The following is a 69,528-nucleotide window of genomic DNA, read 5'->3' on the forward strand; positions in this document are numbered from 1 at the left end:
ACACAGCCTGTGGTGTTCTGTTGCTCCAGGCCAGAGCTCCGGGGGAGGCCTTTCCCTGGATACTCTTCACTTTGTTAGGCTGATGATTCTCCACAGCCCATCGTCCTTCCCCTTGAAGAGACAAGGCTCTTCTAGTAGAACCGAAAATCGTGATGGCCTCTTTTTATGGGACAGAAAGGCAGGGAAATATGAGTTGCGGTTCACTTACTCTTCAATTCACTTTAAAAACTTATCTTTTGGTGTTCTGGCGCTAGAAATGGCTATCTGTGTGACTCAGAGGCTCACCAGTGGCCTGCTTATGTGACCCTCTCTCTGGTCCTGCCATCTCTTCCTGACACAGAGAAGACCCTGCATCTACTTTATATGTGAGCTTTACTCTCATGATCTTGGTGGCTAAGACACCTACATTTTGTAATATTAATTTCTTGCTAATATTGATCACAACGTGCCATCAAAACGAGAGGCTCCAGGCACTTGTGACGCCTTCACATTGTGGTTGCTCATTTGCTTATCCACTTTCTGAAGGCTACCATTCAGAGCACAGGCTCTGAAGCCAGCCAGCCATATGGGCTCAAATGTCAGCTTGTCGCTTCCTCACTGTGCTATCTGGGCCAAGGTATTTAACCTTTCTGAGTCTCTGTTTGCTCATCATTAACACCCACCAGAAGACCACAAATAATCAATCACCTGTTTACCACCCCCACCCCCCCAGTAGCTGGCGTCCTGGAGAGTACCTAACAGGTCCTAGCTGAGGGTTTCTGTCATTGTGAGCCCAGGGGCAGGTTTCTGCCACCTGACTTGCTAAGAAAGATCTCTGGTCACTCATCTAGCAATAGTGTGCTGCCCTCTGCCAGGCATTGTGGTACAGAAACCAAAGAGGTTCTGGTCTGGTCTCAGTGAACTACAGGCTTACGGGATAGGGACGGGGCGACTGTGAAGGCGGCATGGTGGGACCCACATGACAGAGAGGTGGTGTAGGAAGTTTCCTTTAAGTTCTTGCTGGAGAACTGTCTTGAAGAAAAACCTTTTGTTGTCCTAGATGGGCCAAGAAAGAGGCCCTCCATCTAGACCAAGAGTGTGCGCACAGGAGGAAGTGAAAGAGAATGAGCAAGCCATGAATTTTTAGGTGTCGTGGGGCTCTGGCTTCTGGGAGAGATGCAGATGGCAGGAGCCTGCAGAGGCTGAGACCTCAGAACCCTGGGACTTGTAACGACAGCACTTTCAAGGAGACAGGACTTGATGGTAGGGAATGGGAGGAGATGCGCCCATGGGTACCAGTGAGGGACGAAGGTTGAGAGGTGGCTGCCTACCCTCGTCTCTCTGTCTCCTGTTCCAGATTGCTGCCTTTGGATTTCACTCTCCAGCGAGCAGACAGCCCAGTCATAGGCCAAGCATGGTGCTCTGTTTATTCGGAAAACAGAAAGGGCTTTTGTCCTTCAAGGAAAAACCAAGACATTGCAAAGCTCTCTGGGAGTCATGTTTCTAGGTGGGATGAGGTGGTTTTGTTGGTGGCTGTAGGTGTGTCCCCTGTCCCTCTTCACTCAGTGGGTTGGTCTCTCATCGCTTGTGTGGTCTTAGACCTAGGCCATCCCCTTCACTTCCCGAACCCAATGGGAATGAATTGGTTTCAAAAGAACTCAGTCTCCACAAGAGAATAAAGCAGGGCGGGGAGGAGGATCTGAAATCACAGATGGCCAGGTTTTTCGATCCACCTGTCTACATCCTTTAACTATGTCTTTAATATGTCCTTCTGCTTCCAGTGGGCTAGAACTACGTTCATGGTGCCTGTCATCTTCTTCACTTCCTTTCAACTTAAAAACTTATTGCGTGTGTATGGGTGTTCTGCCTTCATGTATGTCTGTGCTTGGCGTGTATGAAGAGGAAGCCTGACCCCTTGAAATTGCAGTTACATGTGGTTATGAGCTGACATCTGGGTGCTGGGAATTGAACCTGGGTCTTCTGGAAGGGTATCTGGTATTTGTAATAGTTGAGCCACGCCTCTAGCCTGTTCACTCAGCTTTTGTGGTCACAGAATGTGGACTGCCATCTTGTTTCTGCTGGTGTTTATGTAGCAGCTGCCCATTGCATGACCAGCATGCCTTACATAGAGATGGAAGTCTCATCTCTACCACCTCCGTCCATGCTCACTCCTAAAGCCGGGCTGCCAGCCATGCCGGGAGATGCCAAACTTCTCCAGAAAGATGCTCTTTGGTGTACCATGGCCACAACATCCAGGTGGTATGAACCATCCATGCCCAGGAAGGTATGTTTCTCACAAAAGGTTACTTTGTGGTACTGAGCGGCAAAGGATGGAGAAGTTTAAGAGAAACTAACTGTTGTTCTTTTTTAAAAATGCTGCAAGATCCCCGCGGCAGTAGGCAGCAGAAATGCTGTAGGTCCCAAATGGTGGTGGTGGGCCATGTGGTGGCAGGCAGCGGGCTCTGGGAGCAGCCAGTCCCAGACAGAGACAGCTGCTGGTCTCAGAGCAGTGGTGGCGGGCCATGTGGTGGCAGGCAGCGGGCTCTGGGAGCAGCTAGTCCCAGGCAGAAATGGCTGCCGGTCCCAGAGCAATGGCTGTTCCCAGGCAGGGAGACACATGGCGGGCGGGCAGAAGACAGAAACATGGATAGACACGACATGCAGGGTGAGGTTGAATGTTTATTCAGGGGGTTATGGAGGAGGAAGGGTGAAGGGGGGGACAGAGAGAGAAAGAGAGAGAGAGAGAAGAGGAGAAAGAGACAGAGAAGGGGGGAAGCAGAGAAGTGGGGAGGGAGACAGAAGCGAAGCTGCCTCTCCCAGAGGAAGATGGAAAAAAGAGAGCAAGCTCAGGCGAGAAGCTGAAAATCAGCCTGCCTCAGCAGATGGGAAGGGGAATGGGTGTGGCTTGTCTCTTAAAGGGACCAAAACCATAACATTCCCAGGTCTTCCTTATAATAAAAAGCACGGGCAAAAGGAAGGGCCCAAGATGGCCGCGGGCAGGTCAGAGGTAATGGGAGTGGGCGTGGCTTGTCCCTTAAAGCGACAGGAAAGCACAACACTAACCAAGCAAGATTCATCTTGCTTTTGGTAAGAAAGATATTTTTCTTGTCACTTGGTAGAAATTGCTCTCAGTAACTTCTCCAATGAAGGAGAGACAAAGAAAACAGAACAGAAGTAAGATGAAGGGCCACAAGGGAGGCTAATGAAACCTTCAAAACAATGACAACAAAAGCCAAAGCAAAAGCCAAAGCAAAAACCAAACCAAGCCAAACAACAACAAAAACCAACCCAATTAAACATTGGGGCTGGAGAAATGACTCAGTGCTTTAAATGTGCCTGCTGCTATTACAGAGGGGAAATTAACACCCTCTTCTGGGCACCTGCACACATCTGTGCATACACACAGACACATATACACAAACACAAAGGTGTGTGTGTGTGTACATTTGATTCTGTCTTTGACTGACCTGAGCTTTAGGTAGACCTGGATGGCCTCAAACTCATGGTGTCCACTTGCCTCTGACTCCCCAGTGCTGGAATTAAAGGCATGCACCGCCACGACTTTCTTTGTCACAAGAAAAGTCCTTTGTCACTTTGTGCTAAGTAGGCAGAGTGTGGAAATATTACTTATTTGGTGTTTCCATCTCTTCTTCTACCTAATCCTATCCCTACACTCATGTGGTCCCTGATTCCACTCTGCACCCCGTGTGTGTGTGTGTGTGTGTGTGTGTGTGTGTGTGTGATGTATGTCTGTTGTGATGGGGTGGTACACAGGCTCTGATGCATGCCAAACAATCATTCTACTACTAAGATATATCTCTAGCTCCCCATGGCCACACTTGAGATTTTTTTTTTTTTTGAGAAATGTCTGTTGAGTTACTTAGGCTAGCCTTAAACCCACTCTGTAACTGAGACAGGCATTGAACCTATGATCTCCCTGCCTTAGACTTCCATGTAGCTAAGAGTATCAGCTTTCACTACCAGACCCCAGCTGGCATCTTCTCTTTGAACTGTCTGCATGCAACTAGTGCCAGCCTTCTCTGCTTCTCCCATCATTTTTTCCCCCTGAGGGTTCCTGGCCCTCTACTTCCTCATGGCCTATCTCACTTCTTTAAAGAGGGGCGCTTATCTTGATGGAGCTTGAAAAGCCCTCTGGGGGCGGGGCAGTAAGGGGAGGAAGGCAGAAGAAGCCTTGACAGTGTCTGGGGAAGTAAGAAGGGTAGCACTTTCAGATTTAGCTGCGCAGAACCGTGTCCTCCAGGTTCCTGGGAGACCAGGGATGCGCGGCTGAAGCTGATGGTCCAAGAGAGCATCACCCTGGACGGACTGAGCGAACTGTGAGTTCTCAGCGGCTGCTGCGTGTGGACGTGCGGGCAGATGTCCGGCAAGAGCTAGGTCCTCTGGCCCATACGTGCCCTGCTAACAAGCCCACAGCGTCTCCGAGACAGCATGACACCGGTCAACACCACAGCAACGTTGTGGTTGAAAATCACCTACATCTCCATGGAGGTTATCATCGGGCTCTGCGCTGTCGTGGGCAACATGCTGGTCATCTGGGTGGTCAAGCTGAACCCCAGTCTGAGGACCACCACCTTCTATTTCATAGTCTCCCTAGCACTGGCTGACATTGCCGTTGGGATACTGGTCATGCCTTTGGCTATTGCTGTCAGCTTAGAAGTGAGGATGCACTTCTATACCTGCCTTTTCATGGCCTGCGTGATTCTGTTCTTCACCCACGCCTCCATTATGTCCTTGCTGGCCATCGCTGTAGACCGTTACCTGCGGGTCAAGCTGACAGTCAGGTAACCTGCTTGTAGAAGGGTGAGGCAGCAGTGTGTGTGTGAGAGAGAGAGAGGGGGGGGGGCAGGAAAGTAGAGCTATCAAGTTTGTCTTCTAGACCTGTTCAGTAGAAATGAACCCAAACTGGCCCTTGATGTTTACAAAGGGCAGCAAATGTCTTTGCACCATATGGTTTGTGAAGAGGTTAGGCATGAAGAGCAGGGATTCAGGAATAGGAAACAGGGACACTCTGAGCCCCTTCTCCGTTGAGCATGGCTGTCTACTACCATCCAAGATAGCCAAAGATGATGAAAGCCTGATGTATCTTTGGTTTTTAAAAATCTGATCTCAAGTTTTCAAGATAATAGAGCCTTAATAGATTATCTTGTTTTAGGAGAAGTAGAAAGATGGGCGTAAGAAGAGATAGGCAGCTGACTGGGTGGTTTTGCAGATATAGGTTAGATTTTAACGTTGCTTCTGTCTCTGTCCAGTTATTGAAAAAAAAAAGGTAGGTCCTAAAAATGTATATCCATTGCCTGTGGTGGTGACTCACACCTTTAATCCCAGCACTCAGAAGGCAGAGACAGGTGGATCTCTGTAACTTTGAGGCCAGCCTGGTCTACAGAGTGAGTTACAAGACAGTCAGGGCTACACAGTGAAACTCTGCCTCAAGGAATGTAAAAAAAAAAATGTATATTTTCCTTTTCATCTTTTTTTTAATGACGTGTAAAGCACTTCTGAGACAAAAATATTTTTTGAATATGTGTAAAAATGCTGTGCAAAATGGCAGCAGCTTCCTATGACCATGCAGAGAGAGCAGGCAGCCAATGAGAAATCACATTTCCTGGTTTCTTCCGGCTCCTCTTGGGGAAAGAGCATGAGGAAACTACAAACAAGCCGGAGATGAAAACGAGTCTGAGGTCTTCTCCCTGGTCTTGTGGTCTGGCATTGCGCAGGTTATTTAGCTTTCTCTGCTTCAGTCTCCACGTCTCTGAGTAGCTGTGCATCTGAACCAGGCTTTCTTCCTTTCAGTTCTACCACCTCTGGCTGCTATATGTTACCTAACGCTGTTTTACATTTTTAAAATCTAAAATGAAGATGATAATTTCATCTTTATAAGGTGAAGCCACTAAAGTTAATAAATGCGAAGTTCTCAGGAAAATCCTGCTACAGAGTCTGTGTTCAATAAATGGTAGCTACGCCACTGTCACCAGTAAAATAGAGATTGTCATAAAATATCTCTAGTTTGCTTTGCGGTTTAGTTGAGGTAAGTCTTAGTTTCTTTCTTTTGTAGTCTGTTTGAGGCCATTTAGGAAGGATGATTTAAGGAGAAATTTTGCCTCCCCAGGATGAAACTATAAGCACTTGAGCATAACCTTAAGAAAACACTGATTAACTCAAAGAGCAGCATTGGTGCCCCTGTGAAAGATGGGGCGGGTACAGGTAGAGAGAAGCGTGGAAGGGCAGTGTAACTTGTGAGCTCCAATTCAGCAGCCAGTCGAAGCAGTGCAGAGTACAGCACACCAGCAAGCTTTGGGGAGATTCTCATCAGCTCCGGGGTCCAAAAATGTAGGTAGTGCTGACATTGCAGGACAGCTGGCTCAATAGAGAAAAAGACTTGCTGTTCTTACAGAGGACTTGGCTTCCATTCCCAGCACCCAGCACTGTCCGTAACTCCAGTTCCAGGAGATCCAGTGCCTTCTTCTGACTACCCTGACCACCAGGCATACACATGGTACACAGTTATACACGCAAGCAAAACATTCATATACACAAAATAAATATGAAAAAAAAAGAATTCTTGGAGCCACAACTGAGTGGAGGAGGCATGTAGGCACCTGATTCTTAGAAACATATTGCCGATCATTCTAGTTTTTTTTTTTTAATGGCACCTAACACTGTGGGTGTTTCATCTCTCAGCAGAAGATGAGGGAATTGGGAAGCTTATTACTCTTCCTCCCTTTTCCCAGCTAGACATTTCCTGTTTCTGTGAACTCACCAACTTTTTTTTCCATTCAAACAGATACAGGGCGGTCACCACTCAAAGAAGAATATGGCTCTCCCTGGGCCTTTGCTGGGTAGTATCTTTCCTGGTGGGACTGACCCCCATGTTTGGCTGGAATAAAAAAGTGATCTCAGGGCTCGCCCCAAATATCACCACCCTTTCGTGCCATTTCCGTTCGGTCGTGTCTTTGGACTACATGGTCTTCTTCAGCTTCATCACCTGGATCCTCATCCCTCTCCTTGTCATGTGCGTCATCTATCTGGACATCTTCTACATCCTCCGTAAGAAACTCAGCCAGAACTTATCTGGCTTTCGAGAGACACGTGCATTCTACGGGCGGGAGTTCAAGACAGCCAAATCCCTGTTCCTGGTTCTCTTCTTGTTTGCTTTGTGCTGGCTGCCGTTGTCCATCATCAACTTTGTTTCCTACTTTAAAGTTAATATACCAGAGGTCGCAAGGTGCCTGGGGATCTTGTTGTCCCACGCGAACTCAATGATGAACCCTATTGTCTACGCTTGTAAAATAAAAAAGTTCAAGGAAACCTACCTTGTGATTATCAAAGCTTTTAGGGTCTGTCAGAGCTCAGTTTCCTTGGATTCCAACTCTGAACAGACTACTGACACATAAGCCATCTCACAGCCTTCACGGACAGCACCAGCGAGCCCCATAGGCCTTATCAGACCTTCCTGTTTCCTTCCACTGCCGTGGGATCAGCTGACTGGTGGCCACGCAGTTCCACTCCTCCCGGTCTCTGCCTCAGTTATTTTCTTGCTCAGTTCTGCGGGAGCCTGACATGAAGACCATGCATCACGTGCTGTGTTCTTCCTTCCCAGACACAAGAAGTAATGGAATCTCGAGGGTGTCTCTCAACTTACTGAGGAAAAATTCTAGCTGAGCTGGATGTACAGAATCTGCTTGGAAAGATTCCTAAGACACTGAGAACAGAGGGAGTGGGCTGAGTTTAAAGAGGGCTTAACCGGCTAAGCTGACCTGTGTGGGTGTATTTAGGCAAATAAAAGACAATGGCCAACTGTTGTGCAGCTCTTGGCAGGGATCCTTTGGGGTTTGGAGACACAGGTGACTGCTCTCAGCATTTGTCCTGCTCGCTTCCTGGAACACTGTTCCAAGATGCAGCCTCACCATAGGTGATTGTCCTCTCTGGAAGGTCATCTGCCTTGCGAGACTCTGATGTTCTTAGACTCCAAGGCAACTGGGGGGTTTAGGACCACTGGAGATGTTTAAGTCTGCAGGACATTTAAGGAAGCTGGGACTAAGATGTTAACCCATGGCTTTGTGATTTCAGCCTGGAAGGGGGAGTGAAAGTTGGGTATCTAGATTTTACACAGCGGCTCTGTTTTGGTTACTTCTCTGTTGCTATCACAAAGTGTCATGACCAAGACAGCAGAGAGGGAAGAGCTAATTTGGGCTTCTGGTTCCAGAGGGCTAAGAGGCTATGATGGTGGGGAGGTGGCATAGCATCAAGGGGCAGGCATGGCGATGTAGCTCATCCATAAGTGGGAAACAGAGTGAACTGGAAGTGGCAGAAGGCTTTAGACTCTCAAGTCTGCTGTCAGCACCATGCTCCTCTCAGCAAGGCTGCATCTTTCCATACCCTCTCAAAACAGTGCCCCTGAGAGAGAGAAGACCAAGTGTTTAAATGCCTGAGCCTATGGGGAAACATTCCTAATCCAAACTGCCACACACTCCTTGAGTAATTTACAGTCCATACACACCGGGCAGTGGTGACACACGCCTTTAATCCCAGCACTCGGGAGGCAGAGGCAGGTGGATCTTTATGAGTTCAAGGCCAGCCTGGTCTACAAGAGCTAGTTCCAGGACAGGCTTCAAAGCTACAGAGAAACCCTGTTTTGAAAAGCCAAAAAATAAAATAAAATAAGCAAAACAAAGAAACCAATCCATACACAAAGGTAAGCAGATTGCCCAAATCTTGCTTCCCAAAAATGAAGGCAGAGTGCCAGGCTCCTAGTTATTTATAATCCCAAATGAAGAGTCCTCCCTTATTAGCAAAAACAATGTTTAGGTGCCTGTTATAATTCTAACACTGATTATAAGGCAAAAAGAGACAACTGAAAGCTCCCATCACTTTTGTGTGTGTGCATGTTACTGGGTGTGAAGGTGCGTGTCTTGGGGCAGGGGATGGGTGTACATAAAATTTTGCATATGGAGACCAGAGGACAAACTCAGATATCCTTTTCCCTCAAGTGCTATCCTCTTTACTTTTTGAAATAAATGCCCTTACTCGAGGCTCTACAATTAGTGTAGGTCAGCAAGGCCCAGGTATCAGCCTACCTCGGCTTCCCAAGGGCTATGATTATGAGCATAGGCCTTAGTGTCCAGTTTTGTGTGTGTGTGTGTGTGCGCGTGCGCGCGCGTGTGTGTGTACATGTGTATTAAACTCTCCCTAGTCCTGCCAATCATTTTTTAGGCACTGAGATCTTAGGTGCCCGTTAGACTCTGAAGCTGAAGCGGGTACAACAATTATTTTTATCTCCATGTGAGGGTGCAGTCGATCATGGTAGGTAAGGCGCGATGGTGTGGGTGTGAGACAGCTGGTCACATTGTCTCTTCAGTTTGGAAAACAGGTTGACCACTGACCAAGCAATGACAAGCCTTTAATCCCAGCACAGGTGGGGAGGGGTGAAGCAGAGAACTCTGGGAGTCCAAGGCCAGCCTTGTCTGCATATGAAGTACTAGGCCAACCAGGGCTACATGGTGAGACCTTGGGATTGAGCAGGGAGGAAAATGAGAAAAGTTGATCATCACAGTGCCCCTGTGGCTCCTTCCTTGGTCGCTATCCCCATCCTCCGGTTTATCAGGATGGATGCTGGCAGTGGACGGAGTCAGCCACATCATCCGAGCCCCGCAGCTCGAGACACTCACAGTGCCCACCCTTGATTTTCCTGTCCAAATCTGAAGCTCCCCATAGAGTCTCATTCCCAAGATAAAGTGTTGGTTTGATGAGAGCCTCAAGATGACAGTTCCAATTAAGCCAAGAGAAGCGGGAACCCGAAAGTGGAATTAGACCATAGCTATCCCTGAAGTTTGTCTGGATCCTCATGCTAGCCCAGAGCTATTATTTCAGCAGAGGCCCCTCATTCTCCTCCTGTTGCCCCAGAAGAGTCAAGCATGCAAGGCTTCCCCTTACCGAATCTCTGGTTTGGTTTGTGTCTGCCTCCAGGAAGAGGCCCTGGGTTTGCTGTAAGGCTTCACAACCTCTGCCCAGTTAGCTGGACAGTAAGGGGGAAGTGCTGTAGATTCTTGGTTTCCTGATCATCTTCACTGTGTTGTAGCAACGCTCAGTCTCCCCTTTTTAAAAGACAATTTAAAGTGAACACTTCCTTCATATCTGAAGAGCAATCTGGGCTGGGCCTGTAGGTATCGTTAGGTCACGGCTACAAAGTTTGAAAACTGCTTTTACTTCTGTTCCCTTCTGATTGCCACTGGTGGCTTGCTGGGAGCTGGGCCGTCTCATTTTTGCCAAGTGGGAATATCCCGAGATACAGGACTGTTCCAGCTCGGAAGAAGCTAAAGTCAAAGTCAGAAGCTGAAGCCTTGATGTGTGAAGATACCCTTTTAGCATGAAGCCAAGAATAAGGTGAACCAAAAACTTTGGCAACATCCTGAACTGAGTGTCTGTGGTTACCATGTGCTGCCAAGGGCCTTGTCTGGGTCCATGACCCTATAACGGACAGGATCTGGATTGACATATATGGCTCCTGTTGCCACCGAGGGCCATAAGGATGCCCAGGATCAGGTCAGTGACCTGAGCCCAGGTTAGTGTCCAAGGGCCTTGATGCATGCAGATCTAGGGGGCCTGTGCTGCTACTCAATGCCATGGTGACATCCCAAGCAGAACTTGGGTCATATAAATGGTCCTACTGCAGCCAGGGTCTGTGCTGATGACCGAGGTTCCTGTTACCACTGAAGGCTGTGCAGACACCAGAGGTCTAAGGTCATGTCGGTGTCCCAGAGACACACTGCCTCTGGGACCATGCCAATCTTAGTGACCTGAACTGCCACCTTGAGAATTGGTGACATCCAGACCAAGGGCCATGTCTGGGTTTGTGGCCCTACCGAGTTGGGATCTGTCTGAGTTCCACATTGCCCCCAAAGCTCACATAGTAGCCCAGGGTTGGGGCTGCAACCTGAGGCCTCTGCTGGGAGAGCCATGTCTGGGTCCGTGGTCCAGCTGCAGTTGGGGTCCGTGTTGATGTCTGTGGCCTGTGTCACCTCAGGGGGCCTTAGGAACCAATAGAGATGAAATCACAGGGCCATGCTGAGCCGGCCTGCCCTTCGCTGGCCCAGGGAAAGGTGGCCTTACCTCTCATGGGACACAGCAGCAAGAGAACTGGCTCTGAGCCCTGCAGGAGAGATGGCTCCTGCAATCGGGAAGCTGGCCCCTGCAATCGGGAAGCTGGCCCCTGCAATCGAGAGAGCTGGCCCCTGCAATCGGGAGACATGGCCCCACTCCTCACTAGAGGGTGAACCAACCCTGAGGGAATGGATGGAGGGGAGCTAACTCTGACCCTTTGCCTGAGGCAGGTGGCCCCAGAGGCCTGAACTGACCAACTGACCACCCAGGCCCACAGCCAGGCCTTGGGCTGGCCCACCCCATCTAGCCCATCTAGGACTTGCTGGAGCTTGTGAAGGGACTGGTGCTGGGGAACAACACCTTCAGGATCTCTACGACCTGGAACAGCCGCAGGATATCCCTCCCAGAGGAGTTCCGGTGAGGATCCAGTGAGGATGGTGTACCAGACACCAGAGGCCTTGAACCAGACCAGGGGCTCATTGTAGTGAACATTTGTTAGTAAAGCTGATAGGACAAGAGGGTCATACTGTGGAACACTCCAAGGTCCCCAATGGCAGCAGCGTGAGTGACGAGGTGTTGGAGAGGCAGGAAAGAAAGAGGTTTTAATGTGGAGGGGGAGGTGCTGCTAGGGTGAGAGATATGGGGGGTACCAGGAGGTGGGTGGAATTGGGGTGCATGATGTGAAACTCTCCAAAAAATAAATAAGTCAAATTTTTTTAAAAAAAAATGGCTACAAGTAAGTAGAGACCCAACCCTGGTTTCAGGTTTGGAGATGAGTGTGGCAGGGATCTTCCCATGAAGCCTGCCGCTAGCCAACACCCTCTCAGTGAAACCAGAAAGCTAACTAGGGCTTTTTATCTAAATGGAAAAGGTACAGAGACGCCCAGACAAATTCAGAGATGGCTTTCTCCTCTTCCCTATGAAGACACTGAACAAATGTAGATGCCAACTAAGTACATGGCTTTATTACTTGGATTTTTTAAAAAATAAATCAAGTAGCCGGGCGGTGGTGGCGCACGCCTTTAATCCCAGCACTCGGGAGGCAGAGGCAGGCGGATCTCTGTGAGTTCGAGGCCAGCCTGGTCTAGAAGAGCTAGTTCCAGGACAGGAACCAAAAAGCTACAGAGAAACCCTGTCTCGAAAATAAATAAATAAATAAATAAATAAATAAAGTAGAAATAGAGACTAGCCTACCAAATGTCACCAAATGGCTGTCTGTTCTCCGTGTGTGTGTGTGTGTGTGTGTGTGTGTGTGTGTGTGTGTGTGTGTGTTAGAGATTCTGCAGCTCAGATAGGACTGAAGTTCACTATGTAGCCTAATCTATCATTAGAACTCATGGTAGTCCTCCTGCCTCAGGCTCCCCAGTACTAGGATTATAGGCACGAGCTACCACACCTAGTTTATTCTGAACTTGCTGTAGTGCTTGGCTCAGATTCGGGCCAGCAGAAGAGTAGGGAAGCTTTGTAGTGGTGTTTAAAAGAGACTCAGAGGCCAGGTGTAGCGGTGCCCACCTGTAATCAGAGGCACTAGTAGCCTAAGGCAGGAGAACAAGAGAACAGACTGTGTAAGAGCTCCATTCTCTCCCCCCCACACACAAAAAAAAATAAAACACACTGAAAAAAATATTTTTTTTGAGACAGGGTTTCTCTGTAGCTTTGGAGCCTATCCTGGAACTAGCTCTTGTAGACCAGGCTGGCCTAGAACTCGCAGAGATCTGCCTGCCTCTGCCTCCCAAGCGCTAGGACCACCCTCCGGCCCACACTGAATTTTTTTTAAATGTATTTTATGTATCAGTATTCTATCTGCATGTATGCTTGCATGCCAGAAGAGGGCATCAGACCCCATTAGATGGTTGTGAGCTGCTGTGTGATTGCTGGGAATTGAACTCATGACTCTGGAAGAGCAGCGAGTGCTCTTAACCATTGAGCCATCTTTCCTGCCCAACACACTGAAATTTTAACGAGTTTGTCTTGAGTATTCGAGGATTCATGAACAGAGCATCTGCAGACTGCAAGTGGCTCGGCCACAGGGGGCAGGTGGAGAGGCTTTTACTGAGTCTTGGCAGCACTGCAAAGAAAATGTGTTTAATTGGTTAGGTGATAAGCCTATTGCTACCAGGTCAGTTGGGCAGTTGGTCCATTAACTTTGGTGGTAGTTGACAGATTAAGTGGTAAATGTGATTCTTCAGTGTACATGGATTTGATCTTCAATTTGATGATGTAGGAGCCCAAGGTGTTTGGGGCCATTTCAATCCAGTAAGTTTTTTAAAGCAGAAGGGAGGGGTGGGCCTTGAGCTGTGCCCTTGTGTGGGACATTTAGATGCTTCTGAACAGCTTGGAGGATGAGGCACCAGGACATCCAGATGCCTCTGAACAGGGAGCACATCTGCTTGGTCCTAAACTGCAATGAGAACCACAATAGAGGAAGCTACTGCTTACTCTACTCTACAAGCCTTGGTGATTTGTGGATAGTTGGGAGCAGTTAGTGCCTGACTTCCGGAGACTGTTAGAGATAATAACCCGACTCCTTAAAAATCCCTCAGATCGCAGGCTGGTCTGCTGCTTATTGTGGGTGATTGGCTGCTTTCCTGGGCAGCGTGCTGCAGGTTGTCAATCAGAATCTTATGCTGATAATCATCATTCATCTGCATAATTTCCAGGCACGTTTTCAAGAGAAATCCTTCTGCTAACCGCGATAGCTGGATAGGAGAGGAGTGAGAAAGCTGGCTTCCTCAGACAACAGTATGCATGTAATTCTCTTGGCTAACTCTAAAGTGCCCTACAGCTTTGCAGGATTATTGCTGTGTGTGTGTGTGTGTGTGTGTGTGTGTGTGTGTGTGTGTGTGAGAGAGAGAGAGAGAGAGAGAGAGAGAGAGAGAGAGAGAGAGAAAACACAATGGAAAGAGGTTTTATTGCTGTTATTTTCCAAACCAGCCAGATTTTACATCAGATCACACTGACTCTACTCTACTGACTCTGTGAACTTGGACCCCTTAAGCTCCTGTGTCTGCTCTCATTTGTAACAAGGGACTAATAACATTTATGTCAGAGTTCTTTTGTTTCTTAAACAATGTATATTATTAGTCAGTGTGTGTGTGTGTGAGTGTGTGTGTGAGTGTGTGTGTGAGTGTGTGTGTGAGTGTGTGTGAGTGTGTGTGTGTGAGTGTGTGTGTGTGAGTGTATGTGTGTGTGTGAGTGTGTGTGTGTGAGTGTGTGTGTGTGAGTGTGTGTGTGTGAGTGTGTGTGAGTGTGTGTGTGTGAGTGTGTGTGTGTGTGAGTGTGTGTGTGTGTGAGTGTGTGTGTGTGTGTGTGTGTGTGTGTGTGAAGGCGCATACATGACAGCACTCATGTGGAGGTCAGAGGACAGTTTTGTAGAGCTGGTTCTCTCCACTTACCATGTGGGCTCTGGTGTCAAACTCAGGCTGTCAGGCTGTGTGTCAAGCACCTATAACTGGCTGAACCATCTTCCTGGGCCCTCATTTTGCTATTTTTCATTTTGTCAGAATCAAAAGTCATGAAGTGGAATGAGTAGAAGAAGGAGCTCCAGTTTACCTGTTATCCTGTTTTAGTACTTATTAATTTATGGTCTCTCTTGTTGCATTTATTAACCCTGCCCTGTTTATCTTAGACTTGGGGCTTCAAGTTATTTCCTCTGTAAAAACTTATCAAAGATGTTCTAAAAAGTATTACTCGGGGGCTGGAGAAGTGGCTCAGAGGTTAAGAGCACTGACTGCTCTTCCAGAGGTCCTGAGTTCAATTCCCAGCAACCACAACCACCTGTAATGAAATCTGGTGCCCTCTTCTGGCCTGCAGGCATACATGCAGGCAGAGCACTGTCTACATAATAAATAAATAAATCTTTTAAAAAAAGTATTACTCTACTTATTCTCCATACCTATGTACTTTCTCCTTCCCTGAATCTAAAGATTAATTGTATCCTTAAGAGAGAGGAACAGGAGTACTTGTATCAGCTAACACTGACTGCCGGCATCTGCATACCACATCTTCTTATCTGTTTTATTTATTTGATTTTTCAGTGTGAGACAGAATCTCATATACTCCAGGCTGGCCTTGAACTTGATATCTAATAGAGGATGAACCTGAACTCCTGATCCTCCTGCTTCCGTCTCTGACGTTCTGGAATTGCAGTGTGTGTCACCTCACCCAGTACTCTCATTATTTATAAAGTAACTTTTCCATTGTCTTGGGCAGTTTGCTGATATTTACTATATTCTCTTCTTTTCTATTTCTAATGACATTTTCTTTGACCATTTTGTGCCATCTCTGAACAAACTAATCAGTTTTGCATATAAGTATTGACAAAGATAAGGACCGCATTTTAAAAACTTAGAATTATTATTTGCTGCAGAACCTAAGAAAACAAGCCTTTATTATCTGCTCCTGGTCCGTATGGGTCAGGAATTCAGGAACATCTTCTTGGACGGTTCATGTTCATGACATCGCATGAGATTACTGGGTCAGACACCTGAAAGTTTGATCATGGCCACTACCAAGGTGACTCTGGCATTAGTGATAAGGTGACATTGGCAAGGTGTTTCCTTTTCATGTAAGTCTTTCTGTTGCTTGCTTGAGTCCTCATAAATGGTGGCCAACTCACTCAAGATACAAGAGACTGGGGCAGAAGCTGGACTGTGTTTCAAAGACACACATCATACTTCTGCCAAATTTTGTTTATCCTGAAGGCCAGCCCAGACTCACCTTCATATGGGCTACATAAGATCATTTATATCAAAGGACATGGTATACCTGACTGGTGTGATTGGTTAGTTTTTTATCAACATAAACCTACATATATCTGAGAGTAAGAAATCTCAGTTGAGGTCTTGTGAGCAAAATCTATGAGGGTATTTCCTTTCCCTTTCTCTCTTTCTTTCTCTCTCTTTCTTTCTTTCTTCTCTCTTTCTCTCTTTCTTTTTTTTTGGTGTGGTTTTTTTTTTTTTGAGACAGAGTTTTTCTGTAGCTTTTGGAGCCTGTCTTGGAACTAGCTCTTGTAGACCAGGCTGGCCTCCACCTCACAGAGATCTGCCTGGGCCTCTGCCTCCAGTTCTGCGATTAAAGGCAGGTGCCACCACGCCCAGCTGAGGGTATTTTCTTGACTGTTAGCTGATGTTTCAGGGTCCAGTTCACTGTGGGTGGTGCCATCCCTGGGCAGGTAGTCTTGGGCTATATAAGAAGGTAGCTGATCAAGCTAGGAAGAGAAGACCAGAAGTGGCTTCCTTAGGTCTTCTCTGCATTAGTTCACGCCTTGAGCTCCTGCCCCAGCTCTCCTCAACAACAGACTGTAATCTCTAAGCTTAAATAAACCCTTTTCTCCCCCTAGTTGCTTTTGGCCAGTTTTTTTTTTTTGACCATGACAACAGAGAGGCTAACTAGAACAGGCTGGGATGAAACCATTAACATACCTAAAACAAATGAACAATTAACAGCATCAACTGTCTTGGCACTGTAATGAGTTTCATATGTTGTCATTAGCCAATACATTTCATTCAACTTCACTGAATCTATTGATTCTTCTTACTAGTCTTCTTTTTGTCCAACACATTTTGTTGGTTGAAACAGAGATCACCAATGAGGAGCAGATAATGTAATGTAAGTAAAAAAAAAAAAAACATTGTGGTGCAAGCTTGGCGCGAGTGCGTATGCTGAATTTTCGTGAATTAAAGGGAGGCTCCCCTTTTCTCAGGAAAGGATGATATTACACAATATAGAAAAGTCATCTACATCCGTCCCTTGGAAGGAAGTGCTAGCTCTAGGGTGTGATAAGGAGCACCCAGTTTAAATTTGGGAATTTAGGGTGGTTCAAGAATTCGAACCTGCAAAACTAGTGGTCAGAAGGCATGCATCTGTCAGGAATCAGAAGCTGCTGCTGCTACTGCATGGAAAGGCGTCTTTGATGGGTCCCAGTTCTATTCAGAAAAGCTTTCCGGAGTCTGGAATCCCCAGCCCCGGATGCTGACTGCTCTACTCATGTATTCTGGCTTGCAGGCATACATGCTTCTGGCAGCTGGCATGAGCTTCACCTCTAACCACACTCGCTAGGTCTTCACTGTAGCTTGGGACTCAAGTTACTTAAGGATTTCTTTGCTGGAATTGCTCCCATGTGAAAATGAACTGGGCCTCTCAGAATGATGGAGGGACAAGAGGCACAGCCACACACATCAAGAGAGGGTACAGTTGCCCACATGAACATGTTCCAGTAGCAATGTGTATACCTCTTCTGGGTGTCTATTAAAGTGTATACGCCAAGTGGATTTAATCAAGGTTCTCCTGCTGCTCTGGGCAGTGCTGGGAGCGCAGATGTTCACAATTGATGCAAAGACATCTTATTCATGAGTGATATCCCTCTGGTGCGTCCCAGGACACAACCCGGCTGGCTCCTGCACAATAGCCCTGCTTAGAATAACCGGCGGTTCTCCCTTCACGCGGGTTAAAACCACCTTAAATCTAAACATATGTTTCCCTCATGCAGATCCAGCATCCCTGAGATCCTCTGTTCTTAACAGCTGAAGTTTGCTTCCTTCTCACCATGGAGCTTGTCATGTTCTCCTTGGCCCTCTTTTCAGGTAAATGTTGGTAAGGAACACCTCGCCCTCTAAGCCACAACCTTCTGGGGCAGCATTATTCTCCTCTACTTAACGCCCCTCCTCAGGGTAGCTGTTTAAAGCACCTCAGCTGTTTATGGGATAAGAGAAGGTGAAAATACGTCTTGTTAACAGGTCCTATTACGAGATCTTAGACCCTTACCTCTGATAAAGGAGTTATGGCAAACTTGTATCCCTTGACTAAAATTGGAGCTCTGCAGTGCTTCCCCCCTCCCCCCACAATGACCCCAATTCCCATTCTCTTCTCCTTTCTTCCCTCTTATGTCTGCCTGGATCTAGGCAGATATGCGTATCTCCTTTCTGCCTAAGTCTGACACCAAAGATGGTACCCAGAAATGGGACTTGCCCCAAGCTATCCCACCTCCCAGTTGCGCTCCCTTTAGACCTAACTGCAGCTCTCTGTGGGTCAGCATCCTTGACTATGAACTGAGGATCACAAGATCCTCTTGTCTGGTTATGATGAGAGGAGACTGACATTTGGAGGAATGTGTTATCTCCTGTAAGACACAGCGGAAGCAGCCTCTTGGTGGGGGTGTGGGTTCTTCACAGAACACACTGGGAAGGCTGAGAGCAATGGGCTCTGCTGTCACACCTCTCCTTTCTGATCAGATATTTTCCCAGCTACGGTAAAGCCGGATGTTGCATGTGTGACTTCCTCTTTATACAACGTCCTGACATGATAAAGATGCCCACACTGCTCTTGCATGGCAAGCTCTCAGCCCCTAAAATCACAGGTCCCTTTATCTTTAGTCCTTTTCAGTCAGAGCGAGCCTCCTAACCTTTCGCTTCCCTTTAGTGGCTGCCTTTAGGGGCAGAGCTAAGGGGCTAGATGGCAAAACAAACCTCAAGTTCTTCAAGGCTCCTTGCATCTCACGCATTCTCAGGCTAGTAGAGGAGACTTCTCCAACAGTTATGGGTTCTAAGCACATGAATTGGGGCTGCCTACGTTTAGGGGAAGTCTTTTCCCCTTAGCTAGTTTTCTCTGGAAACACCCACGTGGAGGCACCCAGACATATGCTTGATTAATCTAGGCATCCCAAATCCAATCAAGCCCACATCAAGATCAACTCTCACAGATCTTCAAATTAAAGGTTTCTTCAGAGTCGATGTCATTCTGGGGACTCTCTCTGCCTTGAAGACGGCTGCCTTCTTGTGTGTTCATATGATTTTTTCTAACTTCATCTGTTTTTAAATTTTTAAATAAGAATACCAGTCATATTAAATTCAGAACTATCATAATGGGGATCGGAGAGATGGCTCAACAGGTAGCGTACAACCATCTACAATTTCAGTTTCAGGAGATTGGACATGTTTTTATGACCTTGGGCTCCAGGCGTACGTGTGGTGCACTTATATACATGTGATACACTTACACACGTGTTGCAATTACATACATGTGTTGCAGTCACATACACATGTTCTGCACTTATATACATGCAGAAAAACACCTATGCACATAAAATACAACAAAAAAAAACTTTAAAATTTTTTCTTGAAGTGAGCCACCCTAATTTTCTAATTTTAAATAATTTCTTCTTAAAAGTCTTGTGTCCAAATGCAGTCACATCACATTCTGTATAGGGATTAAGGGATCAACATGTGAAGGATACTCATAATAGTGACCAAATTCAAATGGACAAAACCCAAATTTCAATTATCTTCCAGGAGAGCAGGGGGTTCAGTGTGTTTCCAAGAATAATGAACTCTGTGTGTATATGTGTGTGTGCTTGTGTGTTCACAGACACCATGGTCATGGATGAAAAGGTGAAGACAGGTATTGAACTGGACACAGTTTCTGCTAACTGTAGCTATGATGCCCACTACAAGAACCACACCAAGTACTGGTGCCGAGGCTATTTCAGGGACTCGTGCAATGTTATCGCCTTTACCCCTAACAGCACCAACCGTGTGGCCCCGAAGGACACAGGCAGCCAACTCATCATCACTGTGTCCTACCTGGTCAAGGAGGACACAGACTGGTACTGGTGTGGCATCCAACGGGATTTTGCCAGAGATGTCATGGATTTTACACAGCTGATTGTAACTGACAGCAGAGATGGCCGGGCCAGTGTTTTTCCACCTGGTAAAGAGACTGGCAAGGGATGGTTGGAGGGCAATAAGTGCTCCTTGAGGCACTAAAAACTCACTAAAGGATCCAGGTCTGATGGTGCACACCTTTAATCCCCACACTCAGAAGGCAGAGGCAGGTGAATCTCTGGGTGTTCAAGGCCACCTGGTCTACAGAGTGAGTTCCAAACGAGGCAGAGCTATATAAAGTGAGACCCTGTCTCAAAATAAAGACACAAAAACCACCTCACTAAAGGCAGAGGCCACCAACTCAAGTTCCTCTTGTATTACTTGAGGTAACCAGCTCTCTCAATTCCACTCTGTGGTGGGGGGTGAGAGCTGGGTAGAATTTCGTAGGAAAGAAGCGCATCTGAGCCCTGGGTGTGCTTGTAACTTCCCTTTCTTCACAACAGCCTGGCTCGCAGACCTTGGAAGGTTCTGGAAGGTCTCATAGGCGTGAGATCTTTGACCTGATGGTCAAGGCTTTGAGGTTGTAGTGAAATCTCAGCCTTGCAGGTCTAGAACCTTGGAGATTGGCTTGAGACGTAACTGAGGCCGCAAAGAGAGGTTTCTCGAAACTGCACAGCTTAAAAAAAAAAATCAGTAATTAATATAAGTTAAATAGAGCGGTCAAACTTGCCAGCGCCCATCTTTACTCATGTGGAATGCAGGAGGATCCTGGGAGGGACAGGAACCAGGGGGTAAAGTCTGCCTAAGCCAGACTGCGATTTTGAGCTGGAGCTAACTCTCGGCCTCTCCCAGTGTTCTCGTGTTCTCAGGCCCCTTCTCCGGAGCCTGGAAAACTCTTCAGTACCAGTGAGCCCCTGTCTTCCAGGCAGAGAAATGTGGAAAGCACTAGCTGTTCTCTTGTTGTTCACATTTAGAAAAGTGATGTGATTTCAGTCGCTGGAGCGCAGTGACCATAGGAAACCCCACCAGAAGGACTTGTGGGATGTAGTAATAAGGGCGGCGGGGCTGCATCCCCGTCACCCCGGCCGCCTGCTAGCTCATGCCCGAAATAACAACACACAAACTGTATTCATTTAAACACTGCTTGGCCCATTCTCTTCTAGGCTAATTCTCACATATTAATTTAGCCCATTTCTAATCATCTGTGTAGCACCCCTAGGTGCGCTTACCGGGAAGATTCTAGCCTATGTCCATCCTGGGTCAGAGCTTCATCGCGTGCGTCTGCCTGGGAGCTGGGAGCATGGGAGCTGGGAGCGTGGCGTCTCTCTGAGGAGTCTGCTCCCACGAGGAGAGTTGTGGAGTCTGAGCTCACTTCCTCTTCCTCCCAGCGTTCTGTTCTGTTTACTCCTCCCACCTATCTTCTAACCAATGAGGGCCAAGCAGTTTCTTTTTATTTAACCAATGACCTTCCTCCATCAGTGGGAAGCCTCACCCCCACACCACCTCTCCAGTTCTCATGCCTTGCTCACAGTTAGTCCACTGGTAACTGATATGGCTAGCATCCCGCTGAGTGGGTAACATCCACACTGGCTGTGTTTTCACTTTGTACGTGTCTGCTTTTTATAGCGTTTCTAGAGTTTTTAGTTCAGGAAGAGAGGGTCTTGTTTAAATTTGCTCCTTTAAAGAAACATGGAGGAGGTGATGTGGGACTCCCCGATGGGTTGTTAGTATCTTATCAGAGGAACTATGTCACAGATTGACTCATTCCCTAAGGATGGGTCTAGCTATTTGATACATCAAGACTTTTTTTCCCTAGTCTGGGTCTCTAACCATGAATGCTTTTAGACTGCCCAGGGCCTTTGTGCAAATCTGGGAAAAGTGTCCCTTCTTCTGGGTGCAGAGGATCCAGTTGCAGGGTGTATGACTTAGCTAGCGCACTGTGAGTTGGATTCCAGCCCCTACTTCTCTCCCCAGACTTGCTCCCTGTCCAGGGCATGTTTCTACAATAGTGTTGTCATTGTCTTGTGCAAAAAGCCAGCAAGGCACTTCCCCTCTGGAGAGCAAGAGAAAGACGGGATGGGGATACAGCTGGAGACAAAGGAAGGGTCCCCAAATGGACTTTATTCTCAACACTTTCTTCCTGATTCAGACCCTCCAGGGAACAGGACCCGGAGCTGTAGGACTTCTAAAACTATCCTAAAGGCGGAGGACTCCAAGTGAGTAGGGATCTGAGGAGATGATGGGGTAGGGGTGGGGTGGGATGGGATGGGGTGGGATGAGCCACGACACAGTAGTTCACACCTTCTACTTTTCATCTGTGTATTGTTTCTCTGCCTAAATAAAGTATCTTACTTGTAATTGTTTGGTTTCTTAAAAATGACTATTTCTGTTTGAAAGCAGAAAATAGCTTCTGGTTACTTCAATTGATTTTTGTTTTCTTTTTTGTTGTTGTTGTTTTGTTTTTGTTTTTTTTTTTTTTGACAGGTTTTCTCTGTGTAGCCCTGGCTGTTCTGGGACTTGCTCTGTAAAGCAGGCTGATCTTGAACTCACAGATGTCTGCCTGCCTCTGCCTCTCAAGTGCTGGGATTAAAGGCGTGCGGGGGGCATTCTACCCCCCAGAGGGAGAGAATACCTGTCTGAAACACAGGACAGGCATGCAGGCAAAAGAGGAGCCAAGGACTTTATCTTCATCTCTAGCTCAGTTTCCATCTGATGGTCTCGAGTGCGTTTGCTTCCTTCTCTCAGTCTTGGCTAATTCTAGTTTCTTTTTTTAAAAAAGTCTGATTCATTTTTATTTTGTGTGTATGAATGTTTTATACACATATATGTATATGTGCAACACGTTTGTGCATGGAGCCTTGTGGAGTCAAGAAAAGAGAGCCTGATCCTCTGGAACTGGAGCTAAAGATATTCATGGGCTGCAGTGTGGGTGCTGGGAACCGAACCTCTGAGCTTTCTCTAGGCCTCTGTTTCTTTTGTTTTGTTTTGAGACTTAAAAAGTTCCCCCCAAGTTCCTAGGTAGACTTAAACCTTTGTTCCCCCTGCTTCCTCCTCCTGAGCAATGGGATACAGGTGTGTGCTGCCACACCCAGCTCAAAAGCACTCCGCCAACTGAGCTATATCATCCAGCTTGTATTCTTTTCTCTCTTTCCATCTCCCTCTCTCTCCCACCCTCCTCCTTCCCTCCATCTTTCTTTTTCTCTTTGACACAGTAGGTTTCACCCATTTATAGTTGCTCAGTTTATTTCTCCCCATTCAAGAGAATGACCGAAGACTGTAGTTTTTCCACTTCTCATCCCTACTTCATTTCTGGGGAAGGACTCACTGGCCCAGCTTGGTTAGATGCCCATCCGATCCAAGGAATGAATTACTCATACAAAGGACAGAGTCACTCTTTACAGACTGTAGCTCTCAGGAGCAACTGGGGCTGGGATGGGCGTGATGGTGTGAGAAGAAAACCAAAAGGGGTTTCCTTCCAAACGACCTGATATCTGATCTGATTTCTTCTAGACTGTCCCTTCTGATCTTTTGCATAATGATTATTCATTTGCAAATTCATCTTTATAATCAGTGTTTGTCCAAGGGAAGGAGAAGCCAGAGGAATGAGGAATAGAGGAGGAGGTAAGCAAGCCGGGTGTAGAGTCATGAATAAATGTGCCCCTCCTCTTGATGCCTGGTCTCTTAGGTACCAAGGCAGTTGGTCAGTCCGCAGGCTGAGGAGGATAGAATTTTCTCATAGTGACAAAGGCATCATGGGAAGCAACTGAAGGAACACTTTAGTCTTAAGTGGAAGTAGGTGTGGGCTGGAAAGAAGGAAGATAACCACACTGCAGGACCCGTATCTGTGGGGCTCCTTGACACCACGGCACAAGCATTGGGGCATAGCCTTACTCTTTGTTTGAAACTTTTTGTTCACCTGTAGGGATTGGGGTCAAGGCTCTTGTCTAACGACGGAGTTTCTGTAACGCCCTCCCCCAGTTCGGCAGGTGGTTGGGCCCAGGGACCTCAGCTTTCTGTCTTTGTTTTTCCTTGGATAGATACTGGTAAAAGCATCACTAGAAGCCCTCAGCCAAACCAAGTTCCTTCTGTGATCTCCATACCCTTGGTAAGTTCCCTCCTTGATTCCTCAGTACTGAGTCGTGAGTGCCTTCGGAACTCAGTCGTTAGTTCTTTCCACTCATAGAGAGGAGACTGTGTGGTCGTCTGTCTTTACCTGTGACGCAGGCAGGTCCTATCATCTGGAAAGTTCTCTAGGTCACCATAAAGAACTGAAAAGAACACCATGAACACCTTTGTTTGGCCAAGGCGATGCTGTTAGCTTTTGGCTTTTTATGAGTGGACACCATGGAAACACCTTGGACAAAGAAGAGACTGTAGCCATAGTTACAAAATGGATTCCAGTCACCCTTCCTGGGTTTGGAAACATAGAAAAACAATACTTCAAGGAAATAATGATTAATATGAAGGAAACAAACAAAAGCCTCAGACTAGAAACCCAATACTGTTACCAAATCCAAGTAGCATCCGAATGATGGGAGGCCTCTTAGTGACACATGAGGGGCCAGGGCCAGCAGGATCTGAAATGTGACCACAGGCTACAGGGTCTCAGGCTGCCCCTGTGCGGGCTGGGTCCCATGAAGACACAGAACAAGCTATCTAAAACAGTAAAGGAGCGGCTCCCACAGCGTACCTGCCTTTTTGCCCTAGAAGCTTTGGGAACAGTGGAGGGGAGGGAAATGACCAGAGCAACACCCCTCCGGGCTTGTCTAGGCTCCTTCTAGGTTACAAGTTTTGTTTTTGTTTTTTGTTTGTTTGTTTTTTTGGTTTTTTTTTTTTTTTGAGATAGGATTTCACTGTTTTAGAGCCTGTCCTGGAACTAGCTCTTGTAGACCAGGCTGGCCTCGAACTCACAAAGATCTGCCTGCCTCTGCCTCCTGAGTGCTGGTATTAAAGGCATGTGCCACCACCGGCTGGCTGTTTGTATTTTTTTTTTCTTCAGGAAATTATCATCACTTCTTTAAGATAGGACCCTGGGCAACATTGTTTTCCCAAGCCAGTTTTTTGCTCTACATTTTCCTCCTTGTTCCTATATGCTTCTGAGTTTTCTATCCATCTATCCACCCGTGTCCCACCCACCTCCCCACCCATGCATCCTCCATTTTGCAAACTAGGAACATGCTAGTGCTGAGGTTACAAAGACAAACTAAATAGGTAGCACCTGTCTTCATGGATCTTATGTTGTAAGAAACATTATGTTGTAAGGAAAACAGGAGGGCAGACATGGCGCACCCAGAAGCCCAAGTAGAAGGATCTCGAGTTCAAGGCCAGTTTGGACTAAATGAGTTCTAGAGCAGCCTAGACTGCAGAGTGAGGTTCTGTCTCAAAAATAAAGTGTTGTGGTGAGGTGGAGGAACACAAGCAACCACACTTGAATACAGACGCAAGCTTGTCCAGTAGAATCAGTGAAGGTGATAGGATGCTGTATAATAGGGAAGAACAGAACCCAGTGCCGTTCTCTCAGCAAGAAGCCAGCAGCCTGTTCCAGCCTTGCCCTGTTGCTCATACTTGGACACACTTAGCAGGCTGGACTAAAGCCCCTTCTAGTTTTGTCATTCTTGGGTCCGGCAGTTCAGATGTATTCATACCATCAAAACTCAGCGAGAGAAGGGCAAACCCTCGGTACCCAGCTTTACCTACAGTCTTGCAGAGATGACATCAAACTCCAGCCCTGAAAGCAAACTTTAGTGTTTGCAGGGCTGCCAAAGTGGCTCAGCAGGTAAAGGCGCTTGTCACCAATCCTGTTTAAGCCCCAGGACTCACATGGCAGGAAGAGAAGCAACTACTGCAAGCTGTCCTCTGACTTCCACATGTGTTCTGGGAACACATAGCCCTTGTGTATCCTCCACTCTCCCCTCTACGTGAGGGGGCGGGGGAAGAGAGATATACAGAGACAGAGAGGGAGAGAGAAACACATACAGACACACACACGCAGAAAGAGAGAGAAAGAGAGAGAGAGAGAGAGAGAGAGAGAGAGAGGAGAATAAATAAGTAAATAAGTAATCCAAACGTGGATGTTTTGTGCACAGGCAGCCAGCTCAGGAGTGCCAGGGGTGGTTCCCACAGCATCCCTTGCCTTTTGCAGTCTGGAAACTTTGGGAAGTGTGGAGGCTGGGGATACTTGGGTTTGTTTGAAAAAAATTCCTGAGTATGAGAATAATCTTTAATTTAGAAGAGAGGAAAATAGGCTCAGAAAAGTGAAGTGTGTAGGGTTTTTGTTTTTTTTTTTTTGGCTGACACTCTGGCAAGAGCCTCCAACTCCGTTTTCCTTTTCTATTTCCCAACAAAGTAGGCTACGATTTGAAGTTCTTTCCACATGTCCTGACTCGAGGAAATGGCTCAAACTGAACACACGTGACTGAAGATTTCCTTCATTTAGTTACCAAATAGAGTAATACCATTACTGTTGAATCTCCATGACAACCAGCCTGCATCTCAGAGACTGTTTCTGACCTTTCGGATTTCTAAAGCAATCTTCCATTGCAAGGTGACAGCAGCGGGGTCAGGGAAGCTAAGATAGATTCCGCCAAGCAAGGCTGCCACTGAATAATATCTCCAGACCTTACCTCTCGTGCATTAGATTCACTGACGTGAAGAAGAGGCACAGAACCCAGGACAAGGGGAAATGACTTGTATTTTACTTTATCAGCCAATAAATATATGAATAGTGTTGAAAGAGCCCCTTTGTATGACTGACTTCTCCTAGTGCATCACTGGAAAAGTATTTCTTGACATTTTCCTAAAAAGCATAACATTCCAACACATTTCTGAGTGGGTATTAAATGCTGTTCTATCCAAATTATCACAGATTGAGTCTGTGGTTCTCATAGCCCCTTGGTGAAAAGACGGTGCCCCTCCCCCCCACCAATACATCCTCAGTGGGAACCAGTCACCAGAGTAACGGGTTCTGCTCTGACCCATAAGCAACCAAAGGGTTGTTCAAATCAGGAAACACGAGGCAAGAATGAGGCATCGTCATCTGCGGGAGCCAGCAGAGTGGCATCATTGGTGCAGGATTACCGCTACCCCACGTGCTTCCTTGCAACCTGCAACCCTCTCCTCATGCGGTGTCCCCCCGGCTGCTTCATCGTGGCCTTCACCGCCCTCCTGCGGGGGAAAGTGCACATTCATGTGTGCGCTTGTACACGTGGAGGCTGGAGGATTACCTTAGATGTCATTCTTCTGGAGCTGCCCACCTTGTAAGAAACAGTCTCTTTCACTGGGCTGGACTTGTTGATTAGGCTAGGGTAGCTGAACCATGAAGCCCAGGGACACTCCAGACTCTCCCTCTCCAGGGCTAGGATGACAAGCATGCCCTACTACTACCATGTCCCCCATTTTTACACACGTTCTGGGAACCAAAGTCAGGTTCCCGTTCCTGCAAGACAAGCCCTTTACTGATTGAGGCATTTCCCTAGTTTCAGGAAGCCACAGTTTAATATGCCATGGTCCAGTCTGATGGCGTGTAGGCCCACCAGGCTCAGACTCAGAATCCTCAAGTGGTCCGCTGGGTCAGAACGGGGTTGGAATGGAGATTGGGGGTTGACCAGATTCTGTGTGTATCTCGTCAGATTAGCTCATGTCTCTTGCAAAGCCTTTGATGAGGATACTCTGGGCTTTGTTCCAGTTCCTTCCTATTGGGAGGAAAGTCCAAGTCTCTCAGCAGCCCGAGGGGAAGGGGAAGGTTACGGATATCATACCTGCATACTTGTAGCCTTCCTCCATTTGAGTCTCAAACACCAAGAAATGCTCTGCCTCCGCCTCTGACCAGTCCCAGTCATGCCCAGTGGCCACGGATTGAATTTATACATGGTCAGTTTACCAGGTACTGTACTCTTAGAGAAAACTGTTTGTTTCCCAGCAGCTAATAATTGCCCAGAGTTCTTCAGTTAGGTGGGATTGTGCCCAATTTACCTCTCCGTGCTTGGTCTTGCACAGGTCTTAAGAATGCTATCACCAGGTGGTAGTGGCGAACACCTTTAATCCCAGCACTTGGGAGGCAGAGGCAGGCGGATCTCTGGGAGTTCGAGGCCAGCCTGGTCTACAAAGTGAGTTCCAGGACAGCCAGGACTGTTTCCCAAAGAAACCCTGTTTCAAAAAGCCAAAAGTTAAAAACCAAACGATAAAGCTGTCATGATAGCCAAGTTGATATTTATTGTGTGTGTGTGTGTATGTGTGTGCGTATGCATGTGTGTGTACATGCACACACACCACAGAGTAAACGTGAAGGTTATATGGTGACTTTCAGGAGTCAGTTCTCTCTGTCCACCATGCAGGTCCCAGAGCTCGAACTCAAGTTGTCAGGTGTGGTGGCAAATGTCCTCATCTACCTCACCAGCCCTCACATTTATTTTATCATTTATTTTTCTTCCAGTTTAGTACTTACATTTTAAAGTACGCTTGCCTGATTAAAGAGCACCTTCTTGATATTTTTAATGGGGCCGTCTATGATTGTCCCTTTGTTCTGGGGGTAAATTAATTAAAATTATCTTTAATTTGGCTCTCAACCAAGGTTGTCACACACATCTTGAATACTCTATAGAGGAGAGAGAAACCCGCATTTGACTAGTGTTTTACACAGTATGGACTTCGTGTTGGTTAAGAACTCTGATATTGACTTCTGGAGAAGATGATGGGACAGAGTACTGAGGAAGAAGGGACCAACCCTGGAGGAGGAGCTGCCGTCATTTGAAAATCTTCGACTGTTTGCTAGGGTTGGCGGGCTCCTCCCTGGTTATCATCAGTGATTTTTCTTTATCTTGAACTCTGTGCCCCTTTGGAAAGTGCAGGGGAGTTGCTCAAGGAGCTGTTGCTGCCCGTCAGAGTGAAAGGACCTGCAGCCTCTTGTCTGGCGGGGAAAGTAAGTAACCAGTGGTTTCCCTCACAGAAGACAGCACTGCCAGAACAAGTCTGGATGCCTCTGACTGCAGCTGTCCATAGGCTGGGCTCCTAAGTCTGTAGGAAACAAACAACCAAAGCAAACACACAGGACAAAGCCAGAAAGCAGTACGTAGCTGGAGCTGAGCTGAGGTCCTGCGTTCGGTCTCATTGGAGAGGCAGGGATGGCTCTGCTACTTTAATCTCAGAGTAGACAGTGGGGTCCAAGCCTGGGGAGCGGTTTCCAGTCAAGCCATTGCTGCTTTCTCCCGAGGGCTTGAAAGTCATGCTGGCATAGGTAAGTGACTCCTTTGATGCGGATGAAAGCTTATGAGGAGAAAGAGGAGGAATAGTGAATTTGCAGTAAAAGGTGCTCCTTTGAAGGTGTCCCAAAAGCTTCCATAACTGGGGACCCAAAGAAGAACCCATAAAAGAGTCACTTGCCCAGAGTCCAGAAAGTGATACCAATATCCCAGCCCGTAACCCAGTATGTAGATGACACAGAATAAACCAACTCCCCCCAAACAAATTTCACACCACCTTCATCACTCTCCATTCCCCTCTTGCAGCCGTAAAACAACGGCATGGTCTTACCTTGATGGGAGGCTCTGAGAGAGAGTCCTGGGCCTGGGTGCTGGAGTTACCTGCAGCAGAGGCCAGGAAGAAGAGGGTTACGTGCTCACCGTGGAATCTAGAGCAGCGGGGAGCCTTTCCCTTCAACCTTGGGTGAAGGTTAGTAGGTAGGGGTATAGGGGAAGAGAAGCCAGGAAGAGCAGGGAGGGCCTCCACGTGGACCTGCGGGGAGGGTGGGCTGAGCAGGCCTTCTCTCCATCACTTCTCCCTCATTGCTCATGCTGTTCTCAGAGGCAGCAAGAGAAGGCTCATCTCCCAGAGACCACTCACTTCTTCTGCAGCTCTTGATGATGAAGAAGATAAGGGCCATGAGTAGCAGTGTCAGCAGGACCCCAGCAAAAAAGGCCAAGATCAAATGTTCCTTTCTGTTTTGGCAAAGAGAGAGAGCAGATGAACTGCTGGCAGGGGCCTCTTGGAGCCTTTCCCGGCAACCAGGCATAACTGTCTTGCTTAGGCTCTCTCATGGGCTGATGGACTTGCTCCCACCCAGGGGCATCTGAGACTCTCCCAGTCCTACCCTCAAGACTCCACACCTCAGCACTGTGTAGTTCTGGGGACTCGTGATCTCTCCAATCTTGGGCAATGCTGAGTTCATACCACTTAGAAACCAGCACTTGGGAAGCTGAGGCAGGAAGATTGTGGCAAATGGAAGCCAGAAAAACAAACTGGGCTACGTTGTGAGATGTGCCCAATCTCTCTCCTCCCCCGCACTCAAAGCAGCAGAACTATATACTCCTAAGATCAAACACTGAGTTCTTTCACTGTTCCTGGTCTCTTTTCACACCCAGACTGCCCTTCATAAGGCCCCAAGACAAAATAGTCAACAAAAAAACCAGTGCCGCATGACTTGGATAAATGTGTTCCTTTACTTGGGGATGGAGCAAGAAGAGGGTGCAGAGCTGGTCACTGGGGTTGTCGTGGAGACTGTGCCTGCAGAGAACATGAGAGGGATCAGTTTGGGGGGATCAGTGTCCCTGCCCCTTCTCCTGCCATTCACTCCTTGATAAGATCCCAAGTACCTCCACTACCCTTGGGGACTTACAAGTGGGCTACCGCTCCGTAGAGGGGAGAACATTGGGTCTTTTTTTGCCAGAGCTGGGCAAGTGAACCCAGGGCCTTTTGCATACCAGGGCAAGCTCTCCACCACTGAGCTACACCCCAACTGACTGACCTTTAAGATGAGATGAAGAGTTAGGATGAATGGTATAGGAACTAAAGAAACAGGGCTAGTATCCAAAGCCCTGTGGCCCTTACACAAACAAATAACATACCGCGTTTCCCTAAGGCCTAGTGGGAAGCCCTGGGGAGATGTGGATCCTTTGACCTCAGTCCGCACTCGCCAAACTTCTCCTGCATCTCCCCCAACCATGTATGTGGTGTGTGTGTATATGCGTGCATGCATCTGTCTGTGTCTTTTTTAGTGCCTAACCCACAGGAAGGAGAACAAGAAGAAACATGAACTAGATTTTCTTAAACTACTAGCTGATCTACTCAGTCTGGAGAGCCAGTAAGGTCTTTCTGGTTCCTTTTTCTATTCCTTGGGGGCACTGATTTCTGCATTATGGTAAACTTGAAGGCCAACTCAGAAATGCTCTAGCGAACACTGTCCCCTGTGGAGTTTTCAACACAATTCCTTCTTTTGTAAGTGCCAAGGGAAGCGGTGACTTCTGTCCCGGACTCACTGGTTTTGGGGTTAGATGTAGAGGAGGAAGATCCCATGCTGTCTTCTCCTGAGAATAAAACAGGTACTGTTTAGTTCGGTATGGAGTCTGGGCATGGCGGCGCAATCCCTGGGCTGATCCTACCGCCGAGGTGCAAGGGGGCATCTTAGGTGCTTTGTTCACCTGGATATGTTCAGTGACCAGAGAAGTTAGATCTGAACCCTTCAGCCTAGCATTGCTCTCTGTGCTTTCAGGGATATGCAGCTGCTGGGTGTAGTGGGCTATGTCTCTAATCCCAGCTCTGGGGAGGTGGTAGGATGAGGGTCAGGAGTTCAAGGTCAACCTTTACTAAGCAGCAAATGTCCAAGTTAGCCCAGGTAACATTTGAGATCCTATTGCAAACAACCAAACAAAACTAAGGAGCTGGAGAGATGATGGATCAGTGACTACGAGCATTTAGTGTTCTTCTAGAGGACAAGGATTCAGGTCACATCTACAACTCCAGTCCCAGGGGATCTGATACCATCTTCTGGCCTGCACCAATACTGCATGCATATACATAAAAATAAAACAAACAAACAAATAAATAAAACTAAGAAAACTCCTAGCTGTTAGGTTATATAAGACCCAACGTCAATCAATCATTCATTCAATCACTCAATCAATCAATCAATCAGTTTGTCAACCAACCAATCAATCTATCACTCAAAAAATACAAAGCAACATCCAGAACTTTGGGGGGCACCAACCCACTACCACTCTGTGGCTTTGACACACCCGGTGACTCCTCCATTGTTACACAGAATGACATACGGCACTTCTTTAATCTGAGATACATGGTGGCTTTTCAGACATGTATGCATCTCACTAAACAGTCTCTAGGTATTATTAAAATGAATGCAAAGATGAGACTGGAGAGATGGCTCGGTGGTTAAGACCATTGGCTGCTGCTCTTCCAGAGGACCCAGGTATGATCCCCAACACTCACATGGCAGCTCACAACCATCTGTGACTCTAATTCCCAGGGAGCAGATGCCCTCTCCTGACCTCTGTGGGCACCAGACAAGCACGCGGTGCACAGCATCACAGCTAGGCAAAACGCAGAAACGATAGAGCATCTAAGGGCAGGAAAGCAGTATCTCCTGGATCCCTAGTGCACATTGCTAGCTGAGTGGATGCTTTTTAGCCACGGCACCATGTCCTTGATAAAGCTGCCTGAAACACTGCTTTCCGTACAAGGCCAGATCTGGGTTTTGCTCAACGTTTTATGTTCATGCTTACACACTTCTAAAACCCTTGCAGAACATTTTTAGGGAGACTGTCCTTTCTGCTGCAGTACCTCTCCACCCTGTTTGTGAGAGATACTTTGCAAGATGTTGCACAGGTGTCAAAGACCAAAGACAGTTCCCAAACCTGGACAGCCTAGACCATGCTTTTTCTTATACATGCTGTCTTCGTTGCTGTTACTAATGAAGCTGGAGAGGAAAGGATTTCTTTGACTTACATTGCCACCTTACTCTTCATCATTAGTGATGGAGTCAGGACAGAAACTCAAGCAGGGCAGGAACCTGGAGACAGGAGCTGATGCGGAGGCCATGGAGGGGTGCTGCTTACTGACTTACTTCCATGGCCTTGCTCGGCCTGCCTTATAGCATTCAGGACCACCAGCCCAGAGATGACACCACTCATCGTGGGCTGGACCCTCCCCCATTGATCACTAGATGAGAAAATGCCTTACAGCTGGATCTCATGAAGGCATTTCCTCAAGTGAGGCTCCTTCCTCTCTGATGACTCTAGCTTGTGCTAAGTTGACGCACAGAACCAACCAGTACGCATGCCATACCTGAGAAGTTTCCTTTAGAAAAATATTACAGAGAGGGATTGGCTCCAAAACTAAAATAAAGCACGATAATCACAGCAATATACCATGGTAAAAGCTATTTAAAACATAGTTGCTATTTATGGGAATTTCCCGTTCGTGTTTTCAAATTAGAGTTGACCAGAAAGAACTGAAACTCCGGCAGCAGACTCGTTTGCTAGCATGTTATTGAGCACGGATGGACGTTCTTAACCAGTCCCCAGCTTACACAAACGTTTTCCGATGCGTTAATAACCGACAATGAGACTGGTGCCTGTATGTATAAAATTTTGGCTACAACCCTGGTTATTTTTTGGTGACCCCAATTTTAATTAGTATTTAGGCAAACCTGTGACAAAAAAAAATGGGGTCTCTACAATTTCTGCTGAATTTGAAGGTGATTTATTTAGACAGAAAATGTCATAAACGGTTCACTTGTTTTAAGCCATCAGCTCTCATAAGTGATTGTTCCCAATCTTTAGACCGGGGAAGACTTTTGTGGGGTGTGTGTGTGTGTGGGGGGGGGTGCTTGTCAAGGAAAACTTTCAAGTCAGTCCTTTCCTTTCACCTTTACGTGGGGTCTGGGAATCAAACTCGGTTTTCTGTCCCCAAGTGTCATTAAAACAGTAGCAAGGCAGCGCTTTAATGCATCTGGTCACTCAGCAAGCACTTTCAGATCTGCCACTGTCAGATCAAAAGGAAATACTGACAGGAAAATTTGGGGAGAAGTCTGAACTATGAAAACAGAAAAACCGTAGTCCATGAAGAATCAGCAGGGATCATGATTTTTCTATCAATTGTCGGTTCTTTTTGAAATTTATGTCGGTCGTGTGAGGTGGTACACGCTTTTAATCCCAGCACCTGGGAAAGCAGAGGCAAAGGGATGTCTGTGAGTTCGAGGTCAGCCTGGTCTACACAGTGAGTTCTAGGACAGTCAGGGCTAGATCATGTCTCAAAATAAAATTAAATAAAAAACAAAACAAGTCAATAGTATTCATTTCAGAACATCATAAAATATTAGCACATCTTGTATTTTATTATAATATATATTTGTAATTTCTGTAAATATATATTTAAATTGTTGAAATGTTTTCTTCCCGAGGGATGGGGATTTCCACTACATCTTATATTTAAAGTTACTCATGACTTTCTGCTTTCCCAGCGGTGGCTCTATTCGAACGGGGAATCCAAATAAATAGTATCACATAAAAACAACTGAGGCCACTCTACCCTGCAGACGAGATCATCTTACAGCACCACAGAGAAACAGCTACTTACAAATCCAGGAGGCAAAACCAATAATACACCCAGAGGTGGTAGCACACACTTGTAATCCCAGCACTTGGGAGACTGCCTAACTGAGGCAGGAGACTCGCCATGAGGTCAAGGCTAGCGTGGATTACACAGGCTGTCCCCAAAATCTAAAACAAGTCTGGCATGGTTGACTCACATTTTTAATCCCAGCATTTGGCAGAGGCAGGCGGACCTCTTGGAGTTCAAGGACAGCCTGAGTTCTAGGCCAGGCAGGGCTACATAGTGAGACCCTGCCTCAGAACAAAAGCAACAACAAAAAAACCTACCAATATAAGGGCCAGCAAGATGGCTCAACAGGTAAAGGCACATACCTCACAGCTCTAGAAACCTGAGTTAAATTCCTGGATCCCATGTGAAGGTGAAAGGAAAGAACCGACCTTAAAATTGTCCTTGGCAACATGTACGCGCGCGCACACACACACACACACACACACACACACACACACACACCACAAATATTTTTTTTTATTTCATAAGAAAATAATGGTAATCCAAACATGTGACAGAAGCAGGAAGTTGAGCCAGAAACAATGGTGTTTGTAGTCTGATCTGGCACAAGGGACTTACCTATGAGACCTGTGCCACAGTCATTCAAATGCAATCCTTCACCCACCAAATAAGAAACCAGAAACCACCAAGTAAAAATTAAAATGTCCTTTGATGAGAAATTACTTAGTATGGATTAGAAGGGCCTTGAATTTACCTTTCCAGAAAAATTTCAGTCAAAAGATGCAGTTGTCGAAGACGAAACTTGCTTCTCTTCCTCGTTATCTTTTTCAGAAATGGTGAAACAGGGTTTGCTTCCACTGCCACTGTCACCATCTAGCTGTGTCGCAAAGATATGTTTAAGTCCAAGCCACGGACTTCCTCTTTGAAACCAATGCTATTTTTTTCCCATTCCCTGGCTTCTCTGTCTTTAGAATGGGTCTCTTCTCACAGAGGCTAGGCTGGCCTTAAACTGGTATGGACATAAACATGCCTGGTTTATGTGGTGCTGGGATTAAACTCAGACCTTCAAGCATGCTGGCCAAGCTCTCTACCAATAAAGCCACACCCCCACCCCAGTTTCATATTTGTAAAGGCCCCATAACCATGATAGTTGTTGGCATACATTTTCACACACAGATGCCATACCGCAAGGAAAGTTCACTTCTAGAGAAGGGTTTATTGCTGAGCCTCCCTGAAGCTACAGACACCAGCATGAATGACATCATCACCGTCAAGGACTTCCAAATTTGCATCAGGTCTGATTAAGGAGAGGACGCTGACATAGAAAAATGAAGAGTCAAATGTCTAAATTAAACAACAGGCTGAGAACTCAAGTGTGTTCAGAGCATTGAAATCCCTTTTGAGGGGGCAAGAAGATTCATTTATTTATAAGCATTTATTAATAAAATGACTAAACCTACTCATTTAGAGATGCTGTAGACCACCTAAGGATTGGTGGTTGGGGTTAGGCAGCGTTTGAGGGAGACACTAAACACAGATAGGCTCGAGCCAGGAGAGTATGGAGGTCTTTGGAATCCAGCAAATATGGAGCTATCAGGGTTCATTGTGTGAAGATGAGACTGTACTCATACAAACCCTAGACTCATACAAACTCAAGATGGCGCATCAGTCACACAGTATGGACTTCAGATACAATCAAGAGAGTAGATAAGCCGGGTGTGGGGAGGGATCTATGAATCCTGTACTCAGGAGGCTGAGAAAGGAAGATCTACAAGCTTAAGGCCTGGGCTATATAGCCAGACCTTTTCTCAGAGGGGGCAGATTTGAAGTTGCTACCAGCATAAAAACAGCATACTATTTCAGCGTAAACTTTCTAAGTAGTACAGTCTGAAATGGTGGTCAAAGCTACAGTATTGTAAAGCCTTTTATCACTTCCAAGTCTTGGGCACTGTGTCAGATGTATGTGCTGTATTTTTGCAGTAGGTTTGTTTACACTGGCATCACTGCCAACATATAAGTAACGGTCTGAAGTATGACATTACCATAGACGTCACTAGATGATAATGATTTTCAGACTCTTTAAAATCTATGGGACTATAACATATATTATTAATGTTAGCTAGTATGTGCTATGTGACTGCATTTATAGTTTATAAAATAAAAACGTGTGGAAGATTAAAATTTTTTTCTGTGGAAGTTTTGCCTGCATAGATGTCTGTGTACCACATGCATAGCTAGTGCCTGTGGAGATCCCCTGGAACTGGAGTTATGAACAACTGTGAGCTCCCATATGGGTGTTGGGAATTGAACCTGCATCCCCAGAAAGAGTAGTCAGTGCTCTTAAGTGCTGAGACATTTTTGCAGCCTGAGTTTTTGTTTTTTTTTTTAATTTTAGAGTTGTTTTTATTTGCATTTACCTGGTGACTAAGGACGTTAAACATTTATTAAAATATTTCTCCATCATTTGAGATTCTTTTGCTGAGACTCTTCAGCCTAAGAGTTTTAAAATACATTTTTGCTGAGAATTACAATTTTTTGATCACTGCTCTTAACTCTAACCCACTCCTTCCCAACTTTTTGTCCTTTATTAAAAAAATAATTCATCTAGTCTAATTTGTGTTGCTCATATTCTCATGGGTGTGGGGCAGTCCACTGGAGCATGGTCAGCTTACGAGGGGCTACACCCTTAAAGATCGACTCTTCCTTCCCCGGAGGCTATCAGTATCAATAGCTCCCCAGCTGGGGTGGACGATTACAAGGCCCTCCCTCCTGCATGGAAGAGTTTTGATTGGGATACAATATGAAAATACAGTTTTTAAGGAAGGTTACACCACATCATATAAAAACTGATTGGAGAGATACGGAAATGAGCAGGGCTCATTTAGTAAAGATGCAGGCAAAAGGAATGGTAGAAAACCACAGTATGATTGATTGCACACTGGTGAAAGTGACCTTCCTAGCCGAAGAGAAACTATGGGACTTGTGCTGTGAGAATGGGTTGAAAAGTGTAACATATAATTGTTCAGATTTTGGCTGTGAGGACTGAGCAGAGCTGTAACAGGGACTATGTAGAGCTAACCAGGGAGCTGTAAAAACTAATTAGCGACCTGAAGACAGAGTCTCAGAGGATTTATGGTAAGGTAAAAGAGAAAGTTACCATGAGAGAGCACCTGTGTTTATGTTTTCCTCTCATACAGGAAAAGTCTAGCATTCAGATAGGTTTTTCTCCTAATCCCTCGCTACTCTGAGGTCTTCTTTCACAATGGCCTCCCACAGTCTGCGTTAAGGGCTCTTATGGAGGCTGTGATGAGCTAGTAAGACTGACACAGGTCTAAAAGTAGACCCGAGTTCTTTATGTGGAGGGCAGTTTCTCTGGGAGGAGTCACCCAAACCTACGCAAGATTCTCTAGGCAAAAGCCAAATTCTTCCATGTTTATCTGCTTAAATTTGGGGAAATTTTGTAAATTGGCCATCTGATTAAATTTGTGACAAGGAAGCCATTTGTATACATGTAATAGAAATTGTGGCCTGGGTACTATCAAGGTAGAACATGCAGTACAATTCTAAGGATGGGATTTGGAGTAACCATAGTAATTAGGAAAAGTAGACAGATAGTGGAGTTGATTAAGGAAACTTTGCATAAGATGTATTTCTCCAGATACCACTGTAATTCACTACAGGACACCCATAAGCCCCTGAGTAAAATTAAATCCAAGCCATATTTATGTGCCTACCAGCCAGTTTTTTTTCCTGCCATTCCTGATTAACCTCTTTGAATACTGGTATTCTTTTGTGGTTCTTTAATTCAGTACTATGCTCTCTCCTGAAACAGCTCATAAGCAAGATACTAATTAGTTCAATGACATCTTTAAAAATTTTTAACATATATGTATGTACATGTCAGTTTGTATGTACATGTGTGGAGGTAAGAAGGCAACCTTGCATCTTTTGCTGCTGTGTCTACCATCCTGGTTCACAAGTCTTCTGGGGATTCTTCTGTTTCTGCCTCTCACCTTCTTCACAGGAGCGCCAGGATTACAGATGGGTGTTATCACACGCAGCTTTTACATGGGTCTGGGCATTTAAAGTTAGGTCCTCATTAACACACAGCAAGAATCCTTTACCCAGGACATTTTTTATCATATAATTTTTACTCAGAATAACTAAAGTGCTACTTCAAAGTATGAAACTTACAAATTCTGTTTCAAATGTCATTTTATTTCAAATTGTATAACTAATTACAAGTTTAAACTATAATTTGGTAATTTTAGTCGGGCAGCAAGTTACTGCAAGTTACTTATTCAAAGGTGATCTTCAGTCAACTCCAGATACACAAGGATCAGAAATACCTGACTGGCCAATAGGGTTAAGTCACTAAATAAATGAATCTCGATCATTTCTCAGGAAAGGTACACTGTGATTTCAATAGACAGCAATACAGGAAGAGTTCTTCACACAGACTACTTCCCATTTCTCTCTGGCCATCTCAACTGAGATAGCTCCATTCACATAACTGGCTGAGCTTGAGCCTTCTTAGCAAGCAGCTTTAGGTCGGAAATGCACTTGGCAATGGTCTCCTTTTCCTGTGACAAGGAAAAAGAAATGCGGTTAAATCTCTCAATCCCTACTAGAATAGAACCTCAAGATTACTGCTTAATGTGGAAAGCTTACTAAAAAAGCTTATAAGAGAAAATAAATTTATTTTAGAAGCAAATCCTGGGAGCTAAACTTCCCTGGCCCACAGCCTTTAAGAGTAAAATCTACAGAGAACTTAAGGCCAGATATGCTTATAATACCTTTACCTGATGCTAGTTTGGGTAATCATAGCTCATTGAAAAAGACCAACCAACAAATACTAGCAATAAAAAATTATTAATAATGAAAATAATTGGGGCTGGAGAGATGGCTCAGCAGTCAAGGACACTTCCTACTCTTCCAAAGGACCCGAGTTCGGTTTTCAGCACCCACATCAGGTGGCTCATTGCCATCTGTAATCCAGCTCCAGAGGATTTTAGGTACAGAGACACCTGCAATCCATGTGCACACACATGAACTCCTAATAAAAACACTTAAAGAAAGAAAATAATTATCGGTCTTTTTCCATTATATTTTTTGGGGGTATTTTCTAAGCATTTAAAATAAGGTACATGTTACAATCCATCAAATTCTGATAGACCTTGTTTTTCTTCTTTTTCATCACCTTTTAAAAAAAAGATTTATTTTATGTGTATAAGTGTTTTGCCACTGCGGTAGGCTTTGAAGTTTCAAAATTTCATGCCAGACCCAACCCTTTTCTCTGTTTTATGTTGTGGCTCAGATGTAAGCTCTCAGCTACTGTCATGCCTGCTGCCCACCAAGATGCCATGGATTCTACTACCCTCTGGAACCATGAGCCCCATATTAAACCTTTCTTTTATAAGTTGGCTTATTCATTGTGCTTTGTCAAAGAAGAAGAAAAGTAACTAAGACCGTAGACAAAGACACTTGCCTCCAAACCTGAAAACCTCCTGAGTGTACTCCCCGGGAACTGCATGGTAGAGGGAAGGAACTGCCTTCCCCCCACCCCTGAAACTATACACACACACACACACACACACCCCAGCATATTATTGCCAGAATACCAGTCCAACCACAGAAGCTACAAAAGGTCACGTACCTGCTGTGCAGAAATGCTCTGCACCACATGCTTTTCCACCCAGTCTATCATGTGCTCTTGCTCCTTGCGACGCATCATGTTCTGTACAGAAATATGGTAGTCCAGGCGATTCTTTACCTCCTTATATGCTCTATGGAGCCGTTCCCGGTAGGTGACTTCCAAGGCCAAGGCAATATTATTCTGAGGGGAAGAATTAAATGGTTTGCATTTAATTAAGAAATGTTTTGCACCCATGAAGGAGTACTTCTGTTCTGGGAGATTTTCTAGCTAGCAGACTCCATTTCTCATATAATTATGTAAAATTCTTCTAATATGCAGGTAGTAAAACAGCACGTGGCACAGGCTATCATTTTTCTGCATTTCTTACATTCTTCCCCAGAAATATTTAACAAACCCAACAGAGGTACATGCAGACACATATCACTTTCCTAATGATATTCCACCCTCCTCAACTTTAAAGTACACTGGAGTCCACTATACTTGTGTTCCTGGATTCATTTACCCAAAATCTAATAGGTTAGGCTGTTTCCATTGTTTTCTACTACAAATAGTGTAGTCTCTCGCTCTCTAGTGCACTCTCTCTCTGTATATATGTGTGAATAGTAGCTCATATTTACTAAGTAACTACTATGTTCTAAACATTCTTGTGTTTGTGTCAATTTAGCCCAGTTTTATAAATACATCATGTATCTATTTTACAGAGAGAAACTGAGGCAGAAAGTTGAACTTGCCCAAGGTTACAGAGCCAATAAATTGTCAAGCTAAAATTTGAACACAATCAGGCTACAAAGGCCCATACTCTTAAGGATCTGTTGCTTTTGTTTATGTTGCATTTGTTTAACTCTGTGAAGCTGTGGTTCCTGGCCTGCCTAAAACACCTGATGGTCTAATAAAGAGCTGAACAGCCAATAGTGAGGCAGGAGTAAGGATAGGCGGGACTGGCAGGCAGAGAGTATAAATAGGAGACATCTAGAAAGAGGAGGAGTAAGAAAACAAGAAGAGGAGGACACTAGGGACCAGCTATCCAGCCACAGAGTAAAATGGAAAGAAAGATATACAGAAATAGAGAAAGATAAAAGCCCAGAGGCAAAGGTAGATGGGATAATTTAAGTTAAGGAAAGTTGGCTAGAAACAAGTCAAGCTAAGACTGGGCATAAATAAGAAAGATTAAGTCTTCCCATGTATAATTCATTTGGGAGCTTGGAGACAGATCCCCTGACCCTGCCAAAAGAGTAAAAAACCCAACATTTTGGCATTCCAACGTGGGGCTAGGGCAAAAGGAAATCCAACAACCCCTGAGTTAAGAGCATTGTTGCTCTCAACTGCAGAAGCATCTCTTTAGCCCCACACTGTGTGCTTCTATAATGTAGAATTTCAATACGAGACAACTTACCTTTAAGTATTAGGCACAAAATACTGAGCTCAAAGACAATAATGACAAAATACCTGACACATTTCTAATTTTAGAACCTAATTAAGCTCTGGGTACAATTAAAAGCTCTACTGATTCCTAGATATACTTTCTGAGTGTATGTTAAGAATCAAATTATTTAAGAGCAAATGTTAAGATTTTCTTATTCAAGTATGTATGAAATACAAAGAATGTATTTCACTTTTGGCCTTTTTTACACAGTGCATGCCTTTTTAAAAATCAGCCCTAACTCATTATTTTCCTTTTGTATGAATCAAAATATATTCTTTTATACCTTATACTGTTTTTAATTTTAGAACAATCCTATGTAGTTTTTCACTTAGCAGTTCTTAAATAGCTACATAATTATAACTGCTAACTTCTAGTCAAATCTTTGTTTTTATATAAAATAAAACCCATCTCAAAAATTTAATCATTCCTCAAAATATTCTGAATTTCTGATAGTGTTAAGGCTTTCTTGCCCATGGAAGGGAAGTGATCTACTGTTGACCTTCATTCTCTCCTCAGACAGTAGTGTTCTCTCTCTCTCTCTCTCTCTCTCTCTCTCTCTCACACACACACACACACACACACACATACACACACACGAATAACGTCACTATCCTTAGAAGTTACTGAAACCTACCCTTTGAACATCGAAGAGATAGTGGCGCTTCTGAACCAGTGCCTGCTGTGCCTTCTCCATGTCAATTGCATCCTGGAATTGTTTGATGGTTGCTTGCTTTACTTCTTCTAGTTGAGCAATTTTTTCCTGTAATTATGGTAGTACAATGTCAGTGGAAGCATAAATGGTACAAAAAAGATTCATTTTATGCTGTTTTAGCCTTCATTTATGAAAATGCCCATGAAGAAAGACACATACAGGGAAACACACAAGTCTTCAGAAGTATTGCCTATGAGTGATGTATAACACTGACTGAAAAAGACCAAGGTAGGAGGGTGTAGGATTAATTCAAACTAAGGATATTGGAAAAGTCACACAAAAACTTGCTATTCTGCAAGTTAATTAAAGTATTATTATCGCTCCTAGAAGTCCTTGGACTTAAACAAAAATCCCAGTGCCAGGTATGAGACATGAAGTTGTTGGTTGGTCATGAAGGCTCCAGAACCCCAATACAGTCTATTTCCCATGCTCTTGACTGAGCACTAGAATGAGATAGTTAAGATGCTACTGCTGAAGACACTTTGGTTGCAGGACAGAGAAATCTAGCCTGAAAGTGCTAGGGAGACTGCTGAGGAAGAAAAGTCACCAGTGGTTTTTTTCCCCTAGATCTAACTCCTTCAATCTGCAACACCAACCTGCCAAGGAAGCTATGTTCAATGTCACAATATAGACTATTATGGCAGTAATCAACCATTTTCTAATTGCATTTTCTATTGCACAGGAAGGAATTTAAGCATGAGTCTGTAAATCTAGTCAATAGTCCATGGCTGAGGAGGATATAACATATTCTTGTTTTTTTTTTAATTTTAAAATGAATATAGCGTCCAACTGCTTTCTGCATATTTATGCTATACCCATAGATTAGTGCAGCTCTTAGCCTTTGTCAGAGAAGCTTGCTTTCAGTGGGTGGTAACTATGAGACTCATTACCCAAAGGGCCAAGACTACATGACTGAGGAGTGCTCAGCCCTAAACGTGACATCTGTATTACCTTCACTTTCACCAAGGCTCAGGGAACACCAAGGAAGAGGAAGTGGGATGAATCTAATAGCTGGTAGATATGGAGGAATGCTGGGACATGACACAATCATTGCACTAATGAATTCACAGCAGCTGTGATTATTTTACCTGTGCAAGACTGAGCTGTCAACATTCAATCATGGATGGGGAGGGACTCATGAAGCCCCACACTTCACTACGGCAGTGAATGGTTGCCGAGGGAGAGCCATTCTCTATTACCAGTATTCCTACTGGTAACTGCCCATGCTTCTATACACAAACCCCACCTATGCTCATGCAAGCAACACTAAACTACATGAGTCACAAAAACAAAAGCAGGAAAAGGACTTGCTGGGAAGAGAGGTTCAGCAGAAATGGGAGGAGGGATGGAAGCAGGTAATGAAGAATGAATGCAATCAAAGTACATAAGGGCAACTGTCAGAAGCAGAATGTCTCCATGTTCAAAATCAGCCTGGTCCACATAGTGGCTAGCAATGGATACATAAAGACCTTGTCTTAAAAAATTAAAAGAAAATTCTGTCACCAGGGAGACGGACATTAAGGAATTCAGAAATTCAAGGTCAGCCTTGACTTTACAGAAAAGTGTAAGGTCAGTGTGCTACACGAGAGCCCTTACCTGGGTCCCACCACCACCAACCAACCAAACACAATGGAAGCATAGTTTTTAAGTCTAAAGTAATAACTGTGTTCCAATTTATCCCAATATACAATGTAGAGAATTAAGCATGCTTTTAAAATGTATTATTTGGCAATTTTATGCATTTTTTTTACTAAAAAGAGGTAAAATAAAATATACTCTCATTTTTAGAAATGAGAAAAACAGTAAAATCTCAAAACTTCAGTAAATTTCAATTTTATATCAAAGCAGTAACTTACTGCAATATGACTGTAACTATGGTAACAATAGTTATTGGGATACTTTTTCCTCTAACATTCCTATAAATAATAATTATATTAGATAACTGGGATGTTTATGCTATAGTCAAAAGTGGGAAACAAAGTTAAAGATTCTTACCTCATTAAGTTTATCAAGAAATTCTCCAATAGAAGCACCATATTTCTTAATCACATAGACAATCAACCCTACTACTGTTATGGTAGAGAAGGTCTCTGGGGTAATCACATATATTTCTTTGGACAGAAAATACAAGCTAAGTCCAGTTCCAAGCACGTAGGGTCCTAGAAGAACAAAAAGTTACCTTATATGTTGTGCCTACTGTGCATTTGGTTACTTCAAGGCAAAGTTAAAGATGATAATCAGATTATACACACAGTTTTAGTAGTACCCAAAGCTGAAAGAATAAAGAGCTAAACTGAAGGAAATCTATATCATGACTATACAACCTATCAGAAACAGAAATCAAAATAAACTCTGAACTTTGTTTCCTCAAACAGGAAAGAGTACCTTCTTCTCAGTGCTGATAAAACAGAAATAATATAAAGTACAGAAACCGTAAGAGAAAAACCAATTATTATAAAATATATATACACATAAAAAGAATTATGTTCTCAAAATTCTCAACTTCTATAAGCAACTAATTATATAGTTACTTAAGAAAAAAAGATTGAGTTTAGAAAGAGGATTTAGGACACACATCACACCCCCCCCCCCGCCCCGACTTTTCAAGACAAGGTTTTTCTGTGTAGCCCTGGTTGTCTTGGAGCTTTCCCTGTAGATCAGACTGTCCTTGAACTCTGAGATCTTTCTTCCTCTGCCACCCAAGTGCTGGAATTAAGGCTTGTACCACCTCTGCCAGGCTTCAGACTTCTTATTGATGTCTGGCATTCTTTTTAGGTTTTTAAAAGTTGGAATTTATGGGATTGGAGAAATGGCTTAGTGGTCAAGAGCACATGCTGCTCTTGCAGAGAGCCTAGGCTGGAATAACACCCACATGGCGGCTCACACTCTTTGCTAATACCAGTTCTAACACCCTCTTCTGGCCTCTAAGAACACTGCTTGCAAGTGGTGCACAGATATACATGCAGGCAAAACACACACATAAACATATAAATCTTTTTTTTAAAATATTTATTTATTTATTATGTATACAATATTCTGTCTGTATGCCTGAAGGCCGGAAGAGGGCGCCAGACCTCTTTACAGATGATTGTGAGCCACCATGTGGTTGCTGGGAATTGAACTCAGGACCTTTGGAAGAGCAGGCAATGCTCTTAACCACTGAGCCATCTCTCCAGCCCCAACATATAAATCTTAAAAAGTTAAAATTTATACTAGTGCATAGAGTGGACCTAGGCTTCTCAAAAGAGTGGAACTAAAGTGATCCTCCCCTCCCCCACACCTCCCAGGCAGTCTTGCTCTGTAACCCTGTTTGGCACTGAACTTCCTGTGGCAATCTTCTGGCTGGGATTACAGGGGTGCCACCATGTACACCTAAGTGTCTACACTATCAGGATTTTTAAGTTATAGTGTTTAGAACACAAATATTTACATAACATTTCCCTTGGTATCTTACCAGATGTTAGGATGGGACACAAGGCTTTTAAGAACTGCCCTGTAGTCTGAGCTGCAGTAGGGACAAATAATTTGACAAGTATCACAAGAGTGAGAGTTATAGTTCCAACTATACTGAACCCAGATTTCTGAAAGTTTCAGGTTCCTTTCCCTCCAGTCTTTAGTTTATGAATTTTAAATATGAGTTCATAAAAAAGGCCCACTATATTAACATTTTAATAATTTATGAAGATCTGAAGACACCCATTTTCTTCAATGTCAGATAAGGAAGTGCTACTTTAGGCCAGTCTACAGCTAAAAACAAATTTTGGGTTTCCAGTGTTCCGTGAATGAAAGGCAGTGTGCAGAGACAAAAGAAAGGTAGCTCAGCCAAGAGACCTAAGCCGCAATCGAGTTCAGCCACAAGTGGGGAGACACCCTTACAAATCACTTTTCTAGTCTTCCAGACAATAAAAACATTCTCACGGGAATGTCTAAGTATTAAATAATGAAAGTGAAATCAGCCATTATAATAAGCATGATTCTAAAGTTTATGCCTTTTTATAAAAGCAATCAATGAGGGAAGGTGTTCCTACTTGTTAAAACGTGCACATATACCCCTCTCTCTAAGTCTCACCTGCCTTATTTTTAGTTATAGCCCCTTTCGTCACCTGACTGTATAACATACAGGCATTATTTTAAAAATGATTATCCTATAATATATGTTGTACAATACCAGAAACTTAAACTTAGTTCAGTATTGTATGGTTAGAACAATGCCTGCAAGGAAATCAGCATGATTAGCATGTCAATAAATGGAAACAAAGGTATAAAAGTAAATTAAAATCATGAAACAAAATTTCAAAGAGAAGTTAAAGGTTTTATATATATATACATATATACACATACATATGTATATATATGTATATATATATATATAAACACTACAATTTCTTCTGATAAAAGAACTGACTTGATTTTAACAGTAGCACTCAAATGTATTAATAAAGCCTGGGCAATGCTCACCTGTTACGCCAGTTTTAGGGTAAAGGAACTGGAAAAATTCTTCAGGAATCAGCCCAAGACGTACTTTTCCTCCATATTCAGGAAGAGGTGGTACAGGGGCGAGACGTGGCTGTCCTGTGTGAAAGACCCTTGTCGCTTGTACTACCCTACGAGGAATCATCATACAAATTTAAAACCAATTTTTCAGAGAAAACACAATGTATGAACAATTAACAAAAATAACGAATGGGGATAAAGACTGAGGTGCTTCCTATTGTCACAACAGAAAGAGGACAGAAATAGGAAGGTCCAGGGCAGTGACGTAAGACACTTGAAACCTCCACTGAAATCTTCGTGTAAGGCTATGGATCATTTACCGAGAACGTTGTATGTCAATCAGGAGCAATGAAACACAAGAAAAAGGAATACAGGCAGATGCCCTGAATTAAAAATCTTAGACCAACCACTAGCTTTTGAGCAAAGAATTTTAAGTTTTTAAAAATTTCTATTCTTCCTTTTTGTATTGTTTGTGTCTACACACCCCCACCACCACCACATGAGGGTCAGAGGACAACGTGCAGGAGCTGTTTCTTTCCTTCCACCACGTGGGTCTGGGAAACAGAACTCAGGAATACCTGTCAGGCTTAGTGGCAGGTATCTTAACCTGCTAAACCATCTTACCAGCACCCAGAACTTAAGTTTGTGTAATCTCAGATTTCTTTATGTAAGATAGTAAACATATACACAACATTCATATACACAACATTCTTAGAATGGAACTTGTCAGGTAGTAGGGTTCCCCAGCAGTGTCGGCAACCTGATGCTGAGAATGGTGACTCTGAATATTATTCCCTTTGATGGACTGCTGTGAAACAGGCCTTTTCAGTTTGCCAAGGTTATCTCAGTTGAAGCCGTCATTTTCTCTTTCTTAAACTATTTTAACATCCCCAAACCTGATGGCTCTTCTTGCCAAATACTCCTTAAAGCTCCTTCTTCCATATTACTGCCCATGCTTCTAAAACATGAACGTGACAGCAGGCTGACCTCAGCATGCTCTTTTCTATCTACAGGAAACAAACAATATAGCACAGCTGACCCAGTTCCTGCAAACTGGGCATCTTCACCTTTCTTTGGTGCCCGACCTTTACTCATACGACTATTCACATCTCTCAAAAGCACTTGTCTTATTTTGCTGCTTCTGCTTGGAATGCCTTTATTTAATGACAGCCAAATCCAAACAGTCTTCCAGATACCTCAAAGCATGTCCTCTACAAAGAAACACTTCAACAAATGATGCTGGGAGAAATGGATATCCACATGCAGAGGAATGAAGCTAGATCGCTATTTCTCAGCCTGTACGAAAAACCTATCCTAAATTAACAAAAGCTTTCAGACAAACACAGGCAAGTACTTTCTGTAATTATTCAGGAGATAATGCCAAGAACTGACATGAAACTTTATAAAATTAAAAAGCTTCTTTACAGCAAAGGAAGAAACTGAATGAAGAGACAGTTACAGAATGAGGAAATCTTGGTAAGTACATCTAACAGAATTAGTATCTAGAAAATAAAAAGTAAAATGACAAATTCCCCCTGCAAATGGCCCCCCAAAACAAAACCCCTAAATTCTAAGAAATACACCTTAGTCAATTAATGGGCCAACGAAATGACCAAACTCAAAAGGTGAATAAACATAGGAAAAAGCTGGGCCTAGGCCTTTAATCAAGGAAGGTGAATCTCTTTGAGAGCAGCCTGGTCTACTACATAGCAATTTCCAGGCCAGTCAGGGCTACAGAGGTGAAGCTCTGCCTCAAAGAAAAATGGTTCAATATCACCAGCCAACAGGAACATAAAAACCACAATGAAGCTGGGGTGACACACGCCTTTAAACCCAGCACTCAGGAGGCAGAGGTAGGCAAACCTCTGAGTTTAAGACCAGCCTGATCCACTAAGTGAGCTCCACGACAGTACAAACAAAGGCTGCACTCGAAAAACCAAAGTCAAAAACAATCAAACACCACCCAAACACCAAAACCAAACAAAAACTCTACCACATTGCCCCCCTCCTCTCCAATCAATGCCTGAAGCAGGTGGGAAAGCTGGTCCTGAGGTCATAGGAGAGGGGGGAGTTGTCCCTACTCATCAGCTTCAGTGATATTTCATTTGTATTTTAATAAAGCTTGCCTGAAGTTCAGAGAGTAAAATAGCCCCACTGGTCAGCCTTACAGTCCAGGCAGTGGTGACACACACCTTTAATCCCTGCACTAGAGAGGAATATAAGATGGGAGGAGACAGTTCTCATACAGTCTCATTCTGAGATTCCTGGAGACAGGATCACCACTTTGGCCCAAGGTAGAGATAAGAGCCAGTGGCTGGCTGTTTTGCTTTTCAGACCTTTAGGTTGAACACCAATAATGGTCTCTGGGTTTTTATTAATTGTGCTACAATCAGCTACAACACTTGGGAGAGAGGCCCCTATGCAACACAGTAGAACCGACTTTGAAGGTGTGGGAGAATCAACCCTGAGGACATAAAAGCAGAAGTAGCCAGGGCAATGCAGGAAAGCTGGTGGGCTCTCCTGCAACTATAACCTGCTACTATCCAGGCCCAGAACTAGGGTTATGAACTGGTCCACCCCAATATCCACCCCATCTATGATCTGCTGGAGCACACGAAGGGACCTGTCCTGCAGACCCAAAGCTGCAGGATCTCCACAACATAGGGCAACAGCGGGATAGCCAAGATGAGTTCCAGTGAGGACCCAGCACTGATAGTGTAAGAAAGCAGAGGCCTTGAACCAGACCAATGACTCTGTAAAGAACACTTGTAAGAAAGGATATACGAATAAAAGGGTTACTGCACGACTCACTGTGTCACACTACAGCTTCCATGAGATTGATTTTTCCTTCTTCTCTTAAATTTTATTCTATTTAGGAGGAAGGTTGCAAGTCAGAGGGCAGATAGGAAGGGATGGGAAAATGAAGGCAATGGAGATGCATGTTATGAAAGACACAGAGAATAAATAAAAAGAAAGTTAGAAACGTTATACACTGCTGGCTGCTGGTGGGAATGTAAATAAGTCCAGCCCCCCCCCCCCAATCAATATGAAGGGAGCATAAAAAACTAAAAATAGATCATATGACTCAGCTAGACCACTCCTATATATTTATGCCAAGGATTCCAAGCCAGCACACCACAGAAACACTTGTACACCAGTGCTTACGCAGCACTATTCACAATAGCTAAATTATGGAGGCCATCTAGGTGCCTGCAAACAGAGGAATGAATGGATGGAGAAAATGTGCTATATGTACAGTGAAATTTTATTCAACTATACAGGATGAGAAAACAGATATAACTGGAGATTATTGTAAGACAAATTCAGTCTCAGAAAAATAAAAACATCATGTTTGCTGTCATTTGTAGACATCAGATTTTACATAGATACACACAGCATGTCCGTAACATGAAAGTGGAAGCCAAACTGTACAGAAGAATGAAGAGTAATGGGGTGGGGGAGAGAAAAAAGATACATGAGCAAAGGAGGGCTATGCTTGCTCAAGGTCCATTATACACTTGTATAAAAATGTCCTTATAAATGCTAGTATTTCATACAATGAACAAATGGCAACCAAAATAAGCATAGGGCTGAAAAGATGGCCCAGCAGTCAAGAGTGTTTGCTGTGCTTCCATAGGACCAGAGTTCAGTTCCCTGCACCTATGCTGGGTTGCTCACAACCACCCTTAAGTCCAGCTCCAGATCTAACAGCCTCTTAACCTCTTGCCTTTGCAAGCATTTGTGTAGAAACACTTGTGTGCGAGCAAGTGCACACACATACATGCATGCACACATACATACACATAAATAAAAATGTAATTCTCAAAGAAAAAAAAAAGGAGCTTGGCATTTCCCCAGAGAAATAGCAAGGCTGGTACGACTAGAACATAAAGCAAAACATGGAAGGATGAGGAGAACCAAGATATCGATGAGGCTGATTCCAGTTGAGTTTCTTGGTTTTGCTAAGTTTCGATTTTATTTCAAGAGGGATATGAGCTCCGAAGGTTTTAGGTGGGAGATTGTCATAATTTCTGTTACATCGAGAATGTACATTTATCTGTACCAGGATAAAACCAGAAGACTAAAGGGTCCTTAACTGCTCCTGTCATAGTAATGGTAGTGGGCATAGTCAGCGAAAGCACAGCTCGAGGCCAAGCCTTGCTGATGCGCTAGAGAATGCAGGGTGACAGAGGAGAAACGGAGGTGCGTCTTGTATCTTCTGCATGTAATTCACTTATCGCTTGTGCCATAATTTATTTCTGGCAGTGCTAAGGCCCACACGGCGACTTTTCAATGTTTGTATGGCGTGGCTTTTCTGTAAGTCAAAAGCAGTTAACTGTAGTCTCAACTTTATTGCATACACAAGACAATCACACCTAAACGAGGCCAGCTTTTTCAAGCACTCTGTAGTTAGTAAACTTTGAAAGCTGTATGATTAAGTTCGGGAGTTAAAACACTTCATACACACCCTTTTAAGAAAAGAATTTTACCTGCAGCAGCGCCAACATTTCTGATACACACAATGTACTAAGCACCGTTTCCTGAGTTTTACAAGAATTAATTCTCTTCTATCTCACAAACCATTATACGGCTCTAAGTGAGGTGTCACTGCTAAGAGGAGGAGCCAGGTGTAGCCCGCGAGCCTGTAAACTGTTAGACATAGCTGTGATGTAAGTTACTCAGTTTTCCCCATTCTGTGATAGTCAAGACAAACATTACCAAACAACGCATAATTTCTGACTCCTGATATGGTAACAGAAGGCAGAAACCTGGGAGACAATCAAAACAACATAATTTGTTATATTTAACCAGATCTGTTCTTGAGTGTCAGCTCGTGACTGACTCCGAGCTGGGTGTCGCTGAAGGTCACAGTGAGGGGCGAGACTTACCGTCTCCGGGTGTCTGTCACAGGTGGAGATGACAACGTTCAAGGCAATTAGAAGAACAAGCGTCTGAATGAGGATTTAGGCTCGCCAAAAGGAAGGAAAAAAAGTAATTTCTGGCTTAAAGCTAAGAAAAAGAAACGGAGTAATAGGTCACGGCGACACTTACCCTGGTCCCAGGACAGCCGCGTTCTTCAGACACGGGGCTGCAAACAACACAAGGCGCAGGTTAGCAAAGTCAAGGTGAAATTCACTTTCCACCTTCCTCGGTCCCACGCATCCCTCCTCGACGTCCCCCGAGATCCTACATGGTCAGGCAGCTCTGCTCAGGCCCAAACGACGAGGTCCTTTCTTCACCCGCTTTCCGCCTCCCTGTTGCCCCAGGCCTAGCTTCTTCCCAGTCATCCTGACAGACCAGCCAGGGGTCTACATGTCTCACCCGCTGCGGCGGCGGCAGAAAGTACCACCCGGGACAGCATGGTCTGCAAAGGTCCAGGCAGCGGACTTCACGTCCCCGTGACCCCGACCGGAGACTGTCAGGGGCAGGAGCAAGATGGCCGCTCACAAATCTCGCGAGAAGAGAGCGGAGTGCTTTCTGCCTTGCCCGATTTTTTTTTTCCCTCGCGAGAAGAATTAAAAAAAAAAAAAAAAAACCGAAATCCCGTTGCGGGAAAGGCAGAAGGAAACAAGCTGGGAGTGCGGACGCAATTCTCGCGAGAAGTAGAGCGTAGCCCTTGGAGAGGGGTGGAGGCGCAGAGGTGCACCACGTGGGGGTTCCGCCAGCGCGGAGTCGGTGTCGCTTAGCTTGGGTCTAGGTTGGAGCTGGAACCGTGGAGATGCGGAAGGAAACCCCACCTCCGCTCGTGCCCCCGGCGGCCCGCGAGTGGAACCTGCCCCCCAATGCTCCTGCCTGCATGGAACGGCAGTTGGAGGCTGCACGGTACCGGTCTGGTGAGCCGAGATTCCGGGCCTGGAAGCCCCCTTCCCCAGCCCCGGGCGCCCTTTCCCGGCACTAACCCTGCCAAGTCCACACAGCGCGTGTGCCCTCCCGATTCCTACCCGGCGTTCGGGAGCTGCCCAATCCTGCCCCACAAACCTGATCTCAAATCCAGACGCGCCTCGCGTTGGATTCTATGAGGTTACCATAGAAACATGCTGGGCCTTCCATCTGACTCCTTATGACTTCCCTTTCCCCACCGTAGATGGTTCCCTTCTGCTCGGGGCCTCCAGTCTAAGTGGTCGCTGCTGGGCTGGCTCTCTGTGGTTTTTCAAGGATCCGAGTGCGGCCCCCAACGAAGGCTTCTGCTCTGCGGGCGTCCAGACCGAGGCCGGAGTAGCTGACCTCACTTGGGTGGGGGACAAAGGTATCCTAGTGGCTTCAGATTCAGGTGAGTAACCCCCTTCCCTGGAAGGAGGTGATGGGGGGCGGGTGAATCTTGGACAAGGTAGGGGTGAATATGCTCTAACTACGTTGTGTGCATGTATGACATTCTCAGAGAATCGAACATTATGTTAAAATGACATTAAATGAAACATATTAAATAAAATTTAGAAGTTGGTGGGCACTGGGCGTGAGTGCTGCTTATTCCAGCAGAAGCAGGCAGAGCTCTGTGATTTGGAGGCCAGCGTCTTCTACGTAGCGAGTTCCAGGCTATCCAAGGCTACTTATGGAGACCCTGTCTCAAAAATTAAAGTACTCAAAAATTAAAGTAAAAAGATTGATTCTGGGTCTGGAAAGATGACCTGGTGGTTACAAGTGGGCCAAAGTTGGATTCCCAGCACCCACATGACACTAATCCAGTGCACTTGATGAATAGACATGAAGACAAAACAACTATACAGCTAAAATAAAAATATCTGTGTGTGTGTGTGTGTATTTTGTTGTTGTTTAGGTTTTTTGAGACAGGGTTTCTCTGTGTAGCTCTGGCTGCCCTGGAACTCACTTTGTAGATGAGGCTGGCCTAGAATTCACAGAGATCCGCCTGCCTCTGCCTTGGGAGTGTTGGGATCAAAGGTGTGTGCCACCGTGCCTGTCATAAGTATGTATTCTTAAATTGTTAGGTAGGGCATGGAAGTTGAAAAGTAGGACATTAGGGATTGAGCCTCTCTGGCATTGCAAGTATTTTTTCAAGTAAAGTATAGTATTGCAAGGCATTTTTTCAGACAGTTGAATCAAATATTAATTAGATAGTTGATATAGTAATCTCGCTGTCTTTTTCTAGGAGTTTTCCTCATATAGTCGTTTGGGCTCTTGTGAGGAAAGCAATAAGGTAACATAAAACCAAATGGCCTAGGGCCGGGCGGTGGTGGCACACCACCTTTAATCCCAGCACTTGGGAGGCAGAGGCAGGCGGATCTCTGTGAGTTCAAGACCAGCCTGTTCTACAGAGCTAGTTCCAGGACAGGCTCCAAAGCCACAGAGAAACCCTGTCTCGAAAAACAAAAAAAAAAAAAAAAAAAAAAAGGCCTAGAAGCGAGCTAAGCCCTTTAATGATACGGACTTTGTTTTTACAGGAATAACTTCTGTTAGCTCAGTAATAATGCCTGCGTGAGTCCTAGGCATGCATTACCACTTGGGTCTAACCCAGGCTTGGGCTTTCCTCACCTGCACCTCACCCCACTCTGTCCTCAACAGGTGCTGTTGAATTGTGGGAGCTAGATGAGAATGAGACACTTATTGTCAGCAAGTTCTGCAAGTATGAGCATGATGACATTGTGTCTACTGTCACAGTCCTGAGCTCTGGTACACAAGCCGTCAGTGGTAGCAAAGACTTCTGGTGGGTCCCTGCTTTCATTACTCCCGTCCCTAGGCTTCCTGTGGGTATCATTACTATCCCCTTAGTTTCATTGATTACTGTTTTGGGCTGTTTTAGAGGCTAGTGAGTAATGGCATGTCTGTTTTGAGTATTGGTAGTGGTTTATAAATAAGATGGCAAGAGTCTAGGAGGCAGATATGGGACATGTTGGTCAAACATGTCCTTGTTTGAGTACATTTTTATGTTGATAGTGCAAGTCAAGATTTCTTTTCTTTTCTTTCTTTATTTTTTTTATCGTAGCATCAAAATTTGGGACCTGGCTCAGCAGATGTCACTGAATTCGTACCGAGGTAAGTATTCTTTCTTGATTGGTACTGCCTACCGTTATCTTTTATTTTCTCCTTTGGGATCTTTGAACTTTGTTTGGATAATAATAATAGCAAGTCTGTGTTCTCTTGGTTGGCTTTTCCTTACCCCCAACTACAATCAGGTTCCATTATTCCTGTTTATTTCTCTGTGTTTTTGTTTTGTGTTGTTGGCTTCACGACGTTTTGGCCGCATGGGTGTCTTAATTGCTGTTTTATTGCTGTGAAACACTATGATCAAGGCAACTTGTAGGAAAAAGCATTTAGTTGAAGGCTTGCTTACAGTTTCAGAGGGTTAGTTCATGACTATCATCATGAGAAGAATGGGGACAAGCAGGCAGGCAGTCATGGTGCGGGAGTAGTAGCTAAGAGCTTACATCCCAATTCACAAGCATGTGTCAGAAAGATGATGGCAAGCCGGCCTGGCTTTGTGGGCTTCTGAGACCTCAAAGCCCACCCTCAGTAACACACCTCCTCCAACAAGGCCACACCCCCAATCCTTCCTAAATAGTCCACCAATTGGGAGCCAAACGTTTTAAACCGCAGTGGCCAACAGCCCCTATCTTCTTATACTCGGGGTTCATTAGGTTCTTTTGAGTCTCTATTTTGTTCAGTCCCCTTCCTGCCCATTTCTTACATTCCGTTTGTCATGCAGCTTTAGCAGTAGACAGTCTCCCTCGTCTCTCCACCTGTGATCTTTAACTCTTGGTTCTTCATTGGTTTCTTGTAAGCTGTAGGTCAAGATCCCACTTTTTAGTTGGCATTAAAGTTTTATTCTGACAGTAAACTGTTCTCCAGCTTAATCCAAACACAGTAGAGCCTTGTTCTCAGAGAATAAGCCCTGGGACTTGTGCATATGTGTGACAATTGCATGCATGTGGAGGCCAGAGGTCAACTTTGGAGATGCCTATTGGTTTCTGAGACTGAGTCTCTCACTAGGACATGGAGCTCACAGATGAGGCAAGCCTGACTAGCCAGGGAGCCACAAGGGTTCTCTTGTCCATGACTCCCCAGTGCTGGGACAACAAGTGCCACCATACTTGCTTGGCTTTTTATATGGATTCTGGGGTTGAATTCAGGTCTTCCTGCTGATGTGGAAAACACTTTGCTGACTGAGCCATCTCTCCTGCCCAAAACTTTTGAACCTAACTTTTGAATTTTCACTTCTACAAAACATCTTTTCCGGGCATTTCATCACTTTCTTTAATGTTCTTCTATTTGCTTCATTAACAGAACCACCAGTTGACTTTATTTTGGTAGCAATTCTTTATGAATGTTGAATTCATGAAGACAGATTCTAGAGTGAGGATAGAAGGATGAGGGTGGTTTAATCCTTAAGATAGAACCATTTGGGTGCTCTAAAAGGACTGGTTAAATGACCTCAGTGGTTTCTTCAGCCTCTAGCTAATTAGTAGCAGTGATTTTTTATTTCCCTTGCATGTAGGCCTCCTAAAAGAATTTAAAAGCTATACCCTCTCATACATTTAAAAATTGTTAGTGAAAAGATTTACGTAGGACAGGTGAGATGACTTTGTGGGTGAAGATACTTGCTGCCAAACTTGGAATCCTGTGTTTGATGTTTGGATTCCGCTTGGTGGAAGAACAGAGCTAACTCCTAACAAGCTATCCTCTGATCTCCGTGAGTGCTGTGGTACCTGTGCACACATACACAATTGATGAATGAGTGTTTCTTAAAAATTAGGTAGTTGCCAAGAAGTTACTCTTTTTGTCATGTTTCTAGAAACTTTAGAAATCGCCCAATAATGAAAACCAGTGTGCATTGTAGCAGCCTTGGATTTCTCTTTCTCTCAGGAAAAGTCCAGCTTGCTTTGTTAATCCAGATGAGCTGATTGGTTGTGTTCTTGGGACAACAGCCGTTTCACTCTTCAGTTTTCACGTTAGAAATGGAGTGTCAAGTCAGAGTGCTGCCCTTGTATTTGTGGGGTCACTCCCTTCACTGAGTCCGCCCAGGAGCCCCTTTTTCTCTTTGGCTCTTAATTTGAGAGCCTTAGGTTTTCAGGCTCTGAACACCAACATACCCATGCAGGACCTGGATGGAAGGGAGGTAACTCTTACCTCTAGAAAGTGGGAGAAGGGTGACAGGAAAGCACAGGCAGGTCAGTCTAAGGGGAAAGCATATTAGAAAATCGGGTTGCTTAAAATGTGCTGTACTCCTCCCCTGTCCTTACTGAGACTGGAATTGGACTTCATTGTCTCTACCAGTTCATTATTTCCCCCAGCTGTCTCAGGTTTTTATAACGACCAGCTTATCCTGTGGTGGTTATTCTGGTTTATAATCTATCATGATATTTACAAAGTTATACAATAAACATAGGCCTATTTCTTATATTCTCCTTTTTCTGCTATGTTTCTCCTTTGTAGCTCATGCAGGACCAGTCACATATGTTGCTGCCTCTCCCCACAAGGACTCTGTGTTTCTTTCATGCAGTGAGGTGAGATCCAGTCGCTTCTTTCCAACCACAGCTGAGCTTTAATAGGCCCAATCCCTGCGGTGGAGACTGGCCAGCAGCTGTTCTTTTGGATTATGAAACCCTTTTTCTTTTTCTTTTTCTCTTCCTAGGACAGTAGAATTTTGCTCTGGGATACCCGCTGTCCCAAGCCAGCGTCACAGATAGGTGAGTCTGAGACCAGTGATGAGGAGAAAATGGTAATAGATCCCACTTGGAAGAGGCTTTCTTTGCCCAGAGTCAGCAGAGTTGCCAGATGTCCACCCTCTGTGGCGTCATTTTCTGTCACTGAGGTTCTGCTGACCATAGTGCAGCATGTACCAAGAGGAAGGGCTAGCTCCTGGGTGGGTGGTTATCTCTGCAAACAGACAAAAGGACTAGGGTTATTTTTGTTAGGCATTGTGGCTTAAATGTGAGCCCCCAAATGACTGGAGACTGATGGGTAGATGTGGGTGGTGAGACTCGGGGATGGAGACCTGCATGGCTGCCGTAACAGCAGTTAAGAAACCCAGTGAAAGTGTTCCCAGGACTCCTTGACTTCTTTTGAAAAACTTTCTTCTACCTGTGGCCATTGTTCCAAACCGCCCTTTTTTTCCTTTCTAGGCTGTAACGCCTCTGGATTCCTTCCTACCTCCCTGGCTTGGCATCCTCAGCAGAGTGAAGTCTTTGTCTTTGGTAAGGCAGCATGGCATCTTGACTCTTAGAATGGGGAGGAGGAGAAAGGGCTCCCTTTACGGTGTACATGCTCTTGTCAGTACACTTAGGCAGTACGTGAATTGTGCCAGTTTTGTTTAGCTTTGGAGAACACATCTTTTTCCTAGTTGATTCGATTCCTCTTTGTTCCAGCTCTCCTATTCTGGGCATGGTTAGAAGTCAGTGAGCCGCTTAGCAAGCAGCTTGCTCTTAGAGAATTATGTTTTGCTGTGGGTGTGGCTGCATATAGTAACAGTTTGTAGTTAAAGTAATAGCTTTATCTAGTAATCGTCACAGCCACACAATGACTTACTGATCTTGCCTAGCAAAAAGAAACTGGTGCTCAGGGTGGCTAATTTGTCCATATCTTGAGGAACTAAGATTCTTTCAAATCCAGGTCTGACTGATATCAAAGCTATGTGGTTTTTGTTTGTTTTTTGTTGTTGTTGTTGTTGTTGTTGTTAAGACAGGGTCTTAGCTCTGGCTATCCTGGAACTTGGTGTGTCTGGCCTTGAACTCGTGGAGATCTTCAGGCCAGCCTCTGCCTCCTGCATGCTAGGATTAAAGACTGTTTGACCATGCACAGCCTGAAGTATATGTTCTTAAACACTGCAACATGCTCTTTCCTCTCCAGGTGATGAGAATGGATCTGTCTCCCTTGTGGACACCAAGAATGCAAGCTGTACCCTCAGCTCAGCTGTGCACTCCCAGTGTGTCACTAGACTGGTGTTCTCTCCACACAGGTACTGTTTGTCACCAGGGACCTGGAAGCGATGCTGGGGGACAATGGTGAAGGAGTAGGAATGGAGTGATAAGGGATGTAACTATTGGTAAAGCATTAGCTGGTTACTTTGTTCCTTAGATGAGACAGTACTCTAGCCTGGTTTTCCTTAAGTAGTCAGTGTAGTCCTTATTAGGGTTGTGTAGTCTGAAAACAGCCAAAATTGATCTCATTCCTGTTCAACACAGCTTGACCAATGTAATAGGCTTCTGGCACCATGTGATTGAGAGCCTGAGTCTGGGTAATGGCTAATGTAGAGAGGGACCCACTGGGATAGTTGGATGCCAGGATGGTTTCTGTGAGCACTGACTTTCCTCCATTTTCCTTAGAAGTGTAATGGCAGCAAAACCTTAAACCAAAATGGGCATCAGGCTGCATTCTGCCCTGGATCAGTTTATGGTGGGAATGGGGCTGGCCCAATCAGATTTTGTTTGTGGTATCTGTGGACTTTATCTTCTCTTCCCTTTGTGTCCTCCTCTAGTGTTCCCTTTCTGGCCTCTCTCAGTGAAGACTGCTCACTTGCTGTGCTGGATTCAAGCCTTTCTGAGGTGTAAGTTTGAAGTAGAATTCCATGATCAGGTGTCAGGGATCAAGACCAATGGGCAAGTAGGTCTATTTTCAGTAACTGGCATGTTGAATTCTTCCTTTGGGTCTGGAGAAATGGCTCAGCAGTTGAGAACACTTCCTTTTGTTCCCAGCATCCATGTCATTCTGCTCACAGCTGTGTGTCACTCCCGATCCAAGTCTTATATGCCTCTGACTTCTCACACATTATTAAAAATAAAAATAAATAGAAGAAAATTCTCCATTTTTGTCTGTAGAGGGTTTCACCCCCAGCACCCAAGAAATTCTCTCCATTTGTGTCATGTCTGCAGAGACTGAGCCCTGGAAGCTGTCTGATTCAGGCTAAGTCTAGCTAGCATTCCAGCTTCACGTAGGGAACCACTTCTGTGAAGTGGAGCCGGCTGTAGAGTGAAAGGCGTGGGTGGAAGACCTGGGTCTACGTCTTCCTTTGCTGTGATTTCCTGCTTGGTTGTGGATATATCACTTCCTTGCTGCTCTGCCCACAGTTTCTTCACCTAGGAAAGTAGATTGGATTGGATGATTGAACAGCCACTGTCCTGGTGAGGCTGTACAGATGTTGAAGTATTTCAAAAAATGTGTCCTACTTATGTTAGGTTTTCTTTCTGTGTTCTTCTCACCTGGGTTTTTGTCTCGCCTCTTACCACACCCTTTATCCCCTTCTTTGTTTTAGGTTTAGAAGTCAAGCCCACAGAGACTTCGTGAGAGATGCTACGTGGTCTCCACTCAACCACTCCCTCCTTACCACAGTTGGCTGGGACCATCAAGTCATCCACCATGTTGTGCCCATAGAGCCTCTCCCGGCCCCTGGACCCGAGAATGTTGCGGAGTAGAATGGATTTCAGAAAACAAGCTCTCTACTCACAAGAATCTACTTGCTTGCCCTGGCCTTCCGGTTGTGAGAGCACAGGAGCCTTGGAGAGCATGTTTACTCCCCAGTCCTGTACAGTAAATAGGCAGATTCTCAGCTTGAGGGAGGCTGCAGCCGTGTGACTAGGAGGAAAGCTCCTTTATAAGTGGATGTGTGTGAGCACAACTGGATGAGTGTATTGAGTATGGGGTGGGGGAAGTTACCCTTCAGCTTTCCCAAAGCAGTGCTCTTTAGAAGTGTTCCTGTTTCTCAAGTCCAAGAATTGGCTATATTGTTTGGGTTATGGAATGTGGGTATTCCTAGATTTTCTGACTCAGAGATGGGGTAACTTATTTTTATATACATTAAATAATTCATTATTAAGGGAAATAGTTCCGTTCACAGAAGTCCAGCTCAGTGTTCCTTGAGAAGACACAGAAAGTACCACAAATTTCTGTTAAAGTGAATCAAATTCATATTTTGGGTGAATAAATTTAGCTGTTGCAATGTAGTTCTTGTTCACCCTTTGCCTTGCTTATGCTGTATGAGAAATATGAGTGTTTTCCTGTCCTAAATTTCACAGAAAGTTATAGGGATGATGAGCGCTTAAAGGTGTTCAGTGAATTCAGAAAACTGACTTCGTTTGTTACAGAGAAATCTTTCTCATTTTTTTTTTCTACTTAAAGATTTCCTGAGGCCTGATAACCTCTGGGCACCTTCCTCTGGAGATATGAAGTCTAAATGCTGTCTTTGTGGACTCCTGAGATTTGAGATCTAGTATAGGGAACTCAGAAATGCTGAAAGGTGAAGTAAAGACCTTCATCGTTGACCTTTTCCCTACCTAAGCTGTTATTTTTTACCTGCTTCACTTAGGTGAGTCACCAGAGTGTCTGTCTTACTGCTCAGTGTCTGTTTTCCACCATTCCCAACGCAGCTAGTTAAAAAAACTTAAACATGTATTTATACTTGCTATTGGTCTAGCCACTCCATTTAGAGTGTTGAAAAATACTGATTATATTGGAACTTAGGATTTGGCTATATACTTTGGAGCTTTAGGGGGGAAAAAAGTTATATACTTTTCCAGTTTTAGGAAAAAACACATAAAGTGGTTTCCCCGAAAGAATATGGGCTTCCATTCTGTACTTGGTAGTCATGAGGCTCTGAGTAAAACACTTGAGAATGCAGTCACAGTCAACCAGGGCTGGGACTGGGGGGAGTATGAATTTCTATTGTTACACGGAAAAAGTCAGATGGGTAGGTGGACTCACTGTATGCTGCTCAGCTTGTGTTTGTGGTCACCTAGGGAAGAAGAGCAGATAGTACATTTATATGGCCTGTTTCTTGGGCTTAAGACTGATGGTGGTAGATGGGACTTTAAAGAAATGACACAAAAGAAGAGAAGTTTTTGAAGAACTGTTACTAGTCATTGTTTAGAAATGAAGAGTAGGGTGGATAAGAACACATTCTTATGCTCCAGAGAGCCTAAGTTTGATTCCCAGGCTCATGACCACCTTAACTCCACATCAGGTGCCTCTGGCCTGTACGTAAAAGTCTTTTAGAAGCATCTTTTTAGGCCTGTATTAATAAAAAGTAGTTTACATTGATTAATACTTGTCACAGATGTATGAACTCAGTCAAAGCCACAAATAATGACCAGCATAATTTTGAGTGATTGTATATTATGAGTAAAGAAGATAGTTCAAAATAAAAGACCTGGAAATAACCAGGACAATGGCTGGAGTTGCAGCAGGTCATTCATTGTCTGAAGAATTGTGCCAGTCCTGCAAGGCCCAGTGGCTGGGAACAATGGGGGCATTTTGCTTGTTGGAAAACAGTTTGATTCAGGTTAGTGTTACTGTTCAAATGTCTCAACACAAGTGACTGCTTTTCCTCAGCCAGTGTTAAACTGCTGACCCACTGTGGTCTGAGACAACCTGGAGTGAGTTCTTGGAATGTGAAACACTGAAGGTCTGTATAGTCCTGGGTGACATCAGACATTACTGATTCTTTAGGTATCTCACTGTAGAACAGATGGTCCCTGGTGCTTTAGTAAAGAGCCATGTGGACATTTCTTGTGGCTCACTGTCACAGCTTAAAAATACCCAAACTCAGGGGCAGAAGATTGTGTAGTGGGTAAAAGAGCCATCTGACGGCCCGAATTCAGTCTCTGCTACCCACATGATGAAAAGACTACTACTCAGCAAGTTGTCCTCTGCCCACCTCTATGCACATAAAGAATGTACCCAAAACTCAAACTGCCTTGGGCGTCTATATCTTTAGCTTATAAGGAAGTGTTGTAAAAGTCATCAGCTTCAGAGGACGTCATGACATCGCTGTTTCTAGACAGGAGAGTAAAGATACTGGTTTTTAAAAGGTACTGGATGTGGACAGAATGAATGATGTCCTGTATTTTCTTTGTGTTTTGATAATTGTTTGCCTTAGCTTTGAGTTCACCAAATAAATGTGAATAGAAAAAGACGATATACTAATTTGTGTGGGCGTGTGTGTATATTGTGAAGGTTTGGAGCATGTAAACAAAGTCCATGTGTGGGAGAAGAGAAGAGAATTTATATTTAGTCAGCCTTTTGTAGTGAGAATTGTATCTAGTCAGCCTTTTATAGTGAGCTGCTTATTGCGATGTGGATAATCCTGGGGAAAACTCAGAACCCGTAAATTGCTTTTGTTTGGGAAAGCAAGCACTAGTCAGTCTCAGAAATTCTCTCCAGAACATCATCTCTAGTCTGCACAACCGTTTGGAAGTGAGCAAGGCAAGTAGACCACTGTTGAATATCCAAACATTTCCTTGTGAGGTTTTCACGACTGTTGGGCTTTTGGCTTCCTTTGGAAGCATGGATATTTTAATCTTTACTGTGTGGTAGTAAGTCAAAAGCTCAGTAGTTGAGTTTAGTCCCTAACATGGTTCTGGTAGAAACCAGCAAATATCATTGGTTGAAAAGTCACTCTTGATAACATATTTCATTTGTCCCTGTGATGTTAAAGTGCCAGATTCTAGACAAGCATTTTATTGTAGAGGCATTGTTCTAAAAGAATTAAGAATGCTCACCTTACTAGACCTGGATGGAGGTGGGTGGTCCTTGGACTTCCCACAGGGCAGGGAACCCTGATTGCTCTTCCGGGCTGATGGGGGAGGGGGAGGGAAAAGGGAGGCGGTGGTGGGGAGGAGGCAGAAATCTTTAATAAATAAATAAATAAAACCAAAAAAAAAAAAAAGAAAATGTCCACTTTGATGGTAGTTCTCACTTGGATTCTCAGCATCGCAATGAAGATTGGACCTGGGATACATTGTATGTCTACAAGCTAAATTATATTCGGGTTCTACACACTACAAGTTTTCATGACATTGGCAGGCTTAGAAACATTAAGCAGAGTGTGCCTGGTTTCCCTGGTTGTGCATTTTTTCATTCCTAAGGCAGATGGCTTAACTTTTGAATCTGAGGTTGTCATGAGTCCTTCAGTAAAGAACTTACATCAACAAACAATAAGAAACAGTGCTTAACTTTTTAAATCCAGTTTTATATAAGTAGTGGCATACTCTCAAACGTGGAATAAAAAAAAGACTCAGGAGGCAGAGGCAGGAGGATCTGAGTTTGAGGCCAACCTGATCTACAAGAGCTAGTTCCAGGACAGGCTCTAAAGCTACAGAGAAACCCTGTCTTGAAAAACCAAAAAAAAAAAAAAAAAACATTTTCTAATACAAGAAACATTCAACATGAAGATAAAAGCCTGCATGCTTAACCAACAGTACTGGGAAATAGCCTTCACTTTAAAGATGAGGAAATTGGCTAGAAACTGAAACGTGGACAATATTAAGAACTTTGTTCTTTCACACAACTGATTTACTTGAAACCTGCTTCTATAATTCCTCTACAAAAGTGTCAAAAGGTTTTAGTCAAATGCTTTGCTCAAATGACTTCACATCCGTGTTCCTGCCTTCATCTCCATTAGTCTAATGAAATATGAGAGAAAATTCATCAGTTACCCAAGTATGGTACATAGTAACTATCTTTCTGCATAAGAATAGGCTAAGCACCAAGGAATACATTCTAAATGCCCGTGGGTGTTTCACGTGAGCATTGGCTGGTTTGGCTTTAAAGCAAGAACTGACAGAATAAGACTGAACAAACAGATTGGTACAGCACACTGATAATTTAATTCTTATTTAATGTGATTATCAACCACTATGTATACAGGTTTTTGGCATGGTCACTCCTGAATTAGGCAGAGGTCATTGCTGACAACCATTGTTCTGTCTTGTCTTCTCAGCATCATAGCTCCTCATGTGGATGTGGAGAGATCAGGTACAGCCTGTAGGCAAGCACTTTACACTGACAGCTAGTGCCGGCAGCAGTGTGATTTGAAGGGCACAAATCTAGTGGGGCATCTCAGCCCTGCAGAAAGGCAGGAGTCACAGTGGAGGAAGGCCCAGAAGTAGAGATCAACATTCCTTAAGGTCTTAAAAGGGAACCATTAGAGCTTCAGGGCAAGATAGCCTGACAAGATTGAGGCCCCAGAAACCAACTGTAGTTTCAATAATTTACAGATCAGGTTGCAAAGTTATAGACCCAGTAACAGGAATATTGGTGTGCCATAGCACACGGGTAGTGACTGGGAAACGAAAGCATGGTCATTAGAGCTGAACTTCTGATTTAGGTTAACGGTAGCCCACGGAATGGAAGCTGTGTGAAGCAAGGGACCCCAGGGACCATACAGTGCAGGAAGGAAGGGCCCCTGGAGTCTGATAGTAAAATCCATGCTTTCTTACTGCAATCATTGTTGCTTTCCAAGCACACACTCCTGGTTTAAAAATTAAGAGTTTTGTCTTTATTTCATCTCATAAATGAAGGACAGATGTTCAGCAGACTTGACCACTGGGCACTGTGATTTCTCAGGATCCATTGCATTGAGAACGGCTTAGCATCTCCTATGCATACACCGCAGCATCTGTCTCAGAGAGGGCATACAGTCTGAGACCTTCTGGAACAGAGAAAGGGAAGGAAATCAGATGGATCAAAGCAACATTTGCTGTACAGACTTAAAAAAAAAAAAAAACCTTTTGCATTGTTGCATTTTTTTAAAATTGGCTCTTGGGTGTCCATAATCATATTCCTATTCCTGAGGCTCAGGTCCCATTCTCATGGTTGCCTCATACACTTGCCCAAATATTTTCTTACAAAGTTTCAGGGTTCTTTTTGTTTTCTCCCTGAGAAAGTAATGGGTCTATCAACTCCAGGCCCATTTCCCATGAGGACAGCCAAGAGCTGCTGCTCGAGAGTGCTATCCCCTCCTGACCACATGCTGTCCCCTCCTGACCACAAGGTTTCATGTCAGCCAGCAACGAAAGGTCAGAGGAGAAGGATAATTCTTCAGGCTGGCTGCACATTCATAATAATTCATTCAGGCTGGGTCTGAACTCCTTGTATTCTGCAGAGAACACGCTGTTTTCGTGTGTTTACTCCACCTGTTGACATGAGCTGTCTGGCGAGTGTCAGTATGAGTTTGAGCATCCTTCTCTTTTGCCCAACTTCCTAATAACGTCAGTAGTTAACTAAGCTTTTAGTTTATGCAAACCACAATTTCCACACTATCACTTCCGTCCCTATATATTCCTGGGAGGTAAGAATGAGCTATTTACTTCAGGGAAAACAGGTTTTTCTTTATGTGTGGAAACTTCAGGGGCTCAGTAATTCATCCAAAACTATAAAGCTTCTAAATGGTATAACAGGGATTGCTACCTTGGCCCTTAAGTCTAAATCCAAACTGAGGCTTTGAGGCTTCATGATACACTGCTTTCCTGATAATCTTTGTGGACCTATCCCATCATGCAGTGTTTTTCCTCCACCTCAGCTGTGGGAAACAGAATACCAGCAAATGGGGCCAATTGCCAGACAAGGCTCAGGATCACTGCCCCTGTCTTTGTTATAGCCTGTGGTGAACACTGACTCTCTGATCGTGTCAGGCCAGAGATATGACTTCGTTGGCCCTGAGAACTCTGGCTATTCTGAAGTGGGAGTACAAGTATTTCTGAGGTCATTGTGACTCTTGAGTCATCGTTTCTGGCATGGCACGTATGAGCAGCTGGGCTCTCCCCATGCTGCACATAGGCCAGCTCCTAATAAAGGGTCCTGAGCTCCATCCCCGTAGCTGCCAGACAGTTGAGATGGGGAGGCTGCTGCTCTTGGCTGGTGAGTATGGCGGATCCTAGCAATGCCACAAAGTTCAGGAGATACCAGTTTGTCATTTCCCTGGTGCCCAGTAGAGCAGTCCGGGACTCAGAGAGTCTGGATTAACAAATATGAGATAAGTCATAACAAAGAATCAGAGGCACTAAATGGGGAAGGGCCAGAGAAGCAGGTCTCCAACCAAGTTGTTTTCTTGCTTGGGCTTCCTCTTGGACCAGTTTATTCAGAATTTCTGAGAAGAGGACTGTGATATGAGTACTATTGAATCTATAGCCAGAATTGAGAACCGCTGGCTGAGCGCTTTAGCAGGACTTCTGCCGTCGACCCTATGCAGAGCATGTGTAGGTACATGGTGATAGCTACTAGGAAAGGGGCTTAGACTAGCTCCACTGTTAACCTGTAAGGAGAGGAAACCAGTGGCTGATGTGCGTCACCATTGGTGCATCTGCTTGTGTATATGGTGTTAGCTGGAGGGGTCACTTGCATATCGGAGGGTGTGCAGGGGCATGCCACAGTGCGTGTGTACATGAATTTCTTCATTTCCTGCAGGGCTGGTTCTTCTGATGAAACACAGTGATGGTAAGGAAACCACCTTCTCTCCTCCATAGCCAGGGAGATTCTCTGGCTAGGAAATCTCCCTTCAGTGTCTCCTGGACTCTACCTGACTTGGCTCCTTTGTCAGAGGTTATTAAATCCATTGGAATTCAGCACAGGATGCTGGTCACTTGTTTGTATGGCTCAATAGGTCCCTGGATCTAGACTGATAAGAGCTTCTCTCTTCTCCCAGCAGCGAAGGCAAGAGTTTTAGGGGCATGTGGAGGAGGTGTTGATGTATGTGGATGGATTGGAGACCGTTACAGTGGCCTGGTCCCTTTGGCTGGGCTTTCTCTACCCTCTGGAAGCCGAGCTCCCTCTTTGCCCCATGCTCTCTGCTAATACTTGCGTCCTTGCCAGGTACTGCCTACAAGCTGGTGTGTTATTTCACCAACTGGGCTCACAGTCGGCCAGGCCCTGCCTCCATCTTGCCCCGTGACCTGGACCCCTTTCTTTGTACACACCTGATATTTGCCTTTGCCTCAATGAGCAACAATCAGATTGTTGCCAATAATCTCCAGGATGAGAACGTTCTCTACCCAGAGTTCAACAAACTCAAGGAGAGGTATGTTAGATGTGCTGCTGGGGTCTCAGATTTTAGAGCTAGAGGAAAATTCAGCTTCCCTGGTCTTTCTAATCCTACCTTTCTCTCAAGTGGGGATCTGAGCACTAACTAAGAGCTCTCTGTTGACCAGCCCCCTGAGCTGCTTCTTGCCTTGATGACTTGGTAGTTAGTGTTGCCTGTCCGTGGATGGCTTCACACTCCCTTCTCCTGGTAAACTCTGGCTCCCCCTTTGAGGTGTTAGGTGCTTCAAAGAGGCGTGGGGTGCTTGCCTATGTGCTTGCTGTTACATTTCAGTCAAAGGCACATTGTTATTGCTCAGTGAATGGGAAGATGAGTGACGAGAGATTTTTAGACTCTTCTCTGAAAATGTTATTGGGAAGTGAGGGAGCTTGGGGCGCTTTGTAGTCTTGGTGCACAGAGCTGTAAGGGTCTTTGGAGTGATTATTCATCTCCATTTCCTTTACTTCTATGGTCTCCTCCACATGCCCTTTCCTATTCTTCTCATGTCCCCTTCTCCGTTTCCCAATGTTTTCCCAAAGCCCAGAAGAAAGAAGAGCAGTGACCGCTGCTGCCCCTAGAGTAAGGACCTACTTACCCACTTTCTTCCCCACATCCCAGGAACAGGGCCCTGAAAACATTGCTGTCCATTGGAGGCTGGAACTTCGGCACATCACGGTGAGCTGCCCTGCCACTGTCTTCTCTCTGGGAGGTAGAGCAAGATGAGCTGGAAGTGAGAATAATGGTGTGTGTGTGTGTGTGCGCGCGCGCGCGCGTGCGAGTATGAGAAGAGGGGCAGGGGAACATGACAGACAATATGGATAATATGGTACATTAACACTGGGAGTGCGGCCAAGTGGCAGAGAACATGACCACAATAAGACAAGACCCTGTGTCTGACCCTTGGTACCATCTGAAAATATACCCAAAACAAAACAAAACAAAACACAAGACCACTTGGAGATACAAATCCATGGGAAAAAATACCAAGGAATTTAGGCATCAGATGTGAAACTTAGGACCAGAAATGAGTGACAGGCAAAATGGGACACCCACAAATAAATCTTGAGTTACTTTTGTTGGAGGCAGCACCTTTATTTCTGAAGAAAGTTTTATATAGGACAAGAAGAGTAACCCCCAAACCTCACAGGCCCTGGGCTTTCCCACTCTGTGCATGGAGCTGGCTGTGTTAGCGATAAAGAAGCAACCCAGGATATGCTGGTGCAATTGCAGGGACTCACAGCACGCATCCTTCAGCATCCTTCATGCAGTGGCCACTTTTGTTAGTGACCCCATCCAAGATACAATAGGGAAATGACAAACTACCTTCATATTCTCAGAAGGAAAGTTTCCTTGCTTCCTAGCTAAGGTCTGGGGGCAGAGCCTGCCTTTCAGCTTTGGAGAGAGACCTAACAGTCTGGGACCCCCAGGTAGGATGGAGGATTCCAGGTGGGAGGTGTTTAACAACTAGCTCTGTCCAACCCCAGGCCTCATCTCTGGTTCTTTGACTTGCTGTGAGCCTAAAGTCAAATGAGATGCCACATGTATTTATGTATTCATGTATGCACGCATGTAAATATGTATGGATGGATGATGTCTTGTGAAATGGCTGTATTTTAAATTATTAGGAAAAGAAAGCAAGAGTCACAAGTATTAAGGAACTTTCAAGGTTTCTTCCAGGTGTCCTTGCCCCTCAAGGGGGCCCAGCTGAGTGGTGACCGATAGACAATGGCGTCCCGGTCCATTTATTTCTAGGTCTACTTATTTTATAATCACTTTTCACAAGGTTAATCTGGATTTGCTTCAAGTTCAGCTCTGATAAGCAAGAATTACTCTTGAGTGTTTTGCTATGGAAAAAAAACAAACAAAAAATCAAATAAAGCCAAAGAATAAAAGGGTCGAGAGTGGGAATTCTTCTTGAGAGCACTTTGCTTCTTGTGACAATTTAAGCCATGAGATGGGGACATTTCTAGGGCCTCAGAGATCGCTGATTTTGAAGACAGTGTTCTTTGCCTTACCCTGGTCTCCCTGCAGGTTCACCTCTATGCTATCCACAATTGCCAGCCGTGAGGAGTTCATTGATTCAGTTATATTCTTCCTGAGAACACATGGTTTTGATGGGCTTGATCTCTTCTTCTTGTACCCTGGATTACGAGGCAGCCCGGCGAATGACCGGTGGAATTTTCTCTTCTTAGTGGAAGTAAGGCCAATAAGAAAATGGTTTTACTTTTCATTTGGGGTCAGTGGGTGTTAGGTAACATAAGTTTGGGGCAGGCAGAGGAAAGGAACAGAATATTCTTCTACAGACATTCCCTGGACATGCTGAGTCACACTGTTGTGGAGTGGTTGCCCTGTGGCTGTTTCTGTCTCCCTCTGGATCTTGCCCCAGCTCTGTAGCCTAAGGGACACTTTCTCTCTGGAGTTTCTGGGCCTTGTTCCCAGCCTGCTCTCTTTGTCTGTGTT

At 44.7% G+C, this 69,528-nt stretch overlaps 5 protein-coding genes across 5 annotated transcripts in view; 3 read left to right on the plus strand and 2 right to left on the minus strand.

Moving 5' to 3' along the window:
- The first annotated feature begins 4,428 nt into the window (after positions 1 to 4,428).
- Positions 4,429 to 26,957, plus strand: LOC121437818 (adenosine receptor A3-like). The gene is made up of 8 exons (XM_041637874.1): positions 4,429 to 4,781; positions 6,782 to 7,389; positions 17,622 to 17,681; positions 19,462 to 19,803; positions 21,847 to 21,913; positions 23,208 to 23,305; positions 23,729 to 23,802; positions 26,703 to 26,957. Exons 1-8 carry the CDS (start codon positions 4,429 to 4,431, stop codon positions 26,955 to 26,957), a joined length of 1,857 nt encoding a protein of 618 aa, XP_041493808.1.
- Positions 26,958 to 28,799: 1,842 nt separating this feature from the next.
- Positions 28,800 to 32,614, minus strand: CUNH1orf162 (chromosome unknown C1orf162 homolog). The gene is made up of 5 exons (XM_041637876.1): positions 32,548 to 32,614; positions 30,134 to 30,194; positions 29,535 to 29,629; positions 29,226 to 29,275; positions 28,800 to 28,958 (listed from the first exon to the last, which is right to left on the minus strand). The coding sequence occupies exons 1-5, from the start codon at positions 32,612 to 32,614 to the stop codon at positions 28,800 to 28,802; spliced, it is 432 nt and encodes a 143-aa protein (XP_041493810.1).
- Positions 32,615 to 38,243: 5,629 nt separating this feature from the next.
- Positions 38,244 to 51,796, minus strand: LOC121438065 (ATP synthase F(0) complex subunit B1, mitochondrial). The gene is made up of 7 exons (XM_041638282.1): positions 51,654 to 51,796; positions 51,384 to 51,420; positions 46,296 to 46,441; positions 43,833 to 43,996; positions 41,760 to 41,885; positions 39,703 to 39,882; positions 38,244 to 38,629 (listed from the first exon to the last, which is right to left on the minus strand). Exons 1-7 carry the CDS (start codon positions 51,691 to 51,693, stop codon positions 38,552 to 38,554), a joined length of 771 nt encoding a protein of 256 aa, XP_041494216.1. The 5' UTR covers positions 51,694 to 51,796; the 3' UTR covers positions 38,244 to 38,551.
- Positions 51,797 to 51,865: 69 nt separating this feature from the next.
- LOC121437984 (methylosome protein 50) lies at positions 51,866 to 60,220 on the plus strand. The gene is made up of 10 exons (XM_041638144.1): positions 51,866 to 52,165; positions 52,417 to 52,602; positions 53,850 to 53,991; positions 54,271 to 54,320; positions 56,718 to 56,788; positions 56,917 to 56,971; positions 57,407 to 57,478; positions 58,131 to 58,239; positions 58,759 to 58,827; positions 59,533 to 60,220. Exons 1-10 carry the CDS (start codon positions 52,051 to 52,053, stop codon positions 59,690 to 59,692), a joined length of 1,029 nt encoding a protein of 342 aa, XP_041494078.1. The 5' UTR covers positions 51,866 to 52,050; the 3' UTR covers positions 59,693 to 60,220.
- A 5,643-nt stretch (positions 60,221 to 65,863) lies between these two features.
- LOC121437880 (oviduct-specific glycoprotein-like) overlaps positions 65,864 to 69,528 on the plus strand; it is a 12,177-nt gene continuing 8,512 nt past the window's right edge. Inside the window, exons 1-5 of the mRNA XM_041637998.1 lie at positions 65,864 to 65,912; positions 66,459 to 66,488; positions 66,864 to 67,068; positions 67,687 to 67,743; positions 69,100 to 69,265. Of these exons, the coding sequence (XP_041493932.1) occupies positions 65,888 to 65,912; positions 66,459 to 66,488; positions 66,864 to 67,068; positions 67,687 to 67,743; positions 69,100 to 69,265 (483 nt within the window). The 5' untranslated portion in view covers positions 65,864 to 65,887. The remainder of the gene's footprint in view (positions 65,913 to 66,458; positions 66,489 to 66,863; positions 67,069 to 67,686; positions 67,744 to 69,099; positions 69,266 to 69,528) is intronic.

Source organism: Microtus oregoni, unplaced genomic scaffold, assembly GCF_018167655.1.
Source record: "Microtus oregoni isolate MIOR12 unplaced genomic scaffold, Mior012 000054F_ref0000373, whole genome shotgun sequence".
Classification (NCBI taxonomy): domain Eukaryota; kingdom Metazoa; phylum Chordata; class Mammalia; order Rodentia; family Cricetidae; genus Microtus; species Microtus oregoni.

What these genes read in the sequence shown, in the direction of transcription:
- LOC121437818 (XM_041637874.1), top strand. Translation starts at nt 4,429, where the DNA reads ATGACACCGGTCAACACCACAGCAACGTTGTGGTTGAAAATCACCTAC. An exon ending in CTCCTTGGCCCTCTTTTCAG is followed by an intron (nt 17,682 to 19,461) that starts GTAAATGTTGGT and finishes GTGTGTTCACAG; the next exon opens with ACACCATGGTCATGGATGAA. An exon ending in GAGAAGCCAGAGGAATGAGG is followed by an intron (nt 23,306 to 23,728) that starts AATAGAGGAGGA and finishes TTGTTTTTCCTT; the next exon opens with GGATAGATACTGGTAAAAGC.
- CUNH1orf162 (XM_041637876.1), bottom strand. Translation starts at nt 32,614, where the DNA reads ATGAGTGGTGTCATCTCTGGGCTGGTGGTCCTGAATGCTATAAGGCAG. An exon ending in CATCAAGAGCTGCAGAAGAA is followed by an intron (nt 29,276 to 29,534) that starts GTGAGTGGTCTC and finishes CCTCTGCTGCAG; the next exon opens with GTAACTCCAGCACCCAGGCC. An exon ending in TCTCAGAGCCTCCCATCAAG is followed by an intron (nt 28,959 to 29,225) that starts GTAAGACCATGC and finishes TCTCCTCATAAG; the next exon opens with CTTTCATCCGCATCAAAGGA.
- LOC121438065 (XM_041638282.1), bottom strand. Translation starts at nt 51,693, where the DNA reads ATGCTGTCCCGGGTGGTACTTTCTGCCGCCGCCGCAGCGG. An exon ending in TTCTGCCGCCGCCGCAGCGG is followed by an intron (nt 51,421 to 51,653) that starts GTGAGACATGTA and finishes TGTTGTTTGCAG; the next exon opens with CCCCGTGTCTGAAGAACGCG. An exon ending in TTCTTGATAAACTTAATGAG is followed by an intron (nt 41,886 to 43,832) that starts GTAAGAATCTTT and finishes CCATAATTACAG; the next exon opens with GAAAAAATTGCTCAACTAGA.
- LOC121437984 (XM_041638144.1), top strand. Translation starts at nt 52,051, where the DNA reads ATGCGGAAGGAAACCCCACCTCCGCTCGTGCCCCCGGCGGCCCGCGAG. An exon ending in GTCACTGAATTCGTACCGAG is followed by an intron (nt 54,321 to 56,717) that starts GTAAGTATTCTT and finishes TCTCCTTTGTAG; the next exon opens with CTCATGCAGGACCAGTCACA. An exon ending in GAGTGAAGTCTTTGTCTTTG is followed by an intron (nt 57,479 to 58,130) that starts GTAAGGCAGCAT and finishes TTTCCTCTCCAG; the next exon opens with GTGATGAGAATGGATCTGTC.